Source organism: Rutilus rutilus (assembly GCF_951802725.1).
Source record: "Rutilus rutilus genome assembly, chromosome: 8".
Taxonomy (NCBI): domain Eukaryota; kingdom Metazoa; phylum Chordata; class Actinopteri; order Cypriniformes; family Leuciscidae; genus Rutilus; species Rutilus rutilus.
In genome coordinates, this window is record NC_140222.1 from 33915354 (window position 1) to 33987442 (window position 72089).

The 72089-nt window shown below is 38.7% G+C and overlaps 3 long non-coding RNA genes across 5 annotated transcripts; all 3 read left to right on the forward strand.

The window, feature by feature from the left end:
* Positions 1-11422: 11422 nt before the first annotated feature.
* Positions 11423-14613, forward strand: LOC311296199. The gene is made up of 4 exons (XR_014628520.1): positions 11423-11717; positions 13443-13483; positions 13568-13894; positions 14099-14613. It is a non-coding gene; the product is annotated as an uncharacterized lncRNA (long non-coding RNA).
* Positions 14614-28160: 13547 nt separating this feature from the next.
* On the forward strand, positions 28161-31281 carry LOC311296222. Of its 3 annotated transcripts, XR_014628528.1 has the most exons (7): positions 28161-28406; positions 28787-28822; positions 29004-29068; positions 29340-29395; positions 29779-29819; positions 30247-30357; positions 30912-31281. It is a non-coding gene; the product is annotated as an uncharacterized lncRNA (long non-coding RNA). The 3 variants fall into 3 exon arrangements; XR_014628529.1 differs by lacking the exon at positions 28161-28406 and having other exon boundaries at positions 28433-28822; positions 29739-29819; XR_014628530.1 differs by lacking the exon at positions 28161-28406 and having other exon boundaries at positions 28435-28822.
* A 13088-nt stretch (positions 31282-44369) lies between these two features.
* Positions 44370-50522, forward strand: LOC311295313. The gene is made up of 4 exons (XR_014628268.1): positions 44370-44439; positions 44521-44727; positions 46801-48619; positions 48828-50522. It is a non-coding gene; the product is annotated as an uncharacterized lncRNA (long non-coding RNA).
* The last annotated feature ends 21567 nt before the right edge of the window (positions 50523-72089 follow it).

Genomic DNA, 72089 nt, shown 5'->3' on the forward strand with positions numbered 1-72089 from the left:
TAAAAGAATGAGCAAACATATAATAGAATGATTTTTATGAGTGTTTGAAAATGGCACGTTGTAAGTGCTAGAATGCACTGGTGATTGGGGTGATTTGGCCTTTAGTTTTCTCCAAAACTATACAGTAAAATGACATGTAAATGATAACAATAATAACCAGGGTCACTCTGAACAGGAATCAAGTGAAAGAATGAGCAAACCTATGAAGGAACACTTTTTATACAGTGCTATGCATAAGTTTAGGCAACCATGCTAAAGTTGACTAAAAAGAGGAATAAAAAATCATATTTTGCAAATTTAACTTAATGCCTTATTTAAAAAAATTAGGAAAAATCCAACCTTTAAGGACACCAATTTTCTTTGTGAATGAATAATGTATCGTAAATAAATAAATGTTCTTCCTTAAAAAACAGGGTGCATAAGTTTGGGCACCACTATGTTAAATTCCCATAGAGGCAGGTAGATTTTTATTTTTAAGTTTTTTTTTTTTTTTTTTTTTTAGGATACTATGCATCCTGATAAAGTTCCCTTGGCCTTTGGAATTAAAATAGCCCCACATCATCACATAGCCTTCACTATACCTAGAGATTGGCATGATTTTATTTCAGTTAGCCTAATAGCTAGTTTGATTTGCATTGAGAGATGATCTTATGGAAAGTACTCCATGCCAATCTCTAGGTATGGTGAAGGCTATGTGATGATGTGGGGCTATTTTAATTCCAAAGGCCAAGGGAACTTTATCAGGATGCATAGTATCCTAAAAAAAAAAAAAAAAAAAAAACTTAAAAATAAAAATCTGCCTGCCTCTATGGGAATTTAACATAGTGGTGCCCAAACTTATGCACCCTGTTTTTTAAGGGAGAACATTTATTTATTTACGATACATTATTCATTCACAAAGAAAATTGGTGTCCTTAAAGGTTGGATTTTTCCTAATTTTTTTAAATAAGGCATTAAGTTAAATTTGCAAAATATGATTTTTTATTCCTCTTTTTAGTCAACTTTAGCATGGTTGCCTAAACTTATGCATAGCACTGTAAGTGTTTGAAAATGGGACATGGTGTAAACGCTAGAATGCACTTTGATGATTGGGGTGTTTGTCTTTAATTTTCTCCAAAACTATACAGTAAAATTACTTATAAATAAATACAGTAATAGTCAGGGTTACTCTGAACATGAATCAAATGAAAGAATGAGCAAACCTATGAAGGAACACTTTTTATGAGTGTTTGAAAATGGGACATGTTGTAAGTGCTAGAATGCACTTTGGTGATTGGGGTGATTTGGCCTTTACATTTCTCCAAAACTATACAGTAAAATTATTTGAAAATAAATACAGTAATAGTCAGGGTCACTCTGAACAGGAATCAAGTGACAGAATGAGCAAACCTATGAAGGAACACTTTTTATAAGTGTTTGAAAATTGGACATGGTGTAAGCGCTAGAATGCACTTTGGTGATTGGGGTGGATTGGCCTTTATTTTTCTCCAAAATGATACAGTAAAATTACTTGGAAATAAATACAGTAATAGTCAGGGTCACTCTGAACAGGAATCAAGTGAAAGAATGAGCAAACCTATGAAGGAACACTTTTTATAAGTGTTTGAAAATGGGATATGGTGTAAGTGCTAGAATGCACTTTGATAATGGGGTGAATTGGCCTTTACTTTTCTCCAAAACTATACAGTAGAAAATAAATACAGTAATAGTCAGCGTCACTCATATGAGTGTTTGAAAATGGGACATTATGTAAGTGCTAGAACGTAAAATAAAATGGCAAAACTGTGACCTTTTATATGTAAAATGGCTGTGTGTGTGTGTGTGTGTGTGTGTGTGTGTGTGTGTGTGTGTGTGTGTGTGTGTGTGTGTGTGTTTGAGTATCATATTTCATACATCAGGTATGAATGTATATTTCGTAGATCAGGTTTGTATAGCTCATAGGCAATTCAATGAGAATTAACAGATTAAAAGGCACCAAAAGCCTGTTGTGTCATATTTGTCATTTACTTTAAAATGTAAGTAAATAAATAAATAAACAAACAAACATTAATACATGATGTATAATAATTAATGAATACTTTATATATACAAACATTAAAATCAGCAATAAAAATGCAAAACAATGAATGTATGATAACTAACATTAATAATTGAATTTACATAATTGTATTTAAATTAAATTTACATTAATTAATAAAGTATAATAATTAATGTATCATATATTAAACATTAAAATTGACAAAAAAATGAATGATGTATAATAATTAACATTAATATGAACATGAATAAATTATGTAATAATTAATGTAAATCATATATAGGCCTACAAACATTAAAATAATAAAGATTAAACACAATTAAAAGTCATATTTAATACAAAAATCATGAAATTGAATTATTTATGTCCTAATAAGATGGAAAATAGCAGAAAATGTGTCCGAAAATAAATTTTGGCCTCTTCCAGCACCCAAATTGCACAAAATTTGTAAGTACACAAATAGTGCATACTAAAAAAAAATGTGCGGCTGGCTTGACCGTGTATTTTCAACGCGCGGCCCACTTGACCGCAGTGGAATACTCTAAAGGGCTCCTGATGGAGTTTGGGTTCCTTGCCACTGTTGCACTATACAAATAAAGGTGACTTGACTTGAATAGCCTCTTATTGGGTTGGTTAACCAAGCACTCCATTAAACATGCCCTACAATTTAACTCCATTAAACATGCCGTAAACATGCCCTGCAATTTAATAAAATGAGACCTATTATAATGGCACTTGATATTTAATGGTATTAGATGATTTATTAATTTAATTTAATTGATTACACTTTCAATAAAACTTTCAGTTGGTTTGTAAAAGGTGTTTTTTAAACACATTTGGCTTGAGTTTTTGATGCATTTACACTGTTCTGACCAGCAGGGGTCACCAGCGTGTGGCGATTCGAGCACTTCAAAACAGTGAATCATTTAAAAAAAAAATACGAAATTGGTTCAATTGATTCAAAGTTACGAAATGCTTCGTTTCTCCCATCAATTATATATTTGATCTATTAATGCAAAAAAAAAAAAAACTATAGTAATTTTTGCTTATGGTTTAACTGAAGCATCGAAGGTCAGGAGCAAGTACATTGGTCAGTAAAGTGAGATTAAATGCATAAAAAGATTGTTTTATTTATCATATTTAGTTATTGGAGGTTTGCATAGTATTCTGATTCTGCATTTCACTGATTTTATTCATTTTAATGAATATTTAATCTTTTTGTGTGTGCTTGTGAGATGAGTTAATGCACGCTCACATTACACACAACACCTCTGCACTTGGATTTATCTCAACACGGGGACCGGAGAGTGTCAGACAATAAATGGGAAAACAAAGTAACTTGCGTTACTTATTTGCAAAAGTTACTCAGATATTTTGTTGTAAATTTTAAAAGTAATGCGTTACTTTACTTGAAAAGTAATCTGATTACGTAACTCAAGTTACCCCAACCAGAGGTGGACAAAGTACACAACTTCCTTACTTGAGTGAAAGTACAGATACTACTGGTCAAATATTGCTCTGTTACAAGTAAAAGTTGTAAAGACCGATTTTTACTTAAGTAAAAGTATATAAGTACTTGTTTTTAAAAGTACAAAGTATCAAAAGTAAATTTCAATGCATTGTTTTATTATTGTTGCATTGTAGTGTGTAATACTTACAGTATTATGCCTCTGAATCTATGCCTGCCCTCATATCAATATCACATTTATTTCTAGAACACAGTTCCAGTAGTGGGATTGAATGTGAGATTGAATAAGTGCACTCAATAACGTCCACAATGGTTTCGGACACCCAAATGGCTGTTCCCTCAAATAGTGCCCTATTTAAAGTTTTTTGGCTATTAGTAAGAATATGTTAGCCTTACTGTTATCTATAAGCTAGTGTGTTCCAAAACAATGACAATTTTCGCATTTAGAAAACCAAACCCAACGTTGATGAAAATCGGGTTCATGTCAGAATCCATAACGCCAGATTGACATTAATCTCCAACGTTGGACATACGTTGTACTGTTAGTACCAACATCAGTCGGTTTCTGACGTCAATCCGACTTTCATTTCCAGCCAAAATGCAACCCCTGCAACCAAAATCATCCCCTGACTGACGTTACTACTTTCTACTCAAGGACCTGACAGAATTGTAGTGGAGTAAAAAGTACGATATTTGTCTTTAAATGTAGTGAAGTTAAAGTAAAAAGTTTCCAGAAAAAATAATACTCAAAGTACATATACTCAAAAAAGTGTACTTAAGTACAGTACTCAAGTAAATGTACTTTGTTATTGTCCACCTCTGACCCCAACACTGCCCTTACATCATTTTTGGTAAACATATACACACATGCATACATTATACATACGTATGCATAAACAGCACATCTGTGTACTGAAATTTAATTGGTGTGCACATTCTGAACGCCACTGTCTCATCATCATATCCAACCCCTTCCTTATAGTTGCTGAATAGGCCCATTAAAATGTTATTTTGAATAGTATCTGAGGGATTCATTGGGTTTATATGGTGGGAAAATAACAATTGCATCCTCTTGAGGGCAGCAGAGTTAACATATTACACACTGTAGTCCTGTGTTGCGTCCCAAGAGGTGAAGAGCTGAGTTAGGTTTGAGTTTCCACAAGCACACCTTGCTAGTAAATATATCAGATAAAGGCATCAGGTCAAACCTGTGCAAACTATTGAAGAAATCAAACTGAATGCCTGTGTGTATTTCAGAATCAGTGTGATGATTATAGGCATCAAAAGCATTTTGTCCACATATTAAGACAATATACAAAACAAAATGCTGTGATACAAACAAAACAAAATGCTAATACATATAATACTGAAGAATATTTCAAAAGAAGAGAAATGCAAACCTGGTGGCCATGAGAAAAGAGGACAATACAAAACAAATCTGTGTACTTTTTGCCTTTTCTGTCTCATTGTTATTATTTTATAAAAAAAATAAAATAATTGTGTGTAAATATGTAATTTAATGTTAGCAATGCTTTGGCAATGTAAAGCTTTTTACCATTAAAATAAAGCCACTCGAATCTTGAATCTATCGACATTTTAATAATATAAAGAATAGATGTATACAGCAAAAGAAATGTAATGTACGTGTGCCAATGAATTAAAAAAAGTTCAACTTAATTAAAACAAGTAACATGCAACTGAACCTACATGCTGATACTGTATGATTATAAATTAAGTTTGAAAGGCAAATTCATTGCAAGACAGCACTTTTGCTTTCTCTTTCTTTAGTTAGATGAGTAAACAAAACATACTCGGTTACTAACGTAACCTCGGTTCTCTCTAGTAGAGGGAACGAGTACTGCGTCTTAGCTAAGACGCTGCGGGAAAAGTCTCTTTTCACGAATATTGAAGCAAAAAATTATCCTTAATTTTAATATTTGTAAAACGCATTTGCAGTAGTATACAGCCATAGGCAAGACGGCTCGCTTGCTCATTGGCTGCTCTACGGCAAATGCATAAGCCTATCGAGCGCAGGCTGATGCAACATCAGACCAATGAGGCCACTTCCCGCCAGCGCGGGCGTGGCCTAGCCCTATAAAGGTAGCTCGAAAAGGCTGACTCACTTGATTTATTTCATCGAAGAAGCGAACCAAAGTGAATCGTACGCACGGCAGGGAACGCAGTACTCGTTCCCTCTACTAGAGAGAACCGAGGTTACGTTAGTAACCGAGTACGTTCTCTTACGAGAGTTCTCTCGTACTGCGTCTTAGCTAAGACGCTGCGGGAACCCAATGTAAGACGCCGTGCGTGCAGGGATTAACAACCATAAACCTGGAGGCGAAGCCCAGGATTTACAGTGCACAATCACCAGAGGGACTCACAGAGAGTCCTAGAACGGGAGGAGGAACTCTCCGTTCCGATATATAGCTGCGTCCGCAGACGCAATATTATGACGTCACTTAGACAAGACAACCTTGACTAATGTGGGAATATGGGTCTTACGTAATACTGCCCGTAAGATAGTAGCAACGCACTGCGCTTGTATTCTCAGTGTTCAATCACACCGATAACAGCTTAGCCTGCAAGGCGGGAACCTCAAGGTTATAAAACCTGATAAATGTAGACGGCGAGGCCCAGCCTGCCGCCATACATATATCCAGTAAGGAAATCCCACTAGACCAGGCCCACGACGAGGCAACGCCTCTCGTGGAGTGTGCTCTGACACCCAGTGGGCACTGAAGGCCTCTGGAGGTGTATGCTAACGCTATGGCGTCAACTATCCATCTGGATAGGCTTTGTTTCGAAACAGCCATTCCCTTGGAACGTCCACTGAACGAGACAGACAGTTGCTCAGTCTGTCTGAAGACAGCAGAGCGAGACACATAGGCTCTTAGAGCCCTGACAGGGCAAAGAGAGCTCAAGTCTCCTTCCTCATCTAACACCGGCAGGGCAGACAGGGAATAACCTGGGCCCGAAACGGCGTGTTGAGGGATTTTGGCACATAACCGTGCCTAGGTTTGAGTATGACTCTCGAGTCATTAGGCCCAAACTCCAGACACGACGGGCTCACTGAGAGCGCGTGCAGGTCACCTATGCGCTTCACTGAAGCAAGAGCCAGCAAGAACACTGTCATGAGTGACAGATGTCTGAGGCTAATCGTCTGGATGGGCTCGAAAGGGGAACCTTTCATGGCCTCCAGAACCGTAGAGAGGTCCCACACAGGAACCGACGGGGGTCTGGGAGGGTTCAGTCTCCTAGCTCCCCTGAGGAAGCGGATGACCAAATCGTTCCTTCCTATCGACTGACCGAGCGCTGTCTCGGCAAACGCTGCGATAGCCGCCACATATACTTTGAGGGTGGATGGGGCTCTGCCCTTATCCAACAGCTCTTGAAGGAAGGAAAGAACCTCCGTCACCTCACAGTCGAGGGGTGAACATCCCCGAGCCATACACCAGCTGGAGAATACCGACCACTTTGAAGCATAGAGCCGTCGAGTCGACGGTGCTCTAGCCTGAGTGATAGTATTTAGCACTCCTACTGAAAAATCAGCGGGTAACCGTTGAGAGCCCACACGTGTAGGGCCCACAACTCTGGTTGAGGGTGCCAAATCGAGCCCCTGGCCTGCGAGAGAAGGTCCCTGCTCAATGGCACCGGCCATGGGGCAGCGTCTGCTAACTGCATCAGCTCTGGAAACCAAGGTTGGTTCCTCCAGAGTGGTGCTACAAGCAGCGCTGGACATTTCGTTTCCCTCACCCGTTCTATCACCTCTGGAAGGAGGGAGACGGGGGGAAAGGCATAGAGCGGGCAGCGCGGCCACCTCTGGGACAGCGCGCTTTCATTCTTGGAAAGAACGCGGGGCAGTGAGCGTTTTCGCTGGACGCGAAGAGGTCCACTTCCGCTCTGCCAATCTCTCCACAGCAGCTGGACTGTTTGTGGGTGTAGAGACCATTCGCCCGCGGGAATGTTGTTCCTGGACAGTCTGTCTGGACCCAAATTCTGTAGCCCAGGCACATGAGCTGCTTTCAGCGAGCGTTCCGCGTTCCGCCAACCTGTACAGATCTCGGGATCTGAGACCGCCCTGGCGATTTATGTAGGACACCACAGACATGTTGTCCGAACGGACTAGGACGTGATGGTCCTTGATATGGGGACGAAAACGCATCAGCGCGTTTTCCACTGCCAGCATTTCCAGACAGTTGATATGTCGGAGCTTTTCTCGTTCTGACCACAGGCCACATAACGGTCTGCCCTCGAGCAGCGCTCCCCATCCCGAGGTGGAGGCGTCCGTCGACACCACTCTCACTCTCAAGGAAGTCCCCAGGCTTGCACCTGCTTGGTACCAGCCGTTCACTGTCCAAGGTTCTAGAGCTGTAACACAGCTCTGGTTGACCTTGAGGCGCAGCCGACCAGAAGTTCACGCTCTGCGCGGTACCCGCGCTTTCAGCCAGAACTGCAGGGGGCGCATGCGGAGCAGGCCCAGCTGAAGGACTGGTGATGCTGAGGCCATGAGACCTAGCATCTTCTGAAACACTTTGAGCGGGAAGGACGGGAACAGCCGCGCCGTCATAGACTGTGAGTCCAGAACTATGACCAAAAACGAAATCGTTTGACTGGGGTTCAGTGAACTCTTCGTCCAGTTGACTCTGAGACCAAGTTTCTCGAGGTGATCGAGTAACATGGTCCTGTGTACCACGAGCTCTGATCGTGATTGAGCCAGAATCAGCCAGTAGTCCAAATAGTTCAGCACTCGCATGCCTCTGAGTCTGAGAGGGGCGAGCGCTGCGTCCAAGCACTTCGTAAATGTGCGAGGTGCCAGGGACAGGCCGAATGGCAGGACTGTATACTGGTATGTCTGGCCGTCGAAGGCGAATCTCAAGTATTGCCTGTGACGTGACGCTATCTGTATTTGAAAATACGCGTCCTTCAGATCTATTGACATGAACCAGTCTCCTCTGCGAATATGCGCGAGGATTTTCCTGGTCATAAGCATTCTGAAACTGCGTTTCACTAATGCTTTGTTCAACTGTCTCAGATCCAGTATAGGTCTGAAGCCCCCGTCTTTCTTGGGAACCAGAAAGTATCTGCTGTACAGCCCCCGTTCACTTTGAGCATGAGAAACAGGCTCTACAGCCCCTTTGCTCATCAGTTTTGAAATTTCGGCTCGGAGTAGGTGTGCTACTTCCGAATTCACCGTAGTTTCGACACGCGCCGTAAAGCGGGGAGGGCGTCGATAAAACTGTAGCGAGTAGCCTCTCTTTATAATGCCTAGCACCCATCCCGAAACCCCTGGAAGCGCTGCCCATGCATCTGCATGAATGGCTAAGGGTTGGATGCGAAGCGCACTCTGTTGACTGGGCAACGGGAGCGCTTCGGTGTGCTGTAACACAGGCGTTATGTCTGTGGCATACGAGGCGTGGGGCGCGCTGATGACAGTGGGCAGAGCGCTCGTCCTCAACCCCGCTACGGCGCTTAGCCGAGTGAGGGAGGGCTGAGCGAGTCCCGTGGGACTCGTATCGTCTGTGAGTAAGTGTGGGCTGGAAGTGCGCACCTTTACTGCTTTTGGCGCGTTGTCTGTCTGAGCAGAACGAACGTGCACGGGTTTCGTTTTTACAGAAACCGCAAGACGTGTGTGACATAGTGTTTGTGTGCACTGAGGAGTGGGCACGTTTACTATGTAGTGCGCGCGATCGACCTGAGTCGATTTTATGGGCGCGAGCCCTTTGTGAAGGGCTGTGCTTGTGTGTACGGATGGGCACTGAATAGTGGGCATCAGCACTACATTTATAGCACCATCGGCCGTGGCCGGGTGTAGCCGTGAAACGGCTTTTGTGTGCAGGCAAACAGGCACGGGTTGTACCACGTGGTTGTCTGCTGCAAAATACATGTCTGCAGTCGCCTCTCAGGGAACTGGCAGAGCGATTTGTATTTGGCGGCATAAAAACTTTTTTGCCATCTGAGCGGGGATCGAACCCAAGTCGCCCGCACGAAAGCCTTAGAATCTACCACTGGACCACAGTGGAAGACAAATTGACTTTCTGTTAACGCGAGTGTTTGTTTGCAAGCATGCGGGTAGCATGACATGCAATATCAACATTCTCAGACGCACTCGACCTCGCCGCGGTGTTTAACCGAGTGAGGGAGGGCTGGGCGAGTCCCGTAGGACAGGCAATGTCTGTGAGTGAATGTGGGCTCGGAAGAGCGGGCGCATTTACTGCATTGAGCGCGCTGTCTGCCTGAGCAGAGCGAGTGCGGAAAGGCCTCTTAGCAGTAGAACGTTTTTTATGTGCAGGCGAACGGGCACGGGTTATACCACGTGCTCGTCGGCTGCAAAAATTCACATCTGCAGTCGCCTTCCAGGGGACTGACAGAGCAAATTGTATGCGACGGCATAAATTTTTCAGCCGGCGGACCCGGGAACCGAACCCGGGTCGACTGCGCGATAGGCTATGAATCTACCACTGGACCACAGGGGAAGATACATAGACTTTCAGTTATCGCGAGTATTAAACACACTAGCGTTCATTTGCAGGTATGCGTGTAGCACAACATGCAATACTGACATTTTCAGACGCCTGAAAAGTGCCAAAATGTGAGAAGAGAGGATAACGCCCGGTCTCAGCGGGGCTAAAGCACTCCATTCTCTTTTCGCCAGTGACGCACGGGAACCGTAGAAACGGTGTTCGGTTGCAGGCAAGCGGGTACCACGCGCTTGCTGGCTGCAAAAATGCACCTCTGCAGTCGCCCTCAGGGGAGTGACAGAGCGAAGCATTAGCGGCATAATTATATGCGGCCAGACCGGGAATCGAACCACAGTCGTCCGTGCGAAAAACCTAACACTCCACCACTGAGCCACAGGGGAATACAGGTTTTTGGATGCGTTGAGCGTCAACATTCTTCAGCGTTTGCTAGCAGGCGTACGCTTGCTGCAAATGACATTTCCAGTCGCCGACAGGGAACTGGGAAATGTAAGAGAAAAGAGGCCAGTACACAACGAACACACTTTTCTCCTTTCGCCGGTGAATGACGCGCAGAGGCAGGGTAGTTTTTCTTGTAACGTAAAGAAAAACTAACCCCGACCGTCCGCTTTCAGGAGGAGCAGCCTCGGAGAAGGATGCCAGGTGAGTCCTCAGAGTCACCATAGACAATTGGCTCGGAGTGGGGGCAGTCGCCGCCAGCGAGCGCGAGAGCTGCGAGATCCTCTAGGAAGGCAGGGTGTCTTGAAAAAGACGCCCGGCTCTTTTAGTGTAAGGTACATACACATAAAACACAGCATATAGAGAAGGATATGGCGCCGGAAAGCGCAGCAGGTACGGCAGTGGAAGGCGGCGTTGGCCAGCAGCTTCAGGATGGCTCGTCCCGCTGAGGTGCTTACACTCAGACGACGCTTGCTTCCTCTCGTGATGCAACGATGCGTGAGCTTCGCTGAAGAGATGAAAAATCAAGTGAGTCAGCCTTTTCGAGCTACCTTTATAGGGCTAGGCCACGCCCGCGCTGGCGGGAAGTGGCCTCATTGGTCTGATGTTGCATCAGCCTGCGCTCGATAGGCTTATGCATTTGCCGTAGAGCAGCCAATGAGCAAGCGAGCCGTCTTGCCTATGGCTGTATACTACTGCAAATGCGTTTTACAAATATTAAAATTAAGGATAATTTTTTGCTTCAATATTCGTGAAAAGAGACTTTTCCCGCAGCGTCTTAGCTAAGACGCAGTACGAGAGAACTCTCGTAAGAGAACTACTTGTACTCTAGTTTCTCTTCCCATCAGTCTCCTCCTCCTCCCATCAGTCTCTTCCTCCCATCAGTCTCCTCCTCCTCCCATCAGTCTCTTCCTCCTCCCATCAGTCTCTTCCTCCCATCAGTCTCTTCCTCCTCCTATCAGATGTCAGAGAATATCAGCCTCAGTCTCTCAGAGATTGTTCAGTCTGTCAGGATGAAAACAAGAGAGAGGAACTGTGAGGAAGATCTTTCTGGACTGAGATCAGATATGAAAAAGAAACAGGCAATATCTGTTGTAGAAGATTCATTTGTTAATTCATTTTTGAAAACCATTTTTACAAGCTAGGCTTTTAAATTCAATTCTCTCTCTTTTTCTTCTCAGTGACAGCAGGAATAAATGAGACATCATTCAGAGAAATGTTTCAGTTGAGGATCAGGATCCAGAACACAGTGTTTTCTCAGAGGAGTTTAAGAAAGAAGCTTCACTCAGATACTCATGTAAGTCTGAGAACATTTACTCATTTACTGCTGTTCATTTCACTAATACTGGATCAAACGTCACATCAGACAGAAGGATGAGTATAGCATCCTGCTGAAAAGACCAGCTTATTTTTATTATTATACGTCAAACTTGATGATTTTTCAGTGAAACTAGTACAATATTTTATTGTGTTAAAACATGAAAACATTTAAGTTAAAACATGTTATTGGTTTTCTATACATGATAAAAAAAAAAAAAAACCTGCTCATGTTTTTAAACATCATATTATATGTAATTTAATGGTGAAATAAATGTATGGTTTTGGCAAGTAAAACCTATGAATTACCAGGTAATTTAGGCAGTAAAAACATTACACATATATGATTACAATTTTTATAAATAATTCTTATCAGTAATGTACATTGGTGTGTTTTGACTGATATTTGATGTAAATTAATACATGTTTATTGCATTATTTTAGTGTTGTGTGTTACCCTGATGGTGTTTTTTGCTTTGCACCGTCTATATGAGTATTAACCATGTTTTATTACCAGGCCATTTCTATTGTGCCTCCTGTTTTATTATGGTGGTTATTGGTACATATTAAAGGAAAGGCACATTTTGAAAGTTAAAGTAGGTATATTAACATTTTATCACTTAATGAAATACAAAGTTGGCACACTGTTAAACTGGAAGATATTTTTTTACAGTCTAATCTAACCAATGAAAATGATAAATAAAATGCTTTTAAAATAGAATAAACAATAAAGATCAAATGAAAAGCTTTTTCTCATATCTTTTATTGATGAATTAAAGTGCATATATGATAGACAGATGATTAGAGATTCAATGACTAAGATCAGAAACATTATATTAATAATGGTGATTCAGCAGAAGATCAGGAGTCTTGATTATAGCCTACCGAAGTAAATTTAAGATGAACGAATATCTGCGCATGTCTGATCATTCACGTGATTTCTGTTGACGTCAATTACGTCTGATGTTATACGTAGAACGCATGAGTGCGGAAGCTGTAGAGCTACGATACTTTCTGGTGAAAAAGTAGTATTTCACCCTAATTAAAAAAGCATTTTATGCAATATAGTCAAATAAAACATATATTGATAATATTGGTCCACCATGATAATCAGGTATGTTTGCTGAATGCAGAATGAAACGCTGTTTGCACACACATGTACTTCTCAGCAGTGAAGGTCTGATGTAGCTTGTTGCTCGTGTTCGTGTTTGTCCTGCTGTGTTTTGGTTGTCAAATGCTTTATTTAAACGAGAATTACAAGGGATTTTTTAGTGTTGTTAAAACATTAAATATGAATTGGTTAAGTAATGATTATAAAGTTTATATGCATTGTTTATCTCTTCTAACTATTATTTTGATTAAGAGCAGTTAGCATTAGCACATTTACTTTATTTTTTGGTAAGTTGCAGGGAGCTTTATTTGATAGTGGTTTGATTTGTGGTGAATTCAAGGTTTTACCAATAAGATAAGAAGGGTAAAGTTGCCCACTTAAAAACATTTACTGCCAGTTTGAAACATATTTAGAGATTAATTGAGTGACATCAGTGATCAGTAATAAAACTAAGTATGGGAGGGACAACCTATCCTATCTTATCTTTATTATGTGTGTTATGTGGGAATCAAACTCATGACTTTAGTGTTTGTACCGTACTATTCAAGTTGAACCAAATTAAGTTAAATAAATTGTTTTTTTCTGTTTCTGCAGTTGTGGCTTCATCTGTGTGTTTGTGGTGCTGATAAACAAAGGTAAGCACTTAAACAAATTACAGTTAAAAGTTAAATGAACTGACTGTTAAAGTACATTTACAATTAAAGTTTCTATTGTTTCAGTGTCTCTGCAGGAAACAGTAGAGGCTGTTATTGGTGGTTCTGTTCTCCTGCTGTGTTCTTCCACTAAACATGTTAAACTTCAAGATATTAATGTGTTTTGGAGGCACAACGGCAGCAGCAAGAGTGTGTGTGATATAACTGAAGGCAGTCGTTCACAGGAGAAACAGGATCCAGAGTATATAAACAGAATTGAAACTTTTCCAGAGGAGTATGAGAGAGGAAACTTCTCCATCAAACTCCACAAACTTATTTCTGCTGATGCTGGAGAATACACCTGCTTCATCACACACTCATCTGAAAAACCTACTGTACAGCTGATCATCAACGGTGTGTGAAACTAGTAGATTAGGGCATTGAGTTTTTAATTAAAACAAAGTAGTTTGCTTTAAAATCTAAATATTGCAAGGAAATGATCCATATTTAATGTTCACTATAGTGATGTTTCAGTCTGAATGCTGCTGTATATAAATTATAGACGGGTCTGTTGCCTTTATCTCTTTAAGGTAATGTTTTCTCTCAAACTTTTTGCAGAATCAACAGCAGAAAAAGGAACCATATCGACTGAACGAGAAAACCAAGGAGAAACAGAACCAGACAGTGTGTGGACATCATTGCCTTGGCTCTGGGTTGGCATTGCATCTGTAATTATAGTTATAGTTTTCATTGTTGCTTGCTGCTATTTGTTGCTATATTGTTGGGATATTAGCAATTAGCTTGGGATATTTTTGGTACCGTTGCAATGTAGACACTGCATTCTTATTCTTGCCTTATGTACTGCATTCTTACTGTATAACAGAATGAATAGGATTGATTCAGAATTGAAAAGGTACATTTTTGGTTGAAAGACAAGTGAGTCTGTCAATATGTTGCTGCCTTAAATTATGTAAACATTCATCTTGAAAATAATGTTTTATTTGCTGGAACTGAATTGTTACATTGTTAATGCACTTCAATATTTTCACGTATAAACAGAGGAAACATGGAGTATAGTTTCATTGTATTTGCATGATCTCATGATGATCAAGACCCAATAAATAGTTTTGATGAAATAATGCGTCTGTCAGAATTGTTTGGATATTTATAATCTTATACTTTTTACTAACACCAAATGTTTTGCATTTACATTTATTCATATGGATGATGCTTTTATCCGAAGTGTGAAAGCAGAAATGTGGTTTCTGGTTTAAAAAAAAGAAAAGGAAAAAAAAAAACAGCACATCAGACTCTGATATGTGATTTTATTTTTGTTCACACATTTATATAAAACAACTAACCCCTTCCTGACGCTTGGTGTGTTTTGGGCAGTGCACTGGGGCTCTTTGAGGGACCTGTGAGGGTTTGAATGGCCTCTAAAAGCTCCAGCCGTATCTCAATCTCAATCTCAATCTCAGCACCAGAACAATCACAATAATTGGGCTTTTCTCATGTGGGTCACGTATGACAGAGTTTCCTCATCAAGCACAATTCCTTATGAGTAAATGTAACATCAGATAAAGGCATCAGACCACACCTCAAAGTAAATGAACAATCTCAACCCTAAAAATATCTCTGAATCTCTCCCCCCATCAGAGAATACAGTTTCTTGTACAGTCTTACTTTTGAGCTCATTTGAAAGGCAAATTCATGAAAAGGTCAGGCTGTATTTCCCTGTTGTTTTCAATTCTCTCTCTTTCATTTTTCTCTAGATCAGGAGGATGTTATTGGAAGCTCTGAAATCTTGTCCTGCCATGTGCAGTGATTATAAACTAAAGTCAAGACATGACAATGTATTAATAGACTCAATGGCAGCAGGAATATAAGACATCATTCAGAGAAATGTTGAAGTGAAACAGGTGAAATAAAGACTGCTACTGTTTATGACGTCCAGAATATCCTTCACTATTCAAAACATGTCCTCACTAGTAAAACCTGTTAAACACCAGTTAGTGAGGCGGATCTCACTATAGTTAAAATAGCTTATAAATAGGCCTGATCATGTTTCTATTTAAATCTAATGATCCCTATGATCACTTACAAAACAAGAGATCATTTAACAACAAGGACATCTTATCCCGTCTGTGTGGGAATCAAACTTTGACTGTTATTATTACTAGTGTCATGATCTACTGCTCGAGTTACAGGAACTTACACTGTTTTGTTTCATCACAAACCCTTATTCTGAACAGGAGACTGTACAGTTGATTAATAGTGTGCAAAACTGGTTGATTAATATATAGTGTTTTTAATCTTTTTTTTTTTTTTTTAATCTGAATACAATAAGTGTTTGACCATCTAGTGATGCTCTATAGTCTGAATGTTGCTGTATGTAAATTATCGGAAAATTATAGGAAACAGAAAACAAATCCACTAAAAACTAAACAACTAAGCCAGGAGAAGCAGACAGTGTAAATATATTTGTGTTGCATCAGCTGTATTATCCGCAGTGCTTATGGTTTGTTTCATCATATTTCTCTTGAATAAAAAAAGAAGCTGACTCATTCTGTTCTGTCTCAGTGCCATAAATGATAGCTTTTGGAGGTGGACAGGGCTGACAGGGCTTGTTGCAAACAAAGCATGCAAATGTAGGGATGATTTGATTCTATCAAGTGAAAACCGGTTAGGCAGGTTATCTGGCTTGCTCAAGAGAAACAGACCCAATCAGCATAACTATTCATACGCATAGATCCTAATCCAATCAGCCTAACTATTCAACGTCTGGGGCTGGGGCTCCAAGAGCCATTAAAGACAAAAGGTGAAACAGGAATTGTAACTTTGCTGAGCAGAATCATTGGTGTAAGAGTCATCTTAACCTTAAAAGCTAAATACAATATTCTTCACCGTGATGTTATGTAAGGAAGCATATCTGAAATAGATTCTTAAATTTGTTATTCCACAGTCCCCCATTTGAGAGTTCTTAATAACTCTCACAAAATACAAATTTAAAAATATTCCACACAGGTATATTCAAAAGAGGCTCTTTTTCATCTGTTGAAGTTTTTGGATATTTATTTGGGTGTTTATATTGGATATTTTAATAATTTAATAAAACTAAATGTTTTCTCATAGCCAAAAAAATAAATAAAAAATTAGGTATACACTTCCCTTACATGGGAAAAACACACACCACAAGGATTCTCTGAAAAGAATGTTTGAATTCCAAATAAGAGTCTTCTCGTCATAACCAACCTACACTTTGTAGACACTGAATATACAGTCTATTTAAAGGTTTACTATAAAAAGTATCAGAGTTGTTCAACTGGTTTAGATTGTGGAGAACTATCACTATCAGCCTATTGGAGGCAGAAGAGGAAACTGCAGTATATTCTCCACAGAATATGATGTCTTGCTTTAGTGTGGCCATGAAGACATCGACCTTAACCTTTATTTTGTAGTATTTTTTAATTATATATGGAGAATTAGCAAGTTTCAATGGTCAAGACAAACCCAGCATGCAATAATTAAAAATGCATGTGAGCTCCATCCACGCCGTCATTGCCTCCTATCATCCCCATGGCGGCCCTCTTCATCATTCCTCCATTCCTCCATTCCTCCATTCCTCCATGGCTCCTCCCTCCATCATCGCCGGCTGTGGACATGTCCAGAACATATGACCCAAAGTGGCCTCTTCTCTGGGACATCTAGAACATGTCATATTTCTGGAAATATTCTTGCCAGTTTACTCTTTAAAAGTGTAGCCTATGGATTATCTTAAATTGCAGTGATCCATACCTGACACAAACAGATGTTGAATGAATTTCCCTAATTACTGACTGCCAGACTGACTCTGAGAATACACTTCAATATAAAAGTCCAGGTCAGGAACACACACAGGGAATATGTAACAAACAGCTTGTTCGATCTTCACTGTTGATATGGATTGTTGAAGAATGACTTTATCCTGTTCACTGTGGCAAAAAAGTGCAAACAAAAAATTCTTGCTGTTTAGATCTCAGATATAACCTCTCCTCTGCCTCCATGGTTAAGGTATCTCTGACTGTAATACTCCTCTCTCCTTATATAGGGCAGCGGTGGGGGATCTAGAATGCTATTGATCTATGTTTATCTTTGAGATAATCTGATTGCCCAATTCCATTCCTTTTTTGTGTCGTGCCCGCACTGTATGAAATGATTTTGCCTTCAACGTCTCCCAGAAGTTACAGTCAGTCATACCGGTGTGGTTTGTTACAAGAAAGTAATATATCTGATTAGATAGAATTCAACAAACTTCTAATTTGCCAGTAATCTAGAGTTGAATCTCTACACACCCCGTGATGGCATGTTGTTTTGAAAGCAGAGAGTGATCACTACATGGTCAGAAATGACTCTACCTGTGTATTCACATAATCTGAGTAATGGTAACATTCTCTTGTCTGTAAAGATGAAGTCAATCCTTGAATAGATCAGGGCTGGGTTTCCCGATAACGTTGTTTCTTAGCGCACTATGAAGACTCGTAAGGTATAACTTAACTAAAGGTATACCATTACTAGGCGTGTTCCCCGAACTATACCTTAGAAAGCTTCTTAAGATATACCTTCTTGCGTGCGACGTTACCCGGCGCTGTCCGTGGCGATGATGCTGAATTGGTTGATATCGATGGCTCGAGAATCAAATATTCTATTGTCCAGGCACTGTTTCACTGTTTTATGCTAGAAAGTGGTGTTCTTTATAAAAGAAGCACTTCAGAAATAGTTGAAATTACATTTATTAGGACTATTGCATATTATAAAAAATAATCCAAACTATAATAGCCTATAGCCTAGCTTACATATTTTAAAATTGTAACAAGTCAAGTCAAGTCAAGTCAAGTATATTTGTATAGCGCTTTTCACAATACAGATTGTACCAAAGCAGCTTCACAGTATTAAATTAAAATAATACAACAAGGTTTGTTTCTAGTGGAATTTATTGATTGATAAAATCAAATTAAATTAAATATCCCCAGAATATCCCCAACTGAGCAAGCCAAAGGCAACAGTGGCAAGGAACCGAAAAACTCCATCAAGTGACCTACTGGTGTCCTAAAACTCCATCAGGTGACCCAATGGAGAAAAAAAAAAACCTTGGGAGAACCCAGGCTCAGTCGGGGGCCAGTTCTCCTCTGGCGTTTATTAACTAGAGGCCGGATTGTAATTTGAACTGTAAGATTAAAAATATTATATGAATGCCTGGCTGAAGAGATGCGACTTTAATCTAGTTTTAAACTGGGAGAGCGAGTCTGAGCAACGAACACTATCAGGAAGACTATTCCAGAGTTTTGGAGCTAAATGTGAAAATGCTCTCCCTCCTTTGGTGGATCTGGATATCCTAGGTATGACCAAAAGCCTTGAATTTAGTGATCTTAAAGAGCGCGATGGATTATAGTGCGATAGAAGATCCGTTAAATAGACTGGAGCTAAGCCGTTTAGGGCTTTATAAGTCAGTAGCAATACCTTGTAATTAATACGGAACTTTATAGGTAACCAATGTAGTGATGATAAAATCGGTGTTATATGATCATATTTTCTTGATCTAGTAAGAACTCTAGCGGCGGCATTCTGGACTAACTGTAGCTTGTTTATTGAGGATGCAGGACAACCAGCTAATAAGGCATTACAGTAATCTAGTCTCGAGGTCATGAATGCATGAACTAACTTTTCTGCATCAGAAACTGATAGCATATTACGTAGCTTAGCAATTTTTCTAAGGTGGAAAAAGGCAGTTTTTGTAACATATGAAATATGATTTTCGAAAGACAGGTTGCAGTCGAGTATAACACCCAGGTCTTTTACTGTAGAGGATAAAGTAACAGGACATCCTACGATGTTAAAGTTGTATTGCGAGAGGTTTTGTGGGCGGTTTTTTGAGCCGATGATTAGTACCTCTGTTTTGTCTGGATTTAATAAAAGAAAATTACGCGTCATCCAATCTTTTATATCTTTAACACACTCTGTCAATTTGGATAATTTAGCGTTTTCATCTGGCCGTGATGAAATATATATTTGAGTGTCATCAGCATAACAATGGAAACTAATTCCATGTTTCCTTATAATATTACCAAGTGGCATCATATATACTGAGAATAACAGAGGGCCTAACACAGATCCCTGCGGCACTCCATAGTTTACTGGAGTTATGATCGATTTTTCTCCATTTAAATAGACAAAATGGTAGCGGTCAGATAAGTATGATCTGATCCAGCTTAATGCTTGTCCTTGAACACCAGTATAATTTTGTAGTCGATCTAAGAGTATTGTGTGATCTATAGTATCGAACGCAGCACTAAGATCAAGTAAAACTAGTATTGAGATACAGCCTTGGTCAGAAGCTAAAAGTAAATCATTTGTGATTTTAACGAGCGCAGTTTCAGTGCTATGGTGCGGCCTGAAACCAGACTGAAACTTTTCATAGATATCATTTTCTTGCAAGAAAGAACACAATTGAGCGGACACCACTTTTTCTAACATTTTAGACATAAATGGAAGATTTGAAATGGGTCTATAATTTGCTAGGTTATTATGATCTAATTGTGGTTTCTTAATGAGAGGTTTTATAACTGCCAGTTTAAATGTTCTTGGAACATGACCTAAAGATAAAGACGAGTTAATAATATTGAGGAGAGGCTCTTCCACTATAGGTAACACTTCTTTCAGTAGCTTAGTTGGTATAGGATCTAATAAACATGTTGTTGTTTTAGATGAAGTGATACGTTTATTTAACTCTTTTTGTTCTATAGTTGTAAAGCACTGTAATTGTTCTTGCGGGGTGATAATTAAGGCTGAATTATAAGGCGCAATTGAAGATTGAACGTTTACAATTGTGGTTCTGATGCTTTCTATTTTCTCAGTGAAGAACTTCATAAAATCATTACTACTGAACTGTAACGGGATATTTTGTTCGGGTGACGTCTGTTTATTTGTAAGTCTAGCCACGGTGTTAAATAAAAACCTTGGATTATTTTGGTTATTTCCTATTAGTTTGCGGAGATGCTCAGCCCTGGCTGCTTTTAGGGCCTTTTTATAACGTGACATACTGTCTTTCCACGCGATTCTAAAGACCTCTAAATTAGTTTGTTTCCATTTACGCTCTAAAATACAGGTTTCTCTCTTTAGAACATGCGTAGTATTGTTGTACCATGGTGCTTTACTTTTCTCTCTGACCTTTTTTAATTTAATAGGTGCAACAACATCCAATGTTCTAGAGAGAATGGTGCTCATAGTGCTAGTTAGTTCTTCTAGTCAACATAATACTTACATTTAAATGTGAATTTGCTGTCCACCACCGATCTCTAGTCTCGGCCACCTTTAAAAATAAATAAATAAATGCTGTCGTCAACGGCACGCAATGACTTATGGGGTAGAATAGGGTAGGATAGGCCGGTAAGTGTCCATTTATGTATCCTTCCTTTCACGGGGAAACGAAGGGTGCATTTGGCGTCGCTTTTGAATCAGGGTAGCCTTCGTCGCGTCGCGATGACGCAACCGTCCTTCGATTACGGCCTTCGAAGGATGCAGAATTGAATTGGGACAGCCTTCATCGAGCCGCGGTGACGCAATCGGCCTTCAAATGCGACCTTCCAAGGATGCAGCCTTTGAATTGGGACGTCCTTTGTCGCGCCGCTGTGACGCAATCGGCCTTCAAATACGGCCTTCGGAGGATGCAGCCTTCACATTGGGACACAGCTTCTGTAACCTCCCTCTCCAGCCATCAGAGAGCACCTTCGCCTGAATATTGACTTTTTCACTACATTTCCCATCATGCATCTCCCTGGCCTGGACTGATCACACCATACACCTGCACTGCACTGATTACACACACCTGCACCTCATGTTCAAACACTCATTTAAGCCACACTCACACAACACTGAGTGAAGTCTTGTTTTGCTATTGTAAACATTTCTGAGCGTTTATTCCTGTGACTGCCTGATCGTTTTGTGACCCTACTCGTTTCTGGATATCGCCCTGTCTGCTGCTGCCTGCCTGCGTACGTTACCTCTGCTTTGATCTCTGACTCTGACTGTTTGCTGCCTGCCCTGATCTACTGCCTGGTATTGTACTACGATTATCTGTATCTGCTGGTTCTGACCATTGCCTGTTTGACTACTCTGCTCAATAAATCACGCTGCAAATGGATCTCTCTGACTCTGATGCTTCACAACAATAATTCTCAATACTGTTATATTATCAGGTGAAAACTGACAGAAAGGTAAGCTATTGAACTAATACTCATTTCAATGGTATCCCACAGGCAAATTAAAATGAGCATTAAAACCATAATTCAATCAGTTTAAACTTTAAGCATAAAAGGTTCATGGCAGTAGGCTACATGACTTTACAAACATTTGACACTAAAGAAATCTAATTCAGTGTCTATTTCAATGTGCCGCAGTGGTTTCCATGTAGTATAATGCTCTGTTACGTTTTTTTTTTAATTAGGCTAATGAAATTAACATTTGACTTCTACTCTGCCAACAGAGGCTGGACCTGCACCACCACTGATACACAATATACCACTGATACACAAAAGAGGAGATACACAATACTGGAAGAATATTAAAATCCAGCAGGAAAAATAATTAGTTGCTTTTGTATTTGAAGGAAAAAAAGATGACCGAATAAATTGTAAATTTGTGTATTAACAGCTGTGATGTTGGTTATGGCATATATCTCTACCCTTCCATCTGGCATCTTCCCATTCCATACAGTAATCTGTTTCATTTTCAGAAGGTGCGATGATGGGATTATGTGTGTCATCAATACATCCAACCACACTGGAAATCCTAAAGGAAATTCTAATTATTTGGTTACTTTCAGAGGTAACAGCAAGATGTTATCAAGTGAACGTCATTTATCAGATTAGCCTCAGTTAAAGGTACAATATGCAAGAATTTTGCATTAAAATATCCGATAATCTCAAGGCCAGTGTTATATATTTTGTTAAGTTGATTACTTACAATATCCCAAATGTTTCCAACTATTTTTAAATCGTGAGAAAATTGCGATTTTTAACCAAGGAAACGGGGCGTTAGAGCAGGGGGGAGCTGGGAGTCGCCAGTCAATTGCGTCATATCCGCGTTACCCTCGGTTTCCGCTCGTACTGTGTGGAGTCCTGGACAAATGCGGAAGTTGTAGTTGTAGCGTCTATCAAGCAACAGACGTTAGCTTGCTTCTTGCAGTCGTTATGGAACACAATTATGCTTTACCGATTGCAGCTGGTTCTGTCGACAAAGTATGCTTAATTTTATATTTTCCAAATGTAGCATTCGGTAATAGTTATGTTTATGTAAGGGAAGTATTATTGCTTTTGATTTGTGTTTAGTTTATTGACATTGTTTATCACGTCTGGTGTTTATGGCCATGTAAATAAATATAGCATGTGTTATACATAAAGATTAATCAGTATTTTGGCAAATGATGTGGGTATGTTCGAATGTACTTTTACAACAATTGTTTAGAACACGTAAAGCTGCGCCGCGTTATCACAACAATGAATTCAACATACAGTAATATCTATGATAACCAATTTAGTATTAAACCTTACTTTTCTTGCGGTTAATTCATTTTAATGAAATACAAGTGTGATGAGGTTCAAGAGTCAGGAAGGAAGAAGACAGGGGTTGGCGTGACTGGGACTCGTACTTTATTAAAATAAAGCAAAACAAAAGTCGTGCACAACGCGCATTCACCGTGGCAACCGCAACGGCACAAAACAGTTCAAAAATGAGAGCTCGGATCCACCGGTTTTCTTTCTCTGCGTCCAATTTTCTCTTCAGTCTCTCTCTCGTTCCAGCGCGCGGCTTAAAAGCGGTCTCTCCACGCGGATCACGGCAATAAGACACAGGTGTTCGTCATTTGCACTTGACCTACTTGCTCGTCTCTTCTCTCTCCCATTACAGACCGCGCTGAACCACGCCCCCCTCGCCGCAAAAAGCATGTCATTATAAAAAAAGAACTTAGCCTCATCCATGAACATGATTTTTCGATTCTCGTCTGACTGATTTACATCCACGGTGGAGTTTAAAACGACAGTTCCCATCATTCCACGCTCCTTCACATCGTCATCAAGCTACGCCGTTGTTGTTGTTTGGAATGTAGCGCCCTCTAGAGGCCAAAAATTCTTGCATATTGTAGCTTTAAACTGCCTCATTTAAACTGATTTCTCCACCACTGACCTGCAATCCTGTGAAACTCCTCTTTGATGGTTCTCACAGGTTTGTGTCCAGGAAACAACACAAAAACTCACAGACCGAGTGTGAGAGCGAGGCACACTTTCCTTCCCGCTCAGATACATTGGCCTTACTCATGTGTTCTGCATCTGCGATATTATATAAAAATGTGCAATGAATGAATGTACTGCACTGCAAAAAATGCTTTTCTTACTTAGCCTTGTTTTTACTTAGCTTTACAAACCAGTCAAAATATCAAAAAATTCTTAAATCAAGATGCGTTTACTACGTAAGAAAAACTCCCTTCCGGTTCCCTTTCGAGAACGGTCACTTCGTATTGCGTAGCTATACGCAGTCTGGAAACTCTTTTTCCTCGATATACTGAAGCCTAAAATGTAAAACACATTTGCAGCTGCACAGTGAGTGTCTGGCTCACTCTTTAGCTGTGCCACGGCAACTACACATCCAATGGCGAGGGCCAAGGGGGTGTGGCCTTAGCCTATATTTGTCCCCGAAAAATGCCATTTTAGCAGATTTTACTCCTTCAGCGACAATTTCACATCTCTGAATCCTCTGAAAGCCTTCGCTGTTGAAACAAACCTTTACAGCCTGAACGAACCGCAAACAGCAGACTACGCCTTCAGCACAGAAGTCGTTTTTCTCCTGTCGCCGTTCTCCTGTGGTCATCCGGCGTTGACGCATATCCTTTCAATTATTACTGTCAATATTATCTAAAAGAGCGCAAGCGTTGTTTCAAACGCCTCGCTCCTCTTGTGCCACGTGAGGATGCCATCTGCCATCTGAAGTTCTATAACATGGAGGTACCTTCCCTACACGCGAAGGTACTTTCAGTATGATTAAGGCCCGATGGTGTCTGGTCTTGTCTACGAGTTATGTCACTGTGCACAAACACATATCCATTTTATTATAAAACCTGCCTTTGGCCAGTTCTATTTCCCCATACTAATAGACCCGGCGGTGTCCGGTCTTATTGGTCCATTATGTTGGTTGAGATACTGACATACACTCACCTAAAGGATTATTAGGAACACCATACTAATACTGTGTTTGACCCCCTTCCACCTTCAGAACTGCCTTAATTCTACGTGGCATTGATTCAACAAGGTGCTGAAAGCATTCTTTAGAAATGTTGGCCCATATTGAAAGGATAGCATCTTGCAGTTGATGGAGATTTGTGGGATGCACATCCAGGGCACGAAGCTCCCGTTCCACCACATCCCAAAGATGCTCTATTGGGTTGAGATCTGGTGACTGTGGGGGCCATTTTAGTACAGTGAACTCATTGTCATGTTCAAGAAACCAATTTGAAATGATTCGAGCTTTGTGACATGGTGCATTATCCTGCTGGAAGTAGCCATCAGAGGATGGGTACATGGTGGTCATAAAGGGATGGACATGGTCAGAAACAATGCTCAGGTAGGCCGTGGCATTTAAACGATGCCCAATTGGCACTAAGGAGCCTAAAGTGTGCCAAGAAAACATCCCCCACACCATTACACCACCACCACCAGCCTGCACAGTGGTAACAAGGCATGATGGATCCATGTTCTCATTCTGTTTACGCCAAATTCTGACTCTACCATCTGAATGTCTCAACAGAAATCGAGACTCATCAGACCAGGCAACATTTTTCCAGTCTTCAACTGTCCAATTTGGTGAGCTCGTGCAAATTGTAGCCTCTTTTTCCTATTTGTAGTGGAGATGAGTGGTACCCGGTGGGGTCTTCTGCAATTGTAGCCCATCCGCCTCAAGGTTGTGCGTGTTGTGGCTTCACAAATGCTTTGCTGCATACCTCGGTTGTAACGAGTGGTTATTTCAGTCAAAGTTGCTCTTCTATCAGCTTGAATCAGTCGGCCCATTCTCCTCTGACCTCTAGCATCAACAAGGCATTTTCGCCCACAGGACTGCCGCATACTGGATGTTTTTCCCTTTTCACACCATTCTTTGTAAACCCTAGAAATGGTTGTGCGTGAAAATCCCAGTAACTGAGCAGATTGTGAAATACTCAGATCGGCCCGTCTGGCACCAACAACCATGCCACGCTCAAAATTGCTTAACCCTCTAAGCGCCAAAGTCGCAAAATTGCGACAAGACGTCAGACTTAAAAAAACAGGCTGTAGATCCTAATATGGTGTAATATCTCATTTGTATTCCCTACCACTAGATGGCAGACATGTAATACTTTGATTCAAGACCAAAATTACGTCATGTTCCTATTCAAAGTGTTGGGAGGAAACAGCAGAGCAAGTGAGCGATCGTGTCATTAATGCGGAAGCAGTTCAGTTCAGAGCGTCTGAGTCAATTGTGAGATATGTGAGAGAAAATCGTCAAATGGCTAATAAAAACTTGTACCGTGAGGATGTGTTGCAAATGTTATTCGCCGATTCTGACTCTGAAGGGGAATATTTGCCTTTTGGAAATGACGATCGGCCGTCTAATGATCGCGCTTCTCCCGGTACATCTGTGCCGCGCAATGGTGTCGCCCGCGCTTCTCCCGGTACATCTGTGCCGCGCAATGGTGTCGCCCGCGCTTCTCCCGGTACATCTGTGCCGCGCAATGGTGTCGCCCGCGCTTCTCCCGGTACATCGGTGCCACGCAATGGTGCCGCCCGCGCCTCTCCCGGTACATCTGTGCCGCGCAATGGTGTCGCCCGCGCTTCTCCCGGTACATCTGTGCCGTGCAATGGTGTCGCCCGCGCTTCTCCCAGTACATCGGTGCCACGCAATGGTGCCGCCCGCGCCTCTCCCGGTACATCTTTGCCGCGCAAGGCGCGAGTGTTCACGAAGCACAAACAGATCATTTTGACCATGTGCCCAACGGGGATGGGGGTGGCAGGGGTGGACGTGGTCTTAGTGTACATAGGAGAGCTGTTGCTAGAGGTAAAGGCAGCAAATTCCAACATCAATTCAATATCTACTATTTCCTGAATATTACTGATGAACTGATCAAAAAGTAGGCTACTGTTCACATGTGTTTTACTACTAAAGTATTGTAATATAGTAATAATTTAGTACTTTCTCCTATTTTATTGTTGGTTTCCTCTTTTCTGATCATTTGGAATGAAGATAAAAAAAAGCATGTAAATAAATTCCAACATCAATTCAATATCTACAATTTTCTGAATATTACTGATAAACTGATCAAAAAGTAGGCTAGTGTTCACATGCGTTTTACTACTATAGTATATAGTATAGTAATAATTTAGTACTTTCTCCTGTTATTGTTGGTTTCCTCTTTTCTCATCATTTGGAATGAGGATAATAATAATAAAAATAAAAATAAAACATGCAAATAAGTTCAAACATCAGTTCAGTATCTACTACAACAATGGGTTGTACATTAATATTAATATTAGCTCAAATTATCTATAGGGAATTTTAATAATCATGAATATGATTAATATTTTGCATATTACAGTTATATTAATTTATCGCAGCTGAACTAGATTGATATATGAATGATTACCATAACGGGGTATGGTTCGTCATTAATACATCAAGTCTTATTTCAGCTCGAAGTTATGGGATAACTTTAATGGAATTAAATTAATCAAACAATCTGTTTGTCCAGCAAACATTACATGTAGGATTAACTTAACTCTCAAGGAAAATTATCCTTCTTACAAACACAAGAAAGAGTATCCCTCCCAGGCCTTGAAAAAAAACAACTCTCTGTGTTTGTAAAATTAGGTTACTTAAATCGTACCAAGATAAAGCATATATATATGCTTTATCTTGGTACGATTTAAGTAACCTAATTTTACAAACACAGAGAGTTGTTTTTCCCCTAATGTTCCCGTTTGGTTATTTTTTTGGGAACCAAACAAGAACGTTCTGGGAACGTTCCCTGTAGGTTATTTTTAGGATCTATGTTTATAACATTAAGGGAACGTTCCCAGAACGTTCCCTGTAGGTTATTTTTAGGTCTAAATTTATAACCTAAAGAGAACGTTCTGGGAACGTTCCCTGCAGGTTGTTATTTAATAACCTAAAGAGAACCTTCCCAGAACGTTCCCTGCAGGTTATTTTTAGGTTTAATTTTTATAACCTAAAGAGAACCTTCCCAGAACGTTTCCTGCAGGTTATTTTTAGGTTTTATTTTTATAACCTAAAGAGAACCTTCCCAGAACGTTCCCTGTAGGTTATTTTTAGGTTTATTTTTTATAACCTAAAGAGAACCTTCCCAGAACGTTTCCTGCAGGTTATTTTTAGGTTTTATTTTTATAACCTAAAGAGAACCTTCCCAGAACGTTCCCTGTAGGTTATTTTTAGGTTTATTTTTTATAACCTAAAGAGAACCTTCCCAGAACGTTCCCTGTAGGTTATTTTTAGGTTTAATTTTTATAACCTAAAGAGAACCTTCCCAGAACGTTCTCTGCAGGTTTTAATATCACTTACTATTAACAGGCAGATTACCAACTGACAACGTCGTCAGTACGGTCCCCTAAGGTTATAAGATAACCAACAACGTTCAGATCTATTCGCAATAACTTTTTATTAATGATATTTTAAATTATGTTATATATTTTAATTCTATATGTTTATTTAAATGCTGCGTGACTTTGAAGTGTTTTAATGCGCATGCGCATGATCAAACACTGGAGCACGTGCGCTGCGCGAGAGCAGATGGAAACGTCATCGACAACTGACAAACAACAAAACTCCCGTCTCTCGCTGTTGGTTTCACTGCTTTCAGGTAAGTTTAGACAACAAAATCTCACAAATAATACACACAAACGCCCCTGACACATTTCTTACGTGTAATTGACACGCTTCTGTTAAATATTTATTTAAAAAAAATGGTTTTATGTCTTTGAAAAAGTCCGTTAGCATCTACGCTAGCTAACCGTTTTCAAAAGACAACGTTAGGCCTAAGTTACGTTAAGTTGAGGTCTTATTTATGAAAGTTTGGGTTTTTAAACACATATTTAGTGTAGATAACAGTTTTTGATAGTTTTGCTGGTAATTTGTCAATGGGAAGTAAGCTAATTTATTTAGGCTAACCTAAAAGAATGCACTGTATTGTTAACTTAATCAGTGACGTCACTTACCAATATTGCTAAAATGTGATTTCAGAATAGCGAGAGAAAAAATAAAACTCTACAACAAGGGGTGAGTTATTGTTTAATCATGATGATAATTCCATATGCATTTATTTCACAATATATTATCTTAAGATTTGTATATATTTATCTTTTATGCATTTCACCTCTGTTCTAGCTTGGTTCCTTGTAATAAACATATCACATGTAATGTTTTTGGCTCTGTGACAAACAGCATGTTATGTTCCTAGATCATCATGCTGTGATGGCCTGCTGCACTCCCTGTCCAAGAAAATCTCTATGAACCATATGACTAGTAAGCAAAACCACCTCAAACATGCAGTGCACTGCTGTTCAAAGGTTTGGGGTCTGTAAGATTTATGCTTTTGAAATAAGTCTCACATTTTAAAATCATTAACCCCAAGTTTTTTCAGTGAGATTGTCCTTGAGAAGCCTGTAAGCTAAATAATCAGCTAAATAATAGGCGACTAATACAATATTATAATGGTCATAGTTATAATAATTCATTTAACTATTATGATAACATGATATCCTGATGATTACTATATTTTATTTTATTTCTTTAGGTCTGTTTTGAATTATGTTGGCCAATGAGACTGACACCATACTGTCCAACTCAAAGGTATTTATGTATTTTTTCTATTGATCAATACTGAAATTCTTTGTACTTTTAAATGCGGTTCAGGGGGTCGACAACTTTAGGCAGTTATTTTTCACAGATTTATTTATTTAATGTTTATTTGACATGGACAAATGCATAGAACATTGCTTTATAAAAAATACAAAGTAGATGCCATGCATGCAGGTTTATAGCCATGACTAATTTGCAACCCCTTGATATCTTGGGCAGCTGTGGCTCATACTCTTAGCCTTTAAAAATGTTTGAATTGATATCCCCAATGCAATATCAGGGGGTAAATATATCAGTAGAGTTCTTAAAGTTATGGCTTTGCTCTTGTTACCAGATGAGATAAAATCCCTATTGTTTGGCCCTGTATTCTTCAGGACAAGACCTTGATGCCATCCACAGTCAGTAGATGAAGAAGGTGAGTTTAGCCGAATTCAGTTCTCTTTCACTTTTTTTTTACAGACACGTGCACGCAAAATGAAGTCAAAATGGCGAGTTTCCTCTTGTCTTGTGTTTTAAACAGAAAGAAAACGGATGCGTGTCATTTATATTAGTTCTGCGCATTCGTCTTAAAGGGACAGCAGCCTAACGTACCCGCAGCTGTTTGTGTCGCCAACGGTGATCAAACATCAAAAGAGAAAATGACTTGTAGCTTTAGCAAAGATACATTAATTTTATAGTTATTTTATTTTTACACTGAAGACTTATTTTACATTTTGATAAATCAATTTCTGTACCTGATAAGTTAGATTTAACTGAAAAACATAATGCACTGCTTATTTCAACTGTGTTTTTCTTCTATTGTATTTATCTATGCTTGTTATCTATTGTAATTTTCTATGCAGGTTCACTCCTCTACAAAATCCCCCCAATAGGGGTTATGCGGAGCGCCCAGCGGTTGAACCGGAAAGAGGTCTAAGCATTTCCGCTTTTCACTTCCGTACACATCTGCAGCGGTAGGTGATCTCTGAGTTTACTGTTAATTTTTTTACACTAAAATTACACTAAAATTCTTACTTCTGTTTTAATTAAAATGTCACGAAGGCTAAAATATCAGAAAAGGGAACATCCGAACAGCAGTTTTTGTTGTGTGCCGGTCTGCTCTATGTCGGGGAAAATGAGTAGTACAAATAGGTTCTGTACTCATAAAGTGACGTCAACATCAGCAGTAGCATTCGCCGTCAGGCAAGTGTTATTTAAATAAACTCCTGATGTACTTACAAACTTTCCAATGCCTCGTTTAATGAGTACAGAACCTATTTGTACTACTGTAGTAGTTTGGTACCATTCTGGGCATTATTAGTGGGGTAATTTACCAGATACAAACCTGGAGCCGTTAGCGCATGCACTAAACCATACGGCTGATATCTCTAAATAAACTCTAAATTTTTCAATATCGTGCAGCACTAATATTGAGCATATCTTAAAGTGAACCTGGAATGATAATTTGTGATACCAGATGAGATGTATGTATGATAGATTTTGAACTGTACTATTTTTTTTATTTCAGGTTCCAGCGGAAGGCATCAAGGCATCAGACGTTGGCCTGGACAGATGCACCTGTAAACTACACCGACCTTTGCTTTTGCATGGATGGCTGATTATTACCATGTTCTGTGATGGTTTCATTATAGCAAAACTGAGCACCTGTGACAGTGGAATTTGTAGGTGTAAAGTCACAGAGATAAAAAAAAAAATTGATAGCAGTTTCAAACTTTTTTTCACTTTCTTTCTAATAAACAACACAGCAGTTACAGGTTTTCAAATTCTTCATTGGAGGTGAGACTTATACATAAAAGGTAGAGCGAATTCGCAGGTCAGAGTTCACTAGACTTAAATATTATTTTCTCTGTTTTTTATTTGACTTCAGAGAGAGAGGCTTAATGGGTACCCCTATATAAAACATTCCTTTTTTGATTTGTAGTCTGAAATAATAAATAGTGCAATATAAATAAATGCAATGTAGTGTTTTGAAATATATAATTTTTTCTATACACATTGATGCTGAAATATCTGAATAAATACATGATACCAGCAGCGCTCGTGCTCTCATATCTCCTACAGCTTGTGACACACAATCCCACCTCACTCTTTTCATTTGCTCCAGATGAATATTAATGCCATTACAGGGCTTGAATTTTGGCATGGGATTGTGTGTCCATGTAACACGTTGTCTTTTTATTTTCTTGTTAAATTTGCAGATGGTGTTGGGAGTTTAAATGTTTTGAGCGGTGTGAAGATTGGCACATTCATGTATATTGTATATAAATAAATACTTTTTCAACTTTTTAGCCGAAGTTATAGGCTACAGTTTGCAAAAGATAGTTTTAATTAAAATGTTTGTGCAGTTTTATTTATTGAAATATTTTCATGTTTGAAATATTAAATGTAAATTACTGTTCCTGAATACATTTTGCTAACGCTGTTTTTAATGACTTATTTTAGGTTGATAATTAAACAATGAATCAACAAAAACATGGATTGTGTGCTGATTTATTTATTTAATACAAACTGATTGATTTACTTATTAATGATAGTTTCTGTAAATTCAATTTATTGTAATAATATATTCATAGGATTCTTAAGTGTTTGAACAATAAACAATGTAGAATATGTTTGTAGACCTATAATTTGTGTACAGGCATATCAGGATGTGTAGACGTTAGGAGAACGTTCCGAGAACCTTCCGGGAACGTTCTGGGAACCTTTCGGCAACGTTCCCCTAACCTTCCGGGAACGTTACGAGAACCTTGCGGGAACGTTCTGGGAACCTTTCGGCAACGTTCCGGGAACGTTCCCCTAACCTATAGGGAACGTTCTATTAACGTAAAGAAAACTTTCCTGGCTAACCAATAGGGAACGTTCTGGGAACCAAAAACTAACGTTCCCAGAACGTTAAATTGTTAGCTGGGTAGCTAAGATCGACATTTCAGTGACTTCGTTACAAGGGCAATTAAAACAGAGTCAGTCAAGGACATATGGAATTTAATAATTGGACTAATACATCGAACTAAGGAATATATCAAACTACACGTTACACACGGATTGTATGTCTATGTACATAAAATACAGTTAAACAATACAAGACAACGAATAACAGTGAGAGAGAGAATAAAATGATCAGAATTAGAGAAAGATATGAATGACAGAAAAGGATGAGAGAGAGAGAGAGAGAGAGAGAGAGAGAGAGAGAGAGAGAGAGAGAGAGAGAGAGAGAGAGAGAGAGAGAGAGAGAGAGAGAGAGAGAGAGAGAGGAGATGAGATCGGAAGTGAAAGCAAAAATCGCAGTAGGCTATGGCAAAAATCACAGACAGTGACCCAATTAAGAGACAACAAAGAAATCACATTTAGAAGTTCAATTCAATAATCGATACTTGCATATGGTTCTCTTTGTATGAGGAAGGAAGGCAGAGTCCTGCGTGTGTCTTTAAAAACAGCGTGAGTCGTCTGAGGGGAGGCGTGCGCGTGCTGTGTCTTCCATGCGAGCGCGAGCGCGAGCGCGGGAGGTTCAAAGAGTCTCTTTCTTTGAGGTGAAGTTGCCGGGAATGATTCAGGCTAAGTTCATTCAGCTCGTGAATGAACAGAGGCGAATAGGAACACTAAACTAGACTATAAAAAGAAATAAAAGAGAAGAAAAGAGAAGCAGGCCGAAGCCGGTCCGGACTTGGGTTTGGAGGAGGCAGAAGATGAGGAGGTCAGAGCGATCGATCAGAGCAAGAGAGAGATAATGAGAGAAGGTTTGGACTTTTTAATCAGTGTCCCGTGTACGCCTCCTTTTTCGTGAAGGACGAATCAGCAGCCCGACCCTCGTGTGGAATCACGAGGGAGCAAAATATGATATTATGCTCGGGTAATTAAAACGCATGGAACCATAACGTTTATCACAGTCTCTTATCAAAAATCTCCTTCGTCGTGCAAAGGGGATTAAAACAATACTAAGGACGAATATTGACAAAGATAGCAACATAGAGATACATTATTTTGGTTGAACAAAGGCACTTTAAAATTACCTTACTGTAATCCAAAAACACACCTATTCTAATATCACACTGGTGAACATGCAAATCACCCGGAACCCTCTTTATACAGTCGTAATAGTTGGTAAAATGAAATTTTACTAGTGGAAGTCCAAATATGGCAATGTGCGTGTGTGTGTGTGTTAGAATGTCGCATTGGAATGTTGCGCTTCCGTTGTCTCTCTTGCATAGGGCTGGATGAGCTTGGTGGTAAAATTTTATGACCAATGGTCAATGAGATCGGGTTACGGGATGCGATTCTACTGGGAGAACATTCTTCAAAAATACATGTAAGAGCCGAACACTCGAATATCATAACTATATGATCAAAACAACATTAATCACAAATACATACAGGAAGTTCAGATACAAGTCTGAGTTACATACATTGAAAGGATATTAAGTTAAACACAAAGGATGTTTGTGTGTGTGTGTGTGTGTGTGTGTGTGTATATATGTATGTGTGTGTGTGTGTGTGTCATTCAGAATTCAGGCTGCTTTTGTGAACTCTTGTCCTTTCCCCCACCCTTTCGGGGGGGTCAGGATGTGAGTCCCGTGAGTTGGCGAGATTTGAGTCAAGGGACCGGTCGACCCTTTTGCTCAACGCTCGGCTTGTTATAAATGTGTCATGTGCCAGGGGGGGCCCTAGCCCGAGCGGCGCCCCCGCTGGTCAACATGCCCCAAGGGGATCGTAAACTGAATGCTCTTTGTTTACTCAAATGGGGAAACGAGCTGTATTTTGTAAATCAGGAGTCGCCAATTCAGAACATCTGGCCGGATGGACTGTCAGTATCGTTACAACTATTTCCTGAATATTATGAAATTCAAGAGGGCCGCCCTCTGATGATGTCATAATATGCAAATTAGATGAGTATATTTACACCCCACATAAACTTTCAGTCATCCCCAACATTTTTCTAATTTACAGTAGATCTCTATCTTTAAGCCCTTTCAAGCCATAAGCTTTTGAAATTTTGATGTCAAAATCCAGCATTTTTTCAAAAAAACCTTGGCGCCTAAAGGGTTAAAGGGGTGGTTCGGGATTTTTGACATCGGACCTCATTTTTAAGTCAGCCTGGTTGTTATTCATCAGTGGAGACATTTTTTTTTTTTAATTATCCAGTCCTTATATTTGGATAGTTAGCTGATGCTAGGCTAGCGCGAGTCAATGGTATATGTTAGCCAGCCATTAAAAAACGTTTTACCCACTCCACAGTGCACCAAACGCAAATCACTATATATATATATATTGTGGTATATATCAGCTACAATGCTCCTAGTAAAAAAGTAAGTGTGGAGCCCCGCGCGTAGTTAAACACGGGAGCGACTGAAAGCAGCTGCCTATTAGTGGGTACCGAATATACCCGGTACTCGGTACTACCGGTACTACAGAAATGCTGGTATCGTCACATTTTAAAAATTTCAGTACCAACTTGGTACCGAAGTACCGGTACTTTTGACAACACTAAGAGGAGGAGCTGCAAAGTGTGCTTAAATATGTTCGGCAAGGCTGGCCTAAACATGTAAAACGGTGCCTGTCGATTTGTGAGTCTACTTTAGGCAACAGGGTTTTTTGAGCGAGTCGACAGGGCTTCTCTTAAACAAGAATCGCAATCCCAACAAAGATGAGAGATGAAGTACTCGCTCGCATTCACAAAGTCACCAAGGTCTAAGCAAGTGTCGCGAGCAGGCTCGCCTGTTAGTATGGTGAGCAAAGTGAGTCACTGTCAGTTGTGTCAGATTAACGGGGTAATACACCATCAATCTGACACGTCTGCTGAGCTAAAATCCCGCTTCTAACACCATGTCATAAGCCACGCTAGACTTGCATGTGTTTCGACTGTTTACTGAACACTTCCTTGAACGTACATGCACATACATAATGACCAATGAGAAAGCTTGTTACTAATTCAAATACTATACATCACTGTGTGCTCAGTCCACTTCTCTACACACTTTACACACATGACTGTTCCGCCTCCTTCCCCACTAATCACATCATTAAATTTGCTGACGACGCAACCATGCTCGGCCTCATTACAAACAACGATGAGGCGGCACACAAGGAGGAGATTGAACTACTGGCAGAGTGGTGTAAAAAGCATAATCTGGTACTTAACATCAAAAAGACAAAAGAAATCATAGTTGACTTTAGTAAATCAAACCACCTAGGTCACTCACCCTTTAACATTAATGAGGAGGCAGTAGAGAGGGTGAACAACTTTAAATTCATGGGTCTCACTGTGTCGGAGGATCTGTCCTGGGGCAGTAGCATCACTTCAGCTGTAGGGAAGGACCAGCAGCGGCTCTTTTACCTGAGGAAGCTGAAAAGAGCGAAACTCCCTCAGAGGCTCATGATACATTTTTACACCTGTGCAATTCAAAGTGTGTTGACTTATGGGCTGTTTTTAGTTTTCCAGCTGCACTATAGCTGAACAGCAGTTGATTCAGAGGGTGGTGAAAACTGCAGGCTGTCTGCGTAGGACACACAACATCATGAGAGATCGTTTCCATCCATCACACGGCTTGTTCCGTCTAGGGCGATAACGATATACATTTCGATATATAAATTGTTAATGCTGCCAGCTTAAACAGAGTATCCCAACAATGACAGAAGCTATGCAACAATTAGAGGGTTCGAGAATTACATTTTAAAGTGTAGTTTATTAACAAAAACAGATTACACATTTGGCATTAAAATATTAAGACAACTTGCTAAAATAAACAAAAGTTGTGACAAAAGAAGGTAAATGAGATTAATGTGCAAAATGTAAACATAAAACTATTGTAAACAACATTTGTAAAACACTTTATTTTTAGAGGTAGCTTAAATGTGCAAAATGTACAAATAACACTATACAACTAGAAGTGCAAACAATTCTGTACTTCAACAGTTTTTTTGCCAGAAAGACTAGTGTAACCACTGTGTCTGGCTTTAAAGCTGCCCTGTTGCATGACACAATACTGCCACCTGTGCTAAAAGCACGCTCTGAGGGTGAGCTGGTGGCAGGAATACACCGGAAACGTTTTGCCAGGAGGCTCACTCTGGGGTATTTTGCTGAATTGATCTTCCACCATGCCAGGGGGTTGGTCTCGCTGTCTGCATTAGGAGCTTGCAGGTAGCTGTTTAGTTCAGCCTCAGCCTGCTGTTCTGTGAGATCAGATGTTGCAACAGAGTCAGTGTAGGACTTCTTGAAAAAGCTGCCCAGTGTCGTCTTCTGCAATTTGGCTGGTGTAGCAGCACCAGCCATGTCCTCTGACATTGATCCAGCATCTGAACCACGGCTCTGGATTTCACAGCCTCGACCTTGTCATCTTTGATTTAGCGTGTCTTGAAACGAGGATCAACAAGGGATGCTATGTTCAGAAGGTCATCAGTGGCAGCGTTGTCATATTTCTCATTCAGATAGTTGATGACAGAAGCCTTGATGGTCTTGGTGAGCTCTGAGTCATCAGCTACAGGTTTCAAGACCTCCTCATTGAAAAGATGCAGTACAGGTTACAGGTATGACACACTCACATATTCTTCACCAGAAAGGGCATCAGTGAAGTTAGCAAGTGGGTTTGGAGCCTTGCAAACAGACTCCAGAACATCAATGTCCTGCCATGACGGATCCAAGTGCCTTGTTTTTTTGTTTTTATCAGCTGATTAAACTTTTGCAATGGCCTTCTCCTGCTCTAGCACCCGTGCTATCATTGCATGGCGAGACCCCCACCTGGTGGGTGATTCTGTGATCAACTTGTGCTTTGGCAGCTTGAGCTCCTCTTGAGTGGCTGCTAGTTCTCGTTTCTTTTTCAATGAGAAGGAAAAAGCACTGGCCACTTTATTGCACACACCCATGGCTCTTTGGATTCTCTGGTCTCTCATACTCCCCTCTGATGATGAAGAAAACAGTACATGTTTAGAAACTTTACAGGGCAAAGATGATGTTTGTGATGATAACAAATATTTTGTGATGATAAATTACAATGTTATGACATTCTCAATCAACATAATGAGAAACTACATTTAGACCACACACATTAGGGCTGTCTTTTTCTCCTACAATTCTGAGTTAAATAAAGGCTAGTTCACACTGCCCCAACTGCCCCTAACTGACTGTTACATCGGCCTCTGGCACACACCTGCACCCATTACGGAGGGATAAGGAAGCTGTTGCACTTTGCACAGGAACGGCTGCCATACTGGCACCCAGAACCCGCATATTAAGCTGTGAACTTTTTTTTTTTCACTAACAAATAAAACGTTGGGGGAAAATCAAATTAGAAAAGAAACAAAAAGAGAAAAAAAGGGGGGGAGACCCCAAAAAGGAAAGAGCGCTCTCCAACGCACACAATGCACTTCACACCCTCAGAGAGAGAGAGAGAGAGAGAGAGAGAGAGAGAGAGAGAGAGAGAGAGAGAGAGAGAGAGAGAGAGAGAGAGAGAGAGAGAGAAGCTCTTTTCGAAGTTGAAATCATACCAGAAAAGAAAGATTTCTACATTGAACTAAATAGATTTCAGTTAATGTTATTAGCCCAGCTACATTTTAGCATTTTAACTAACGTCATTGTCGAACCTTGCCTATGCGTTAGCGGGATATCCACAAGGTTTTGGCAACTTGGCGGGCAAATCCATAAAAAATCATTTGACCGACCATACTTCTTACTAAGACTTTAGCTTAGATTAGATTAGAAAAACTTTATTAATCCCTGTAAGGGGAAACTCGTTCGCCACCATTGCACATTACAGACACCACAGATAGACAAATAAACATTAAAAAACAACAACAATCAATACATCCAAAAAAAAAAATATATATATAATTACTCAACTTCATTGAAAAACCTAACTGCATTCGGAGTAAAAGACCTTCTAAATCGCTCTGTAGAACACAGAGGCATTACTAATCTTCCACTAAATGAACTTTTAAGTCCACTAAAAATACAATGTAGTGGATGACCTTTGTAACACATAATTATTTTAAATTTTGCCCTTGTTCTCTTCTCCACAGTAACCTCAAGTGAATCAGGATTAAGGCCAATGACCGAACCAGCCTTTCTAATCAATTTATTAATCCTATTTTTATCATCTACAGTGATGCTACATCCCCAACAAAGCACTGCATAAAACAAAACACTGATTCCCTGATAAAAAACATAAAGAAGCTTCCTACTTACTGTTACAGTTCTGTGTTCCTGAGTTCTGTTTCTGAGTTTTTTCTGTGTTCCGTTTTCCCCTGTTCTCTGATTTTGGTCTAGTCCTTGTTTCCATGGTTTTTGTAATTAGTTCATCCGTGTCACCTGTTCTGCCCTCGTTAGTCTAGTCAGCTGTGTCTTGTTTCCCTGATCCGTTCTCCTGTGTATTTAAGCCCTGTGTGTTTCAGTCTCCAGTGTCGGTTCTCGTTGATATTACGTTTATGTCACGTTAATGTATAGTGTGTGTTCTGCCCGTTGTTCCTGTGTTTTGAGATCTTTTGAATTAAACTCCTTGTATTGAAGAGCTCTGTCGTCTTCACCTTCCTCCTGCACTACACTACCGTAACAGAAGAACCGACCCAAAACAGATCGACTAACATGGACCTAGCAGCGGGATGGAAGATTTTACGGCCACGCCTAATCCTGGTACCCAGGGTGGCCGCCTTAACATCGCCGGTGAGTTACCAGCCAAGGAGGCGGCCACACCTAGTTCTTATCCCCAGGGTGGCCGCCTTCCCACCACCTGAGATTCTCCACGCCTGCCCGCCAGAGCCAGAGCCCGTCGCCTGCCCGCCAGAGCCAGAGCCCGTCGCCTGCCCGCCAGAGCCAGAGCCCGTCGCCTGCCCGCCAGAGCCAGAGCCCGTCGCCTGCCCGCCAGAGCCAGAGCCCGTCGCCTGCCCGCCAGAGCCAGAGCCCGTCGCCTGCCCGCCAGAGCCAGAGCCCGTCGCCTGCCCGCCAGAGCCAGAGCCCGTCGCCTGCCCGCCAGAGCCAGAGCCCGTCGCCTGCCCGCCAGAGCCAGAGCCCGTCGCCTGCCCGCCAGAGCCAGAGCCCGTCGCCTGCCCGCCAGAGCCAGAGCCCGTCGCCTGCCCGCCAGAGCCAGAGCCCGTCGCCTGCCTGCTAGAGCCAGAGCCTGTTGCCTGCCCGCTAGTGTCTGTGAACGTCGAGACAGAGCCTTCATCTCCGCTGGTCCCGTCCAGCATAGTGCTTCCATCTCCGCTGGTCCCGTCCAGCATAGTGACTTCTTCTCCGCTGGTCCCGTCCAGCATAGTGACTTCTTCTCCGCTGGTCCCGTCCAGCATAGTGACTTCATCTCCGCTGATCCCGTCCAGCATAGTGCATTCTTCTCCGCTGGTCCCGTCCAGCACAGTGCCTTCATCTCCGCTGGTCCCGTCCAGCATAGGGCATTCTTCTCCGCTGGTTCCGTCCAGCACAGTGTCTTCATCTCCGCTGGTCCCGTCCAGCACAAAACCTTCTCCGTTGGTCCCGTCCAGCACAGATTCTTCACCGCTGGTCCCGTCCAGCACAAAGCCTTCACCGCTGGTCCCGTCCAGCACAGATCCTTCACCGCTGGTCCCGTCCAGCATAGAGACTTCTTCGCCGCTGTTACTGCACAGCTCCGAGCCCTCTTCGCCGCTGTTCCTGCACAGCTCCGAGCCCTCTTCGCCGCTGTTCCTGCACAGCTCCGAGCCCTCTTCGCCGCTGTTACTGCACAGCTCCGAGCCCTCTTCGCCACTGTTCCTGCACAGCTCCAAGCCCTCTTCGCCGCTGTTACTGCACAGTTCCGAGCCCTCTTCGCCGCTGTTACTGCACAGCTCCGAGCCCTCTTCGCCGCTGTTACTGCGCAGCTCCGAGCCCTCTTCGCCGCTGTTCCTGCACAGCTCCGAGCCCTCTTCGCCGCTGTTCCTGCACAGCTCAGAGCCCTCATCGCTGCCCTGCACCGAGCCCTCTTTGACACCCGGGACTTTGCCCAAGTATTTTTTTGGGGGGGGCCATATACCTCTGTCCTGGCATTCTGAAAAAGATTCCCCGCCATGGCCGCCCGAGGGGGTTTCCCCGCCATGGCCGCCCGAAGGGGTTTCCCCGCCGTGGTCACACCCACAGCCTGCTCCGCCATGTCCACGCCCACAGCCTGCTCCACGCCCACAGCCTGCTCCACGCCCACAGCCTGCTCCACGCCCACAGCCTGCTCCACGCCCACAGCCTGCTCCACGCCCACAGCCTGCTCCACGCCCACAGCCTGCTCCACGCCCACAGCCTGCTCCACGCCCACAGTCTGCTCCACGCCCACAGCCTGCTCCGCCCTGGAGGCTTCCCACTGTGTCTCCCTTGCCTGGTCTCCCCTGTCAGCCTCCAGGGCGCCCACCCTCCCACCCCTTTGGATGTTATAGGCGCGAGGACGCGCCTTTGGGGAAGGGGGGAGTAATGTTACAGTTCTGTGTTCCTGAGTTCTGTTTCTGAGTTTTTTCTGTGTTCCGTTTTCCCCTGTTCTCTGATTTTGGTCTAGTCCTTGTTTCCATGGTTTTTGTAATTAGTTCATCCGTGTCACCTGTTCTGCCCTCGTTAGTCTAGTCAGCTGTGTCTTGTTTCCCTGATCCGTTCTCCTGTGTATTTAAGCCCTGTGTGTTTCAGTCTCCAGTGTCGGTTCTCGTTGATATTACGTTTATGTCACGTTAATGTATAGTGTGTGTTCTGCCCGTTGTTCCTGTGTTTTGAGATCTTTTGAATTAAACTCCTTGTATTGAAGAGCTCTGTCGTCTTCACCTTCCTCCTGCACTACACTACCGTAACACTTACACCAATAGAACTCAACTTCCTCAAAAAGAATAGTCTTGATTGCGCCTTCTTAAAAACAGCCTCACTATTCTTCTTCCAGTTCAGTTTACTGTCCAAATGGACACCAAGATATTTATAAGACTGAACAATCTCTACTTTCTGACCGTTAATTATCACTGGTACTATAACTTCTTTTTTTCTTCTAAAATCAATGATCAACTCCTTAGTATTCTCCACATTCAAATTTAGGAAATTTTCATCACACCATCTAACAAATAAATCAACCTCTCTTCTAATAGTCCACATCATTACCTTGATTAATTAAACCCACAAGGGCAGTACCGTCTGAAAACGTTTGTATACAACATGACGTCTGAGTGTGCCTGTAGTCAGATGTATACAATGAAAAAAGAAAAGGTGATAAAACTGTGCCTTGAGGGGCTCCTGTTTTAGTTAAAATAATGTCAGACCCAGCCTAACAAACTGGGGACGACGTATAAGATAATTCAATACCCACATAATAGTTTTATGTAGGTTACAGCGCAGCAATTTATCAACTAAAACATGTGGTTGAATTGAATTAAAAGCACTAGAAAAATAAAAAAACATAATCCTGACAGAGCTGGAAATTGTTTCCAAATGATTATAAATATTATGCAACATAAAGAGTATGGCAGCATCATCTACTCCCACACCTTTTCGATGTGCAAACTGTAACGGATCTTGAAAATATGACAACTGACTACCCAGATAACAAAGGATAATCCTCTCAAAACATTTCATTATTTGTGATGTCAAAGCAATGGGTCTCAAATTATTTAAACTACAACCCACATTACCATGTTTTGGAATTGTAACAAGACACAATGTTTTCCACATATCAGGTATTTTCGATGAAGACAAGGACAAAGAAAAAATTGAGTGAAAAACTGAGCACAACTGATCAGCACAGACTTTCAAAGTACGTGGGTGAATACCATCAGGGCCTTATATACGGCAGTATATAGTATATACTATGCCGAAATATACTGCCGACGAACATCATTTTCATTAATAACAATTGCTGGACTACAGTCCACATTATCACTCTGTACAAGAGATTCTAAAATCATATCATGAGAGGCAGAGAAATCAGAGTCATCAAACCTTGCAAAAAAAACGTATTTACCTCATTTACATTCAGTCCTGACCAGCAAGCACTGTTATTTTTGGTTCCATAACCAGCAAGAGATTTCAAACCATTCCAAAGGCCCCATGTGTTACAATTAGACATTTGTTCTTCAACTCAACTCAACTGAAACTTTAGCTTGAAATTGAAATTGTCTGTGCTTTTAACAGACCATTTCCATTTCAAGCTTTCACCTGAAGTTTACATACCTCATTATGATTCCACAGGTTAGACGACGAGTTTTTGGAGGCTGTGATATGGTTGGTTTTAGGCAAACAAAACATTTAAACTAAACAAATCTGAAGTTAAAGTTAGTTACCATAATCTGTAAAAGGTTCGAACTGAAACATATTTTCTAAGTTTACTGAGGAACCGTCGTCTTCCATTTTATCATCAGCTGATCAGAAAATCATCCACTGACTTTTAAAGCTGCTACATAACGACTTTCGAGGATCTTGATATAAATGTAATGGAGTGAAAGGTATGATATTTGTCTTTTAAATGTAGTGAAGTTAAAGTCAAGTTTCCTGAAAAAATTATACTCAAGTAAAGTACCACCTCTGCAGCCTTGTTACAAAATAGGAGATTAAGAGTCAAAATTATGACTATCATAATTATGGAATAAAAAATAAAAAAACAGACGCTTTTATCCAAATTTTCTCATAAATATCTTGACCCCAAAAAAATCTTAAATATGTCTCTTATACATTACTTTTTTTTTTGGGGGGGGGGGTAAAAATAAACATACAAACAATAAGATTTGGCGTGCACATTTTGATCAAATGTTTTCTTGTGTCTCATCATCATAACCAACGCCTTCCTTGTAGTTGCTGAATAGGCCTACATTAAAAGGTTATTTTGAATAGTATGAGGGATTCATTGAGACACAAAATGTCAATATGCTTTGAGACACAAAACAAAATGCTAATTTGTACAATACAGAATAATATTTCAATAAGAAGAGAAATGCAAACCTGGCGACCATGATAAAAGAGGACAATAACATCAACACTGAATAACATTTAAATAACTACAGAAATCTTTGTGTACTTTTTCGCCTTTCCTATCTCATTGTTATTTATTATTTATTTATTATTAGCGTGTAAATATGTGTGATGATGAAGATAAGACCCAAGTGCGAAATAGAGGAACAGTCTCTTTAATTGAGAAAAAGGTGAGTTTCAACAGAAAAATGTTTCCTCTTCTTAGTTAGACAACAGAAAAGTCACCAACAAGGCTGATGCTCTAATAACAGATAACAGAAAGACTCGTCTTTAGTAGGCAGCAGCAAACAGTCTGGGAAAAGGATCCAGCGGGCACTGTCCTCTGATCTCTCATGAGAATTAGCAGCAAACGGATGAAGAGGCGAATGTCCAGGGAGATAGTCAGCAACCGGCAGGCTGGACAGAGTGCAGAACAAAAGGTTACTACTGAACAGATAGAAATAGACCTGTGCCTGGCTGGAAGAATAATCAGTCTTGCACTTTTGTAGACTCGAACAGCACTTGGGCAGGACTCGGACAGGACTCAGACAGGACTCGGATAGTAGATAAGAAAAAGACTTCTAGCATCAGTAGCGTACGAAATAATCTGGCAAAGAAGCAGGGAAAGAGGGGAACTAGAAGTAGCAAACGCAATTAGAGAAAACAGAGAACAGGAGGGAAGGAATTTTTTTTTTTTTTTACCAGGCCAGTAAAGCACTTGAATCTTGAATCTATTAACATTATAAGAATAGACGTATACAGCAAACCCAATGTACGTGTAGCAATGGATTCACAAAGTTCAACTGAATTAAAACAAGCAACACGCATCCAAACCTACATGCTAATGAATGTGTTGGTTAAACCATAAGGTTTGAAAAGCAAATTCATTAGACTGTGAAGTTTCACTATCTCTCTCTCTCTCCAGAATGAGGATGTACAATAAACAAAACTACAAAACATACTTGCCCAATCACATGCTCATCTAGTCTGACAACAATCCTGAGTTTCTCCTCCCATCAGACATCAGAGAATATCAGCCTCAGTCTCTCAGCTCTTGTTTAGTCTGTCAGGATGAAAACAAGAGAGAGAAACTGTGAGGAAGATCTTTCTGGACTGAGATCAGATATGAAAAAGAAAACAGGTAATTTGTTGTTGTAGAAGATTCATTTGTTAAAATTTAACAGTGTTGTTAAAATTCTCTCTTTCATTTTTTTCTCTGTAGGTCAGAATGAGGATGTCACTGGAAGCTCTGCATTCTTGTCCTGCTGTTACAGTGTTAAAGTCAAGACATGACAGTATATTAAAGACTCAGTGACAGCAGGAGTACAAGAAGACATCATTCAGAGAAATGTTTCAGTTGAGGATCAGGATCCAGAACACAGTGTTTTCTCAGAGGAGTTTAAGAAAGAAGCTTCACTCAGATACTCATGTAAGTCTGAGAACATTTACTCATTTACTGCTGTTCATTTCACTAATACTGGATCAGACGTCACATCAGACAGAAGGACGAGTATAGCATCCTGCTGAAAAAACAGCTTATTTTTATTATTATACGTCAAACTTGATTTTTCAGTGAAACTAGCACAATATTTTGTCTAGCTTTTTGTCATATTATTTATTGATGAATTAAAGTGCAGAAAGACAGATGATTAGAGATGTGCTTGGCCCGCTTTTATTTTTGTTATAGAGTCGTGTGAGTGTAATATGTAATATTTTATACGCAGATGATCCTGCTTTTGTAGTTGCAGAAAAGGAGACAAATAGAATACAGAAGTTATAGATGAGGAGCTTGTTAAGGTGAAGGCTGTCTGAAAATAAGCTTTTATTACATCTTGGTAAAACAGAATCTATTCTCTTTGGGTCTAAATATAAGTTAAGGAAGGCAGATGATTTAGTAATTAAAGTTGATGGTTGTGTACTTGTAAACAGAACATCGGTCAATTATCTTGATTGTGTTCTGGATAATAATTTAAGTGGTGTAAGAATGGCCTTGAAAGTTTTAGGAAAAGTTAATGCTCAAATTAAATGTATAGATATGCTGTTTTTTTTAAATAAAGAAAGTTTAAAGATTCTTTCTACAGGTCTGGTACAAAGTCAACTTGAGTATGCGTGTTGTTCATGGATGACTGATTTATCCAGTATGTGGATGACAAAGTTAAAAAGGTCACAAAATAAATTATTGAGAATAGTTTTAGGAAATCATTATTTTACTCATGTGGATAATGGACACTTTCAGCAGATTGAATGATTACCCATTGAAAGACGGTTAGCATTCCTGAAACTAAAAATGATACAACAAAATGATTAATAATTGGGCCCCACTGTATTTTAACTCCTATTTCTATTTCTCTCGGGTTAATGTAAGACATGGACACTACTAGACAAAGTATTATGGTGTTAGACTTTGTATGGTAATAGGACGTTTGAATATACAGGTGTGCAGGAGTGGAATAAGTTGCCATTGGACATTAAGGTTTTAACGGATAATGTTGGTTTTAGAATCAAGGACCACAATGGAAATAAGTTAATCAACTTTATTGTGTTATCCTTGACAAACAAGTTGTAATAATGTTCTATTGCTACTTTTATGAAACTCAAACTCAACGAATATCTGCGTATGTCTGATCAGTTCACGTGATTTCTGTTGACGTCACTTACGTCTGATGTCATGACGTAGAACGTATGCAGTATACGGAAGTGTAGAGCTACGATACTTTCTGTTGTAAACAGTAGTATTTCAGCCTAATTTCAAAAGTATTTTTAAGCAATATAGTCAAATTAAATATATATTGATAATATTGGTCCACCATGATGATCAGGTATGTTTACTGAATGCAGAATGAAACGCTGTTTGCACACACATGTGCTTCACAGCAGTGAAGGCCTGGTTTAGCTTGTTGCTCGTGTTCGTGTTTGGCCTGCTGTGTTTTGGTTTTTAAATGCTTTATTTTAACTAAAAGTAAAAAGGAAATCTTTTAAGTGTTGTAAAAACATTGAATTGGTTAATTAATGATTATATATCTTGTATGCATGGTTTATCTGCTGTAACTCTTATTTTGATTAAGTGGTTAGCAGTTAGCATTAGCTGTTTGAACTGGTGTGCTGGGAGTTTTAGTTGATAGTGGTTTGATTTGTAGTGAATTCAAGGGTTTACCAATAGGATAAGAAGGGTAAAGTTGCCCATTTAAGAACCTTTACTGCCATTTTGTAACATATTTAGAGATGAATTTAGTGACATCAGTGATCAGTAATAAAACTTGCCCTTACGAAAAAGAAGTTTATTCAAGTGTGCTATTAGTATACTTCTTTTAAACTAAAAATAAGAAAGTATACTTTCAGTCTACTTTTTATATACTTCTCAGAAATATACTATCCTATCTTACCATCTTACCTTTATTATGTGTGTTATGTGGGAATCAAACTCATGACTTTAGTGTTTGTACCATACTATTCAAGTTGAACCAAAGGAAGTTAAATAAACGTGTTTTTTCTATTTCTGCAGTTGCAGCTTCATCTGTGTGTTTGTGCTGATAAACAAAGGTAAGCACCTATACAAATTACATTTGAAAGATGAATTACTGCCTCTGACGGTTAAAGTTAGTTAAAAGAGTCTGCACAGAATGTTATAAGAACTTCTGCAATATTATAATCCAGCTGGAAAACTTCCTGTGAAATGTCTTTTGGTGGTGTGTCGGTAGCTTCAATGTCCTGATGTAGCTTTAACAGCATCAATAGTGTAATACTTAGTTTATAATCAGATTATAGTCACTTAATTAGTCAGGCCTAGCATTAATTTAGTTATTCAAACGCAAGACAACATAAAAGACGTGTTCCTCCTCAGCAGAATTCAATTCAACCATCAGTTTTCACACTTTCATGTGAAAATAATCATCTACACACTGTAAATTAAAGATTTATTGTGAACTTCAGATTCATTGAACAAAATGGGAGTTTTCACAAGTGCACTGAAATCAGTGAGTTTGTGTTAAACTGACTGACAGCTTCTGTTATTATAAAGGGAGAGCACAGTGCTCACTTTGTGTCATTTATTCGCTAGAAAACTTATTGTTTTTAAGATACTTTGTGAGTACTTCATACTTCACTTTTACAGTTTATTTTTAAACCTAGTGATTTTATCATGTTTAATATTAATTCAAAAGTGAAACTGTTGATGAAAAAATATTACAGGAAATAGTTAATTTGACCCAATAAACGCTCCTCTCCCCTCATCTCAGGTTATAGTGGTAATTAATGTATTTTTTTATTATTAAATAAAAGTGTTTTCTATCAAATGTTGCATTTCCTACATCTTACAACATTCGGTTTTACAAATGGGGACATTCTCAGAAGGATGAAGAAATAATGTTTTTGGTTATCACATTGAAAATAACATTTGAAGTACTGGAAAAATGTTGCGTGTGTGTGTGTCCAAACACACACACTGTATTTCTTATTCCAACGTTCCAATTAGATTCAATTCTTAATTGCAATCAACAAAACTGGTGTTTGCAAAAGTGTAATAACTGCATTAAAATAGAAATACATCATTAAAAAGTCAACCATTGATGGTTTTGTGTTGAAGAACAGAATGATAACTAACAGTTCACTGGAAATACCCAAGGCTTATTGAAAACCAGTTCACGAGTTCACATGTTAATGAAATCTGATGTAATATTATAATGCGTATTTGGCTTGCTGTCCGGGGGGAGGGCTCCGAGCTCGGAATTCGGCCCGACCCCAGAGTACTCCCCCTATAAATGGATAGATAATAGGTATCTATGATCAGACCCAGCTGAAAGTGAGGTGATGGGGTGGTGGCGGGATGCTGAGAAATTAGTCATGTGACAGGAGGTAAGGGAAGGCTTTTATTTATACTGGCTTCTTCTTGTGCTGATTGGATGATTACCTGAACATGCTCCTCCCAAACTTTGTTACATAAAACTTCATGAAGTATCTGTGAATATGGTCAATAACAGTTTGTGTTGTTTCAGTGTCTCTGCAGGAAACAGTAGAGGCTGTTATTGGTGGTTCTGTTCTCCTGCCGTGTTCTTCCACTGAACATGATCTGAAACTTCAAGATATTAATGTATTTTGGAGGCACAACGGCAGCAGCAAGATTGTGTGTGATATAATTGAAGGCAGTCGTTCACTGGAGAAACAGGATCCAGAGTATATAAACAGAATTGAAACTTTTCCAGAGGAGTATAAGAGAGGAAACTTCTCCATCAAACTCACAGATCTCACTCACACTGATGCAGGAAAATACATCTGCTTCATCACACACTCATCTGAACAACCTACTGTACAGCTGATCATCATCGGTGTGTGAAACTAGTGGAATTGTGCATAACGTTTTTAATATAATAAAAGTTATTTGCTTTAAAATCTAAATACTGCAAGAGGTTGATCCCATATTTGAAGTTCACTAGTGATGTTTCAGTCTGAATGCTGCTGTATATAAATTATAGATGGATCTGTTATCTTTATCACTGTGAGGTAAAGTTTCCTGTTGTACTTTTTTTGCTGCAGAATCAACAGCAGACAAAAGATCCATATCGACTGAACGAGAAAACCAAGGAGAAACAGAACCAGACAGTGTGGAAACATCATCGCCTTGGCTCTGGGTTGGAATTGCATCTGGAATTATAGTTATAGTTATAGTTATAGGTTTCATTGTAGCTTGGTGGAAAATAAAGAACTCAAGCAGTCGTAGGGCCGAGAGACACGACATGAGTTCAGACACTCATGAGGTTGAACAGTAATAGCTGATAATAATGATAAAGCATTTGGTACATGACAACTGTATAACTGTAACAGCAGCAACTGCATGAGCTTTAGCGCTAAACACAGAGTCAGTGGAGGAGGTGATGCTTCCAGTCTTGCTGCCACAACTTTAGATAGAAAAAGTATGAAATCATAAAAGTGTGTAAAGGATTTGGTTGAATAACAGAGAACAGAATATAATCATGTAGATTGAGTGAGTGTGTGTTACTGTATTTCCTGCTGATCACATTAAGCCTATAACAGTTTTATTGTACAGATGTTAGGATGGATTTTGGGAAACAGCATTCTTCCTTTCATTCATCTGTGCGCGTTTGTGTCATATCTGTAAATATAGGACAGACGGTCAGGCTAGCACTATATACAGTGGAAGTTGTTTAAAGCCACAAATGGTGGTAAAGGTTCTACGATCTACTTAAGCTTACGATGCTTTTGGGAAACACAGACAAGATTCACAGAACAGTGTTTATGTTGGTAACACTGCCCAGTCAATACAACAGCAGAATATAAGTTACTGACCTGATCATAACACATATTTTCTTAAATATCTGTGTTTCGTTATTTATTAATTTATTTGTTAGGAGTGAGAGAGTTTAATGTTGTTAATGTTGTTGAGTTAAAGACGATCACCTGTAACCATAGGATCACAATGTAGGAACATTTCCTGCATGTAAGAAAAAACAATCATGTTTTGGTAGATCATAAATATGAGATTAAAAAGTTGAAATTATGACATAAATTGTCAATTATGCAATAAGTCAGATTTATGAGAAGAAAGTTGAAATTATGACTTGAAAATTTAAAATTGAAATAATCATATTAAAATTTTTTAAAATGATTAAGTTCTAACTATGATGAAGAAGTCAAAAGTGCTGCACCTCAAACCATCAGATTAATCTGTGCAGAAAAGTGGAGTGACTCGCAACTCTTGTATTTACCAGAACTTAATGTTCCTCCACAAGTATTTTATTCTGCAACTGCAAAAGGACCAAACGTTACATATTCTCGCCTTAATGACTATTTTATATTTTGTACCCTTTATGATTATCACTTTTAAGTATAAAGTGTTTGTACTTGCCAGTGTATAAAGTGTGCTATAAATAACTTTGCCTTATCTTTCCACTTTGTAAGTTACATTTAGTTTTTACAGTTTTCTGATGTAAAAGACACTGTTTTGTACTGTTTAATATTGCCTTATGCACTGCATTCTTACTGTATAACAGAATGAGATCTTGAAAATGTACATTTTTGGCTAAAGTTAAGACAAATATGTGGCTGCCTTAAATTATGTAAACATTCATCTTGAAAATATTGCTTTATTTGCTGGAACTGAATTGTTAAATTGTTAATGTACTTTAATATTCTCAGGTATAAACAGAGGAAACGAGCATAGTTTCATTGTATTTGCATGAACTCATGATGTTCAAGACCCAATAAATTGTTTTGATGAAATAATGCATCTGTCAGAATTGTTTGGATATTTACAATCTTATACTTTCTACTAACACCAAATGTTTTGCATTTACATTTAGAAATTTGGATGACGCTTTTATCCAAAGTGTGACATTTTTAATGGTGGTTTTAATAATTTAGTGGTACATCAGTTTAGTTTGTTTCACACATTTAGATAAAACTCTGAAGTATCTGAACGCCAGTGTCTCCTCATCAACACTAACCCCTTCCTGACGCTTGGTGTGTTTTGGGCAGTGCACTGGGGCTCTTTGAGGGACCTGTGAGGGTCTGAATGTTCTCTAAGGGCCCAGCTGTATCTCAGCACCAGAACATCACAATAAACACATGGGATTGGGCTTTTCTCATGTGTGTGTATGACAAACATCCCGATGCCCAGAGTTTCCACATCAACATCACTTCTTATGAGTAAATGTAACGCATCATATACTGGCATCAGGTCAAACCTCTGCAAACTATTGAAGAACTATGAAACTGAATGCCTGTGTGTGATTCAGAAACAGTATGATGATTAGGCATCAAAGTATTTTAATAGACTGCAAAACACACCGCAAAATGCAATAATACATTCAATACAAAAGTCAAAAAGAAGAGAAATACAAACCTGTCAGTCAGGTTTGTGCGTTCCTGTCATGATAAAAGTAAACAGTGAAATATGACAGTAATATCAACTCTGAATAGCATTTATACAATAAAGCAAATCATTGTGCACCTTTTTTGCCTGTTCTGTCTCAATATTGTATCAAACTTTCTTTCTTTTTTATATATATTTGCATAAATATGTCTGTCAGTTTCTCTGTAGATCAGAATGAATATGTAACTGGTAATAATAAACAAAACCAAGACATGACGTGTATATGGGACACACTGTACCTGCGCACTCACTCACACATCTAGTCTGATGACAACAGTCCTGAATCTCTGAGTCTCTCCTCCCATCAGAGAATACAGTCTCTTATTGTACAGTCTTACTTTTGAGATCATTTGAAAGGCAAACATGGAAAGGTCAGGCTGTATTTCCCTGTTCTTTTCAATTCTCTTGTTTATTGTACTCTGTGGGTTACGATCATCAGGATGTCACTGGAAGTCCTGCAATCTTGTCCTGCTGTTACAGTGAAAATAAAATAAAGTCAAGACATAATAATATATTAATATTAATAATAGGATGTCACTGGCGTTAAGACCGCATTTAAAAGCATCCACAGTCCTCAGAGATGGTCAGGACAGCGTTTCACAGTCTGGGAGTGGCTGAACAGAAAGCCCAATCTCCCATACGGCGTTACCATAAAGACACTGTGTGTGAGGAGAGAGACCTTGTACTCAATCCTGAGTGAGACAGGGAGCCAGTGGAGTGATTTGAGGATGAGGTGATATGGTCGTATTTGCGCTCTCTCATCAGGATCCAGCAGCGCTGTTCTTTATTAAGACTCAATGACAGCAGGAATATAAGACATCATTCAGAGAAATGTTGAAGTGAAACAGGTGAAGTAAAGACTGCTACTGTTTATGACGTCCAGAATGTCCTTCACTATTCAAAACATGTCCTCACTAGTAAAACCTGTTAAACACCAGCTAGTGCTCCAGATCTCACTATAGTTAAAGTAAATTATAAACAGGACAGATCATGTTTCTATTTAAATCTAGTGATCACTATTATCACTGACAACATGAGATCATTTAACCTAAAGGACATCTTATCCTGTCTGTGTGGGAATCAAACTTTGACGTTCATCTGTGTGTTTGCAGTGCTGATAAACGAAGGTGAACATCTGAATAGCTCATTTACTAGTCAAATTCAGGCCACATGAAGTAATGTCAGTCTTGTGTTTGGACAGTTTGTGTTGTTTCAGTGTCTCTGCAGGAAACAGTAGAGGCTGTTATTGGTGGTTCTGTTCTCCTGCCGTGTTCTTCCACTGAACATGATCTGAAACTTCAAGACACTGATGTACACTGGAGAGACAATAATGACATGATTGTGTATAGTATAATTGAGGATAATTATTTAGTGTCTGGACCCGGAGAACAAGAACAGAACTGAAACTTTCCCTGATGAGTTTCTGAGAGAAATATCTTCAACAACCTGATGCAGGAAAATACACTTGTTTCTTCACAAACCCTTATTCTGAACAGGAGACTTTAAGCTGATCAATAGTGTGCAAAACTGGTTGATTAATATATGATTTTAGTTTTAAAAGTTTTATTAAATCTAAAAACAATAAGTGTTTGACCAACTAGTGATCCTCCAGTATGAACGCTGCTGTATGTAATTGATAGGAAAATGATAGGAAACAGGAAACAAATCCACTAAAAACTAAGCAGAAGATACAGGAGAAGCAGACAGTGTAAATATAATGACCTTTAATATGTGTTGCATCAGCTGTATTATCCGCAGTGCTTATGGTTTGTTTCATAATATTTCTCTTGAAAAATAAAATAATTCCAGCTGACTCATTCTGTTCAGTCTCAGTGCCATAAATGACAAACAGCTATAAGCTTTTTCTGATTATTTTTTTTGTCTTTTTTATCTTCTTTATCTTCATTGATTGATCTTTCATTGGTTCTTCTCTGGTGCAAAAGACATTGTTATATGTTCCATTATATTCTTGCAAAATGCATCACATTGTTTTTATTGAGTAGCCTAACACAATAAGATCTTCAAACACTGAATAAGGAACATGATTTTGCTGTATCTGAAGGAAATAAGTTTCCATCTTTACCACAAGTGTTCTTTCTCACGCTGCGTTTGACAGAATTAAATGTATTTTGTATAATTTCATGTTAGTACTGCACATCATTTACCAAACATGTTAAACGTCAATTAAAACAATGTATTTGTATACACAGTGTGCAAAAGATAAAACAGATAAAAACTGATACACAGCTCTAACACTAATACTGGAAGATCATTTTATATTTATCATTTTATATTTCTTAAGATTAAAACTGCACATCGTTTAGAAAAAAAATTATAATTCCTGACAGCACATCAAATTATTATTATTTTTTGTCCCAAATCCCATTATAACTTTATTCATGTGTTACTGTACGTCACTCACTCCAGGATACTTCTGTCTTGTGTGCTGAATATTGCAAAATTTCGACACGTAATTTCTTAAGCACAATGATAACTTCTTAATCAGAAGAGGAACAGAGTGAACCGAGCAAATGATCATAATGTCCAGAGACATGGTGTTGGGCTCTTTACAGTAACTGGGGCTCTTTACAGTAACTGGGGCTCTTTGAGGGCCAGATGAGGCTCTTGGTGAATCTCAGTACAGAAATCTGTGGAGAAATAGGACTGGACTCTTCTTACTTATGGCAATGTTTATAACTGCAGTATCCTGGAGCCTCAGCAACACTATTCTGATAAATCATCAAACAATGGCATCAGGTGATCCACTTCTGCAAACTAAAAGAGACAAAGACAAACTGAACATATCTATGTAAGAACCAGACTGACCAGAACAGACTTCAATAAGCATTGTGTTCATATAACACAAAAAACACAATACAACAATGCGGTAATACATACAAATACTCTGCTTTTACACACACACACACACACACACACACACACACACAAAAAGACAAACGTTACTACCAACATGTTACTGGATTATTATAATTAATGTCAAAATGAATGTTTGGAAATGTAAACTATATTTCCTTCTGTGGCGAACTGAAGTAAAATATATAAACAACTGTCTTAAAACTATATTATTTGGTACTAACATGCCTAAAAAATGTTCACAGTACTGTACATTTACATGAAGTGAGCATGATTGAAGCAAGATAGATTTATTTAGATTAAATTATAAAAAATTTGAATAATATCTTAAATGTGGGACATTTGAAATGTCTGGATAAAGTGTAAAGTGCTTTAAGTGTACCTTAAAAATGTTTCTATTTGTTTACTGTGATACATCCATTCATGAGCATGTTTTAATATCACATCTCTGTGCTTACTCTTTTAAATAATTTTTTTTTATTGCAAGGCTTTTTTAGTAATTACAAAAAATACACAAATTCAAATGACTTTATAAGTGGATTTTAACTAGACATTGATGTGAGCTGGAGACACAGAGTCAGTGAATATTGTGTGTGATATAATTCCCAGCAGAAAGTCAGAAACAGTGTTCAGACTATGAGAACAGAACTGAAAGTTTCCCTGGTGATTTTCAGAGTGGAAACTCCATCAAACTCAGCAATCTTCAATACACTGATGTAGGAAAATACACACAAACTCATCTGAACTTCAGACTGTACAGCTGATCATCAATGATGTGTGAAATTGGGTAATTTGTGTATTAAGTTTTTCATCCAAAAAAAGTTTGGATGTGTTGTAAAGTTACAGACATTGTTTAAATCTTCAGTATCCTCAGGTATATTCAGAGCTTTGTGTTTCATTCTACGCAGACAATCTCTTTTTCATCTGTTGAAGTTTTTGGATATTTATTTGGGTGTTTATATCGGATATTTTAATAGAACTAAATGTTTTCTCATAACCAAAATAATAATAAAAAATCCCATTAGGTATACACTTCCCTTACATTGTTTCTACTTGAAAAAAAAGAAAAGAAAAAGAAAGCCCATTAGGTATTAAGCCTATAAGCCTATTTTGTTTCTACTTGAAAAAAAAAAAGAAAACACCACAAGGATGAAGGATTCTCTGAAAATATTGTTTGAATTCCAAATAAATGTCTTCTCATCATAACCAACCTACACTACACTGAATATACAGTCTATTTAAAGGTTTATTATGAAAAGTATCAGAGTTGTTCAACTGGTTTAGATTGTGGAGAACTATCACTATCAGCCTATTCAGGGCCGTGCAGAGACCTCTGGAGGGGCAGGTGCTCAAAGTATAAAAGGGGGGCACATGGAACAAGGCTTTAAATGGGGCTGTGTTTTTCCTGTCTTAAAATGAGGCGGAGGTGGTAAAATCCTAATAATGTATTTTAATAATAAGATAATAAAATGTGTATTTTTTTGTAGATCATCATATAGCCTAATGTGTTTCCCACATCATTTTTGTGGGTGGAGCTTGGTACCTCTAGGGGGGTCCGGGGGCATGCCCCCCCGTAAGAAAATGTTGTACATTTTAAAGATAAATTCATTAATCTGGTGCACTTTGAGTCACCCGAATCTGCCCGAATCCACTGTTAAAAATAAATAATCCATCCGCAAACCGCCCATATTCTTTGATTTAGATATCTGCATCTGATCATCACATTACAATTATTCAAATTCTTAGTGTTAAGCATGATAGTATGGTAACATATCACACTGAAGTAGGCTGATTTAAAATGAACATTTATATACAATAAAAGTTCTTCTTTTGGCAAAATTACATTTCCTTAATAGCCTAAACAGAGGCTTTTCTCCCTTCAAACTTAAAATGTCAATGTTTCATTACATCACTGTTTGAAATCTCTAATTTTTTGTAACTTTTATAAAGGGCATCTTTCCCCTAATTTTATTAAATGTATGCTCCACCTTTCATTTCAAATTCTTAAATTTGATCAATATATTATAGTTATTATATTATAGTTACCAATCACATTAAATAATTTACATTGAAAAATTATAACTGTATTAAATTAGATTATTTTAAATATTTTTGAATATACAAAAATAAGGAGTGTTGAAAAGATGATACTTTATGAAACTAAACCGCCAGTAGGAGGCGGCAGGCGACCGTTTTAATGAGCGAGTCATTGAGTCATTCATTCAAACGATTCGTTCAATCGGCTGATTTATTCAGAATGAGGCAGTTTGTGAATGGGTAATTGAATCTTTGACTCAACCGATTCGTTCAAAATGCTGAATCATTCAGTAATGCAACAAGTGTTGCTGTGAGAGATGCGCTATGGTTCTGCGGTGATATTTGTTTGGAACTATTTTCGCTGCTGAAACAGAACAAAAACAGTCATTGCGTCTAAAATGTAAGTGACTTAATTTTAACTATTTGTTTATTGACCTGTTATGAAATCAGTCTCGGTTTTAATCTTGATGGCATTCAGGAAAACAGTTACTTCTACAGCCTACACACTGCAATATAAACAACATCTCTGCATGCTCTCTTCACGTCGTCCTTGTAAAATAATAATAATAAGTAAACAAACATCAAAATCACTTCGCTGAAAATGAAATGCCACTTACCAGCAGCCGCAGATTTTAAGATATCTTCTGGTAGTGCGCGTAGCCGCGCGAAATTAAAGAATGTGCGTGCAGCGTGAGGAATCGTTCCGGATGAGTTCGTCAGGTGAAAGGTCATCATGTTGATCATTTCATTTACGGCTAAATTATTATTTATTAATTTTACTAATAGTTAGGTTGGGCAGGCATCCACAAAAGGGCCTTTAATTACAAAAAAAGGAGAGGAAATTTTGTCTTGACAAAAGGGCACTTTGGGCACCAAGGGGCAAAGGGGCAGGTGCTCGAGCACCCAACGCCCCCCCCTCTGCACGTGCCTGAGCCTATTGGAGACAGAAGAGGAAACTGCAGTATATTCTCTACAGAATATGATGTCTTGCTTTAGTTTGGACATCGACCTTAACCTTTATTTTGTAGTATTTCTTTATTATATATGGAAAATGAACAAGTTTTAATGCGCAAGACAAACCAAACATGCAAGAATTAAAAATGTCAGTAAAACTTTGTAAAGACATTAAAGCCAAACCTGTTGGTGTGTTTTGAGGCAGTGCACTGGGGCTCTTTGAGGGTCCATGAGGGCTTTAATGTTCTCTAAGAGCCCGAGCCGGATCTCAGCATCAGAACATCATAAACACATTGAACTCTCTCTGTGTGTATATGGTGCTGAGAGTTTCCATCAACACCACCTCTTACTAGTCAATGACACGCATCAAATAATGGCATCAGGTCAAGCCAGAAACAGTATGATGACAATAGGAACCAAAATCATTTTGTCCATAATATAGAAACACAATACAAAATGCAATTATACAGTACAAAAGAATGTACAGTATGTCAAAATCAGGATAAATATTAATGTTATAACAATGCATTAAAATATGCATTATATGACTATAAACAAGGCTGATCCTGTCATCCCCATGGCGGCCCTCTTCACCATTCCTCCATTCCTCCATTCCTCTATTCCTCTATTCCTCCATGGCTCCTCCCTCCATCATCGCCGGCTGTGGACATGTCCAGAACATTTGACCCAAAGTGTCCTCTTCTCTGTGACGTCATATTTCTGGAAATATTTTTGCCAGTTTACTCTTTAAAAGTGTAGCCTATGGATTATCTTAAAGTGCAGTAATCCAAGTCCAGTAAAAACAGATGTTGAGTGAATTTCCCTAATTACTGACTGCCAGACTGACTCTGAGAATACACTTCAATATAAAAGTCCAGGAACACACACAGGGAATATGTAACAAACAGCTTGTTCGATCTCCACTGTTGATATGGATTGTTGAAGACTGACTTTATCCTGTTCACTGATAAAGTGACAAAACAGTGTGTTGTGTTCTCACTATCACATGACTCTGGTGTGTATAGCTCCTCATAAAACAAAAACTAAACTGCTTGTTAATGCTTAACTGGTCTGTGGTTATTCCATGTGACTTCTAAATTTCTGCTATGTAACCAGATTCATTTTTCTGTCTCAATTGGTGTGAAAGCAACTTTCTAGCCTTTTTCGCCTTGAATTCTTGCTGTTTAGATCTCAGATATAACCTCTCCTCTGCCTCCATGGTTAAGGTATCTCTGACTGTAATACTCCTCTCTCCTTATATAGGGCAGCGGTGGAGATCTAGAATGCTCTTGATCTATATCGTTTAGCCTTGAAATTATCTGATTTTCCTTCATTCTTCACTCCATTCTTTTTTCCGTTATGCCCGCACTGTATGAAATGATTTTGCCTTCAACATCTCCCAGAAGTTACAGTCAGTCATACCCGGCACGGGTTGTTACAAGAAAGTAATATATCTGATTATATAGAATTCAACAAACTTCTAATGTGCCAGTAATCTAGAGTTGAATCTCCACACACACCGTGTTGGTATGTTGTTTTGAAAGCAGAGAGTGATCACTACATGGTCAGAAATTACTATACCTGTGTATTCACATAATCAGAGTAATGGTAACATTCTCTTGTCTGTAAAGATGAAGTCAATCCTGAATAGATCTGATGAGTTGCAGAAAAATGCCTTGAAGTTTGGTTTAATATATCTCCATGCATCAAACATACCGCAAGTTTGCAGAAGCTCATTGAAATATCGATCTGATTCAGTTCTGTTATATTCTTGCCATTTGCACTGCATTTTATTATTGTCATGGTCTGTTGTTGCATTAAGCGCACAGCGAAAGGGGTATAAAAACAGTCTTTATTAAATCCACACAGAAAACTCATGAGATCGCAGGAGGAAACCATAAACACAACCACAAAATGTATAACAGAATGAGACACTAAAAAAGGGACATTGTTTGCTAAAGGACAAATGAGTTGGTCATTGTGTTGCTGTTTTGACAATTCTGTACCACAAGTGTTCTTTCTTCATGTTGTGTTTACTAGTATTAAATCTATTTTGTTTTCTTCATGTGTTATTTCATAATTATGTTCAAATTAGAACTGTTTCATTTACTAAGTCTGACTTATTACACATCAGTAAAAAAAAAATATATATATGTATATATATTTGTATATAAAGATGAAACGTGGTGCTCAAAGTTGAGATCTGCTATACAAGTTGTTATAGATACACACTCCACACAATGAGTAAATGGTGTTTTCAACTTCACGACAGTCAGACCTTTTTATTATTCAGAATTGTAAAATCCCACAGAAAGTTCCAGTAGGAACAAATGTACAATGCATTCTGCACACCTGGCCTGTACATTGTTTTATTTTTTGTTTGTTTAGTTCCTCCCCGATAGACACATAGTGTCAGCCCAGATCCGGCCCACATCTGGTACACGATTCCACACGGCTCAGATCTTTGTTGGTCCTGAAACAACATTCCAGTCAAACCAGAACCCCACACCGTACACAAACCATAAACTACTCCTCAACTCAGTGGACAATTATTGGTTGATAAAGATGGTGTTCAAGCCCCTAACATTAACCCAAGACTAAACCTAACAGTAGCCCTAAACCTAACCCTAAAATGTGATTGGTTGATAAGGATGTTTTTCCAGGACCAACAAGGATGTTGATTCAGGAAACTTCCTCCTTAGCGAAATCACGTTCACCTCTATGTACATATTCTTCTGAGAAAGATGCAAATTTGCTCCTTGCCACATTGAATATCAAACATACCGTATTTTTGTCATGTTTTCAAGAAGATAAAAGATACAGATAATTTCATGGTGACTTCAAAGAAAACAAACTGTTTAAGCTGTTATGACTTTTCTGAGAATACATTACTTCAATGAAGTCATTATATTTTAAGCATAAATATAACAGAATACAGTGCAGGTTATGCTCAGAACTAGAAAATAATATAGAAATACAGTGAACAGGAAGGAGTTGTTAAGTGTTTTTCTCAGTGTTGTGTGGCGCCCTCTACTGGATAAACACTTGAACTAAATCTTTGAAATACACAGTGACGCTGTATTTGGATACTTAAGCCACACTTTAAAATGTCATCATAAAACAAAGTATTAAACCAGATGACATTTATTTTAACAACATATAGCACAAGTACACTGTGTTACTGTAGATTTACTTAAGTGCACTTGTCAAGTGCACAGCATTTCAGTCTAACTTATATAAACGCATAAAGCACACTGTAAATACAAAGATTCAAAAATAACCCAAACAAGACAGAACTTTCCTGCTAAGTTTATGCTGTGGTCACTTTCCATTTCTCTACTTTAATGTACAAGCTAGCATTAGCGCTAGTGGTGGAATCAGATTTTATTGTTGGGATACTCGACCTCTTCTTTCTTCTCTCGTTCTCGATTGCTCTGACTCTGCCGGATCTTTCGTGTGTACTCGATCCCTGAGCTCTCAAACAGCCGTGCCATGAAGGCCAGGCCCTCACGTTTAATGTAGGACTTTCCAGCAAAAGTGTAAAGTACAGGATTTATAGAGCTACTGATGAAGGTGAAAGTGGAGGCGAAGCCCCGGAAAGATGTCCAGGTTTGATTGACTCTGTGAGGATTAATTAGTTATTAAATTAGAAAAACACAGAATGGCATTTCTGTGAAAGTTTTTAGGCCCTGTTTACACCTGGTATTAAGATGTGTTTTGGTTGATCGGATCACAAGTGGACGACACTAAATACAGGTGTAAACTGGGTCTAAAACGTTTTGAGCTTGTCCACTTTCAACCACTTCCAGAGGTAGTCGAAAATGCATCCAACCAGATTGCTTTCATAGTGTAAACACTCATTTATAACACACACTCACAGCTGTCGGCTGGTCTTGATCTCCATTTTTGTTTCGAAGATGAACTTACTGGTTTGGAATGACATTAGTCTGAGTAAATGATGATAGAATTTGTATTTTGGGTGAACTAACCCTTTAAACTTTGAAATATATGTTATATATGAAATATAATGTTTAAATATGTAACCTGTACGGTGGTAGCATTTTTTACTTGAGTCTTATCATTCAAAATGGCCAAAATTCAGTTCAAAGTCAGAGTTCAGTCTGACTTCCTGTAAGCAGTGGTTTGTTGTGTGAAGGACAGCAACACGAGGGTTTTGCAACTTCTTTTCCATTATATATATATTTTTTTTCACAAAGCATTTCACATTTTTTTATGTTGTGCATAATTATGTTGAACATTTCAGAGTTGTTTTGCTTGTAGCTGAAGTTGGTACAGTTGCATCAGTTGTATTGCAGTTGTATTGCATCTCCTAAAAGATAATAGACATTAAATCTGTGCATTACATCTTTTGCTCTTCTTAGCAGAAGTGTAAGCAGTGTTGTTTAGCTCAAATAAAGTGTAAAGCTAAGCTCAGTACTTAAACCATCAGTTCCTCTGAGTTGGTCACTTGACAATAAATGACTCATATGGTGTCATGTTGTTCTTGACTGGTGGTTTACCCTTGAGCAGAGTTCACATTTGCTTTAGACATATCTGCATTTTTAACCTCAAACAGAAAAAGAATGGCAGTGCAGTCAGTGAGTGGGGTTTAACAGTTTGATAGAATGATTGTTGTTGTTTCTTCATGTAGACTATATATATATATATATATATATATATATAAAAAAATCTGCGAGTGGACAAGCAGAAGCCCACAGATTGTGATCAACACAAGCACTAATAAGGCAAGAATCGATCTTCATCAGTCAGGATTTGTCCCAGAAGCTGATATCCAGCATACCAGAGTGAATTACAGAGGTTATGAAGAAGAAGGGTCAACAATATACCCTGTTATGTATACCCAGCTATGTAAATAGCTTTCAAAATGTATAAAATCCTTATCGTTGTGTTTCAATATTTTCTGTAAATGTGTAGATATACAGTAGACAAAGCAGAGATACTGCAATTCTGCTGTTTCTATTAGAGTTTAAGACGACTGTGAGAACTGAGACACATAAATGTATGAAGGTACTGGCACTCGGTTTAACACTAGAACTGCCATGGCGGTCATTTTGACCGTTTTGAATTTTATATCTGCAATAACTTTGTTGAAAAAATAAATAAAATCCTGCTGGTACCTGACTTTTCCTAAAAGTGTCTGTATTTTCATTTAAAATGCTTTTCATATAAATTACACATAAGGCAAAAAAACAAATGAACATATTTACCTATTTCGGCCATAAACCGTCATATTGACCGCACTGAATTTCGCGGTATTATTATACATATAGCCTACCAATCAGTGACGTGCGGTGATGTCTTAAAGAGGCTAGGCACTGAGTTATGAAAGATTACCTGATTTATTGTTTAAAGGCTAATAATAACAGTAAACATTACGCACAAGCGCGGCATATCAAGAAATGTACAAATCAGGATGTATATCGCGTGTATTCTCTCAGTCTCTCTCTCTCTCTCTCTCTCTCACACACACACACACACATACACATACACGCACGTCGCACACACACAAGCGCGGCACAGGCACACACCGCGAGTAACAGTAGTTTATGTCCACTCCACTCCAGCATTAGAATGCAACCATTCTTAATCCTTATTGTTGCACAGCGGCCAAAAGTAAAATCACACACCGCTCAATTGAATATGAAGTCAAATGGCTTGCATTAATTCAACCATATTTATCAATTCAATATTAAGCCCAAAATAGTTTTTGACTCACCAATCGGTAGATTATTTGTAGCCTACATCAAATTCATCCGCCGCCATTTCCTCATGAAGACGCCGATCGCAGCTTTGTAAAACTCATCTTTACGGGCCTTCAGTTTGCACAGTCTCTGGCTCTCAATTTAAAACATTTAACTCTCTGATGACAGCCTTTTAACTCCGGTGCTGTCATTTTGGCTTTGAATTTGCCGCGGGGATTAGGCATGTAGGCTATCTGTGGTGTGTAACGTTAATGACGTTAGCTGCGCAAATGTCCAGTAATATCTTGATTTTAATTGGTCCATGTCTGATATGTTACGGAGATGTTACGGGCATACCATATTTACGTCCAAAGGCACAGCAGAGTCAAAGGCAGAGTTGTGCTTTTTGACGTACATGTTAAAGAATACAGGATCGAAGTGCGCATGCGCAACATGGGTTTTTCGCTTGCCTTCTGCAATGAATGGACAGTAAAAGCACTGCTTATTCTACGATTTGTTTTTTATTTGATTATGCGTAACTGCTACATTTGTCATCATAACGTCTAAATAATTGGAATAACACACATATTGCATATATAAATCACAAGAATAAACAGTAAAAATACAAATACAAGTTTATTATTTAATAAACCATTTTATTTTTGAATTTTGGCAGGGTAGGCAGTGCCTAGTTTGCCTACCCAGACCGCACGTCACTGATACCAATATACACAACAATAAAAAGTGGTGAAATATACACAAAACATATTCCACAACAAATCATTTAAATGTAATGATATTCAGAACAGAACAATAACAAATAAATAATCCATAAACAAGCCAAAATGAAATCGGTTAGGCTACTTTCAAGCGAAAGTGAAAGTAAGCGCCGTTGGGCTCATGTAACTCTCTAGAATTAAAATGTTTCAACATGCGATGTATTTGGATGGTAAACTAGGCTATTCTTTATTATAGGCTTTGTACTTCACTCGTGTTCCAAAATCGACGGAAAAAATCATCCTTCACATGCGCAAAATGGTACGAATTGTAGCCTAGGCTACTGACTATATCGAGCAGTGGAATTTTTATATGTTAGGTTGACTAGGCTATTTTATTATTATATTGTATTATGGCTGTAATGAACGGGCTGCGATGTCAAGATTGCAATGGAATATGGTGTGTGTGTGTGTGTGTGTGTGTGTGTGTGTATGTGCGTGTGTGTGTTTGTGTGTCGGCGGGCGCGGACGCGATCGAGTGTAGGCTATGAAAACAGGCTATTTTGTTCAGGACATCTACTGATATTATTATTGATAGATGTATAATTAAACTTGTTTAAATGTACAGTTTGGTGTTGTTTTGTTTTTAAAAGACATCCTAATACAATAAATGCATTAATCTCTCAATTGGGTATTTATCATTAAAGATATAGAGTTTTGAATCTAGCGGTCAAAATGACCGCTTGCGGCAGTTCTAGTAGTTATGGAATTTTGGCACTTCTAGTGTTAAGGTTAAACCTCCACTCTAGACAAAGGTGAGAGACTCTGTTTGTCATTGGTTTTCAAGTGACCAGTGGAACATATTTCTGGTTTTGCTTTAACACTTCAGTTGAGTTTAACCGCACTGTGTAGCCTGTGTACACTGTAAAAAAATCCAACTTACGTTTTGTATGACAAATTCAGTTTTTAAAGTTTATTCAACTATTTAACATGAAAAAAGTTGCGAAAAGTTGAGATAACTCAAACACGTAAGTTGAGAAAACTCAAAAATTTCCTGCAGCTGGTTGCCTTAAACTTTTAAGTTTTCGCAACTTTTTTTTTTTTTGTTTTTTTACAGTGTAGTTACACTGTGTGGACTTGTGCTGAATATAAATTATTCTACATATATATATAGCCTACATATTGATAAATATGTATAATGGAGGTGTGACTCATGCCATTTAAAAAAAAAAAAAAACAGTAGACTTGTTTTTAGTCAATTTATTGGTAGGTGCAAACACGTGCAAATCCTGACTGAAAAAGATAAAGAATTTCACATCGATATGACTATATTAACTGAAGCTTGATAACAGATGGACTGTTTACAAATTACATTTTCAATAGTTTTTTTGTAGCCAAGACAGTATGTGCCCATATATTACACCATAAAATATTATTTCTTGACTTAAGCACATGATATTTTAAGAACATGTTATATAGTCAAAGACAGATGCTGTTTGCTTGCTGAATATTTTCCACTTTGCTTTTGGCATTCACCTGCAGTTGCATGAATAAAAACAAAAAGCTACAATATTTTGTTGGCATAACAGGTCAGTAGAATTGTATTATAATTAATTAATTAAAATTAAAATCAATAGTTAAAACTTTGGGTAATGAAATTTAGCAATAAATATATATTAATTAACTTACGTTACAGCTGGTTTGGGTCTTGAAGCTGATATATAACTTGTGTCTGCAGATCAGTGTGAATGTGTTTGTCCAACTTTTCTGTTTTTGCAGCAGCAGAAACTAAGAATGAAACAGTAAATTCAGATATAATAACGCTTAAATTATTTTTTCGTAAATTGTAAATATATATATATATATATATATATATATATATATATATATATATATATATATAGGCTATATAAGCAAAAATAGTTAAATGTAAGTAGGCTAAACAAAGTAATAAAAAACTTCAGCAGCCTAATAACATCATTATATTGCTTTTTTTGCACTATTGTGTATTATATATTTAATAGATAATATTATATATTATAATAAAACAGTACATATTATTGTATATTTAATTTGATCATTTATAAAACAGTAAGAATATCTCACCGATCAGCACAATGAGCAGAAGCCCGTTCATCAGACCAGATATGATGATAATAATCTGCCATTGTGTCTGATTCTGATCAATAAACTCCAGCGCTGTCTGATTGTGACACTCAGTTAGTTGAGTTGATTCTGTAATGAAAGTGTTCAGAGTTTAATGTCAGTCTCCAGCTGGAACACAATGACTGTAATTTTATAAACCTTTAATATCTGTAAGATATTAATCTCTGTGTAGAGCAACCAATGAGAGTGATAATTATGATTTTCATAAAAAAAACTGAAGTAATAAATAACAAGTAATAAATAATCAACACTCAATTTCACACTGTACATCAATATGTTTTGATCAATAGAGGAGTAAATGAACTCACCGGTGAAGTGCAGTCTGGTGCTGTTGCTGAGTTTTGGAGGTGTGCGTGTGTTCATACAATAATAAACTCCTAATTCATCAGCAGTCACATTATTAATAACTAGATTATGATTAAATTGCAGTGAATATTTCTTTCTGATTGTTTTATTTGAGTAAAAAGGCGCTGTTGGATTTGAGGTTGATTGTAGAATCACTGTTGGAGGATCTGGTGTTTTCATTAAAATCCAATAAACCTCATTTTCATCAAGATCACAGTTTATGGTCACATTTGATCCCAAATCAGTGAGTTGATCTGAGACTGCAGCTCGACAACAGATTAATACATCTATAAGATAAAAATAAATAAACATGCATTCAAATGCATTTTTAATTAGAAACCTTAAAACTACTGTGAACCTTTAACATGAAACAATTTATGGTTAAGCTCATGTAAATATTTTCATATGTTATAAACTCACAGAGCTGAAGCTGAATGATCCTCATGTTTCTGGTTGAATAAAACCATTGAATCTTGAAACCTGGTTCCCTCCACACATGTATGATGAAGTCTACTGCAGCTCTGAACCAGACAGCAGAGGAAGTCAAGTTTGCTCTGACCACATTGTACACACTTTTTTTTTTTTTCAACACCTAACACCTCACCATCATCATTACTTTATTAAGTTAAACATGACAGTAAGTTGCCAGATAATTGCAATAACATCAGCAAACCTATTTATCACATAAAGCCAACACACTCTCATGACAACTCTTAGATAGTCTTAATAGTCTTAGAGCTCAAACATGACAATCTGGGGCTCAGGTCAGGAAGCAGACAGACTGGCTAAACCGACTGTCTGCTAGCGGCCTCGCGTCACCCAGGTCAGATAAATCCCATCACATAGAGCCTCTTTTACCTAGCTATCATCGTATAGAGACTGTGTCTGTTCCCCGAATTTGGAAATCCAAAAAACGTTTTAACCCATCTAAGGTTAAAAATTTAATTGATGTTCAACAAATAAAAAACAGCTATAATACAGACGAGCAAATAAAGCTTGGGTTGCTGAATATTCGATCGCTTACTTCAAAAGCACTCATTGTTAATGATATGATTTCAGATAATAACCTAGATGTGCTGTGTTTGACAGAAACCTGGCTAAAACCAAACGATTACATTACTTTAAATGAATCAACCCCGCAAGATTACTGTTATAAACATGAGCCTCGTCTGAAACGCAAAGGGGGTGGTGTTGCTGTAATTTATGGTAATAGTTTCAAAACCACTAGGAAATCAAGTTTTAAATACAATTCATTTGAAGCATTGGTGCTTAATGTAAAAATATATAGTGTAAACGATAAATCACGTTTGAGATTTGTGCTGGCTACTGTATACAGGCCACCAGGGCACCATACAGACTTTATCAAAGAATTTGCGGACTTTCTATCAGAATTAATATTGACTGCAGATAAAGTACTAATTGTTGGTGATTTTAATATACACATCGATAATGAAAAAGATGCATTGGGATTGGCATTTAAAGACATTGTAAATTCAATTGGAGTTAGACAACACGTGTCAGGACCTACTCATCGTCGTAATCATACTCTAGATCTAATATTATATCACATGGAATAGATGTTGATGCCGTTGAAATTCTGCAGCAGAGCGATGACATCTCAGATCATTATCTAGTCTCGTGTAATTTGCATTTAGCCAAGGCTGCAAAGCCAACTCCGTGTTTCAAATATGTGAGACCTATCACTTCTGCCACTAAAGATTGCTTTATTAATAATCTTCCTGATCAGTTTCATCATCTCAGCATCCCAGATAGCTTAGAAGAACTTGATATTACAACAGAAACGTTTAACTCTCTCTTTTCCAGCACTTTAGACACAGTTGCTCCGTTGCGCTTAAAGAAGATTAAAGAAAATAGTCCAACGCCGTGGTACAACGAGCACACTCGGGCCCTTAAGAGAGCAGCCAGAAAAATGGAGCGCAACTGGAAGAAAACAAAACTAGAGGTATTTCGCATTTCATGGAAGGAGAGCTTGATTGCTTACAGAGAGGCTTTAAAAGCTGCTAGATCTGCTTATTTTTCAACCCTATTAGAAGAAAATAAACATAATCCTAGGTATTTATTTGAAACGGTGGCTAAACTAACGAAAAATAAAGCTTCAAGCACCGAAGTTTCCAAGCAACACAGCAGTAATGATTTTATGAACTTCTTCACTTATAAGATAGAAAATATCAGGGACAAAATTATAACTATGCAACCATCTACTACAGTATCGCATCAGGCAGTGCATTGTAGTCTCCCTGAGGAAAAATTTGATTCATTCGTTGCTATAGGAGAGGAAGAATTAACTAAACTGGTTAAATCATCTAAATCGACAACATGTATGTTAGACCCGATACCGACTAAGCTACTGAAAGAGATGCTTCCAGAGGTCATAGATCCTCTTCTTAATATCATTAATTCATCTTTGTCTCTAGGATACGTACCAAAAAACTTTAAGCTGGCTATGATTAAACCGCTTGTTAAAAAAACGCAACTTGATCCTACAGAATTAGTCAATTACAGGCCGATCTCGAATCTACCTTTTCTGTCAAAGATATTAGAAAAGGCAGTATCCTCACAACTGTGTTCCTTTCTTGAAAGAAATGATATCTGCGAGAATTTCCAGTCTGGATTCAGACCGTACCATAGTACTGAGACTGCTCTCGTTAGAGTCACAAATGATTTGCTCTTATCATCCGATCGTGGTTGTATCTCGCTATTAGTGTTACTCGATCTTAGTGCTGCATTTGACACCATTGACCACAACGTTCTTTTAAATAGATTAGAACATTATGTTGGCATTACGGGAAATGCACTAGCATGGTTTAAATCATACTTATCTGACCGTTATCAGTTTGTAGCAGTAAATGATGAGATGTCTCATCGATCACAAGTTCAGTATGGCGTACCACAAGGCTCAGTACTAGGACCGCTGCTGTTCACTCTGTACATGCTACCATTAGGAGATATCATTAGGAAACATGGAATTAGCTTTCACTGTTATGCTGACGATACTCAGCTGTATATTTCTTCAAAACCTAACGAAACTTATCAATTCACAAAATTAACAGAATGCATAGCAGATATAAAAAAATTGGATGACTTGTAATTTCCTACTTCTTAACTCTGAAAAAACAGAGTTTCTAATTATTGGACAAAAAACTTCCTCACGTAATAACCTAGAATACTGTCTAACACTCGATGGCTGCTCTGTTAAGTCTTCGTCATCGGTTAGGAACCTGGGTGTGCTCTTTGATACCAATCTTTCATTTGAAAGTCACGTGTCTAGTATCTGTAAAACTGCATTTTTCCATCTTAAAAATATATCTAAATTACGCCATATGCTCTCATTGACAAATGCGGAACAATTAGTTCATGCGTTCATGACCTCAAGGCTAGATTATTGTAATGCTCTACTGGGTGGTTGCCCTGCACGCTTAATAAACAAACTACAGCTGGTCCAAAACGCAGCAGCTCGAGTTCTTACCAGAACCAGGAAGTATGACCATATTAGCCCAGTTCTGTCAAAACTGCATTGGCTCCCTATTAAACATCGCATCAATTTTAAAATATTGCTGATTACTTACAAAGCACTAAATGGTTTAGCTCCGCAGTACTTGAGTGAGCTCTTAACGCATTATAGTCCATCACGTCTATTGCGATCTCAAAATTCCGGCCAGTTACTAATACCTAGAATATCAAAATCGACTGCTGGCGGTAGATCCTTTTCCTATTTAGCACCAAAACTCTGGAACAGTCTTCCTACCATTGTCCGGGAAGCAGACACACTCTGTCAGTTCAAAGCTAGACATAAAACACATCTCTTTGACCTAGCTTTCACATAATACATTATAGACTTCTATAATTTAATGTTAGGCTGCATAGATTAGGTCAGCCGGAACCGGGAACACTTCCCATAACTCCTGATGTACTCGTTACATCATGAGAAGAATGGCATCTACGCTAATTTTAGTGTCTGTGTTTATCCCGAGGTTTTCCTGCAGCCTGCCGGATCCAGGCCGTATCCAGATCTGACGAAGGACCTTCGCCTGGACCGATGACAACGCAGTGCTGAAGTGCCAACTAGTCTCTCCCTATGGAGGATCCCTCTACCACTATACAGATAAGGCGTTGTCGGGAAAATTTGTTTCGCGTTCCTACCCCAAAGCAACAAAATAAAATAAAATTCTTTATCAAAATTTATAAGGAAAGACAAGTACTTTGTTTAGGCTTGGCTTGTAGGGAATTCCAAAACTGCGTATTTTCAAATGCACATAACTATAGAACCCATTCTAAATGCGCATGTGAACGCCATCAGCGTTTCTCACAGGTTCGCGTTTAAAGTCTGTGTAGAGAGAATGGTGTCGTCTTAGCGGCCCCTAATTTAATAACAAATGATCGTTGCGACGGAAGCAAATCAATCAAAACTAACTTAAGATGGAAAATAACTTAACTCTGCTATAAAGCCAAAACAATATTTGTTACCTTAAATTATACGCTTATCTCTGTGAAGCTGCTTTGAAACAATCTACGTTGTTAAAAGCGCTATATAAATGAAGATGACTTGACTTGACTTGACTGACAACTCATGATAATTTGTACAAGATGCCAAAACCGTATGATATTATAAAGTACAACTAAGATTGTATAAAAAATTACTTTTCATAATAGACAGATGACTAATATGGGTATAATTTAATGGTTGATGCATCATTCATGACATTCAGTGTCAGAGGTCAGAGATTAAAAACTCACTAAATGTTTACAAAATGTACAAAAAAAGTCAAAAAAAATTACAAAAACATCTGTTAAATAAAATTATTTGAATAGTCAAAGATTAGTGTCACATCAGATCCAGCAAAGGAGGCAAAGAGAGGAAAAGGTGGATCCTGAAGCAGCCAAACAAAGTTTATTAAACAATCCCAACTAAAACAAAGAAGGCAAACCAAATTTTTTTTTTTTAATCTCGCCTTCACACTAGAGTTTACGGTACGTCAAATACAGATACACTGAGTATCCATTGAGCTGAAATAGAACAGATCGGAGAGTGAAACTCAGTCATTGTGTAGAGTGAGTGAAAAATATATCTATGCTAAACTTATACTTAGCCTCTAACACACACACTGGTGAGTAAAATAATTTATTAGCCAATGGCTTATGATAGTCAATGTCAATGTCAATTTTATTTCTATAGCACTACTAAACACAACACCAGTTGACCAGTGTGCTTTACATCAATTCAAGAGGCAATAAAAACACACAAACAAAACACAATGCAATACATTTCATCCTTGACCATATGCTAATTCAAAAAAAATTAAAATATTTTTTTTGGGGTGTGCGTTCCTGAAGTTCTTTCAAAATGACATCCATTCTAGTGTTTGTTGTTTCCATGAAGGTGTGCATATAAAATTGCTTTCTTATTGTTTTACTGTAAAAAGTTATTTCTGTTGCACCATCAATTCACTCACCTGCTCATGTCATGTGAGATATATTTTCCTTTTCTTTTTCCGTGTGACCAGCCATCTTGTGTGATTTGGGGAGCCTATGTTGTAGGCCACAACTTCACCAAGGGAACAAACAGTCTCCATCCAATTTCAGTCACAATTTCACTTTTATGTTCTGTAGAAAAACTTTTTAAAACTGCCTATAAAACTTCAATGAGGATTGGAAAGATTTCTGGTAAATTCCTACAAACCAAATTAGCAGGGGCAAGCAACACACAACCTGTCATGGTCACCGTCTATCTCTGCACTACATTCCCCAGAATCCTCTTCTTCTTCTTAAGGTTTTATTGGCGGTTGACCAACAACAAAATGGTGTATTACCGCCACCAACTGGTATGGAGTGTGGATCAAAATGATATTTTATATCCTCTCATTCAAATTATTTATTCTAAGATACTGAAAAATAAAACTATAACATTTATTTCCAGATTTATTTTGTAAAATATCCCCTAGTATAAATTGCATTTTTATTTTTCTTAATTTTTCTATTAAAATCCTTCTTTCAAGCTCGTATTTCTGAAAGTATATCATAACATGTTCCACAGTTTCTTCTTGCCCACAAAATTTACACCTTCCCGTATCATGTTTACCCATTTTATAAAGTG